Source organism: Helobdella robusta (genome assembly GCF_000326865.2).
Source record: "Helobdella robusta unplaced genomic scaffold HELROscaffold_46, whole genome shotgun sequence".
NCBI lineage: Eukaryota > Metazoa > Annelida > Clitellata > Rhynchobdellida > Glossiphoniidae > Helobdella > Helobdella robusta.
Window position 1 is genome coordinate 890,822 of NW_008705138.1, and position 72,089 is coordinate 962,910.

The following is a 72,089-nucleotide window of genomic DNA, read 5'->3' on the forward strand; positions in this document are numbered from 1 at the left end:
AAATATTGATGCCATTGATTGGACTACAAACGATGACATCTGGAGAGTTCCAATTGATGAGTGGGATACAAATTTTGCCAAAGGCATGCGTCATGCCTCATTTGGTGGCAGATAAATCTGAGGTTTTTTTGGTTGAATTGCGAGAAAGTGACTTTGTCCCCAAGTTCAGCAACATGTGAAAGAGCTTTTTCAGCTGGTGGACAGTTTGTCAATGTTAAAAGGAAAAAAATAAAGCCAGATGTTTTTGACAATCTCTTATTTATAAAGATTAACCGTGATAAAATGGCAACAAAAAATGGGTTCTTTCGAAAAATAAAAGTGAAGTTGATGATGAATCTGATGAAGATAATACAAGTAGTACAAGAATAAATTAAAATGTCGAGCCTAGGCTGATACATCAAAAATGACATAATTTTTTAAATTTTTTGTTCAAGCATTTAATTTATTGTCTATTTTTTTACTTTTTGTCAGTAAAACTTGTGTTTCATTGTCAGTTAAACGGTGCTTGTTAAACAGGTTTTGATTTTAGAAAACTTTTCAATCTCTTTTGTTCTTTTAAATATTCATAATTTTTTTCTGAAAGTTGAAACGTGATCTCGTTATTGTATTATTATCGTTATTTTTTGTGGCGTCTCGTTTCATTTTATTTACAAAACAAAGATGCTTACAGTGTACCATAATTCCTTTATTAAACGCGTGCTGTTCTGGTTAAACAGCTTTATGAGCCTTGGAACATTTTTTTAAGTATTTGTCTTTGGGAAAATCATGTTTGGAATGTTAATAAATACATTTAAAACTCGATCTTATCTATAACATAACATCTCTTAGCGGCGGTGCTTTGTCTTCTTTTAAATTTTTAAATTAAGCAGTGCTTTCGAAATCTTTTAAAATGCCGAATGATAAACACTTTATACACTGCTGTAGCCTTGGGGCAGGGTTTAAAATACTGTAAGAAATACTAATACATTTTAAGATTTTCATTTACATCTTAAATAATGGAAATAGTTAATCAAGCATTTAACAAAAATTGAAAACTGATTGAACAAAAAAATAATAAGAAAACGTAAGAAGTCTAAATTTTAAAAAACTAAATCGGTATATGAACGTTTTCTCTTTAATGTTTTTCCAATTGATTTCAACCATGCCTGTCGATTTTGCCTGTAAACATCAACTTGACACTTGTTGAAGATAAAAACTCCATATCTGTTTTCACTGTATCAAATAAAACGCAATAGAGGAATTTTCCTTTAAATTTTTAAAACTTTTAAATTGTCCAAATTTTTTAAACTAAGTTCATCAGTCCACGACAATTCATGGCCACCTGTTGCATAAAAATGACGCGGAAATATCGACTAAAAAGAATGAGGAGTTTGAATGAGTACTAAGAAAAATAAAGACGAAAAATTTAAAGGTTGTAGTAGAAATGTTGAAAGTAGCGGGTATTTGGAATACAAATAAACTGACAAACCAAACTTATTCAACAAAGTAGATAGTTATGAAAAAGCAAACAAAGTGGAAACAAGTTTGATACAGGAAACAAGGAGAATGGAAAGCCAATAGAGCAATCAAATTGTTAAAAAGACCAGCAACTGCTTAAAAGATTGAAGATAGGATAAAAGCGACATGGAATACATTTAGAAAAATTACTTCTGTATTTACACTATAGATTTCCGGAAGTATTCCACCATTTTTAAAACAAAAAATATACAAAGTTTGCTTGAAGATGTTGCTAGCTAAACAAGTTATCAAGCATGAACGATGTCAGTATAAGACCTAATAAAAATAGAATATAATTATTGAAAAGAAGAAAAAAAAATGAAAACCTAAGAAGTGTAAGAGAGATAAATGAATAGGTGTGAATTGCTTTAGTCACGTAAAAAAAATGAAAATGATTGAGTAAAAAAACGTAGAACATTTAAAATAACTTTTAAAAAGTGATAGCTCACCTGGACAAAGTATTGTCAAACAGCATAAAAACAATGGTAAATGGTCATTATAATACGCAATGAAGTGTGTAATATTGCGAAAAAGCCAATATGTCAACAACAAATTTCTATAACATTATCAGTTAAATTTCTGTAACATTATCAGTTTCTAACCGCAGTTTGTTAGAATTTTGTGAAAGTTCAGATACAATATATTCTTTTGCTTCCATGTTTACGCTTTTCCATATAGCGTCAAATGTTCTGCTCCCCCATTTACTGCAGGAGAGAGGCAAGTACAATTTCTGCAATTTTAAATATAAAATAAAAGTGAATGTGTTTAATATTTGAGTATATGTTTATGAAAGAGGTTTCCTTTTATGTATATATCATTAAAAATAGTTGCCCATTTTGCTTTTTTTTAAATTAAAACTTCAGCACGGCTGACAGCGGTGAATATGAGTATATAAATAAATTTGAGTTCAGTCAAATTAGATGTGTCGAAGCTTTAATTAAAAAATAATTAACAACAACAAAAAGAAGCTCTTCCTATCTTCACAAATAAACCAAGGATCAACACAGTCCGACAACTTTGCTCACGTCCAGCAATTTTTCACTCAATACCGAGACGCCGTACTATCCCATTCGCCTAACGTCATCTCATCAACAGTAAACAAACTTCTGTCAAACAAAAATACGAATACAGTAAACTCACAACGGAACCGCTGTTTATCACTCATTCGTATCATCACGCCATCGATCTCATTGAATATACAATCGACATCATATGTAGCCACGTATACATACAAACACCCCACGATCCCAAAACACAATATCCCTCCTAGTTTACTTTCGAGCTTTTAAAGTCATGCTCGGTGGAAAGCGCTTTTACCGATTTATATCAGTAACTTTTTATTTAACTATTTCAATATTAAATTAATTCAAAATTGAATAATTCTAGGATCCGAAGATGGCATAAGCCGAAACGGCCGTCAGCCAAATTACAAATTTGAATAAAATTGAAATTTTGTTTAACAAAGTTATTACAATAAAATTACCATGTATATATATATATATATATATATATATATATATATATATATATATATAAATATATATATTATTATTAAGAGAAAACTTAATATAGCGTTTATTATAGCAGTTTTCACAAACGCTATCAAATTATAACTAATATCATATTAATAACAAAATAGCAAGAATGAAAAGAAATGAACTATAATAAAAAAAAAGGTATGTCTTTAATTGTCTTTTAAATTCAGCAATGTTCATTCCAGGCCGTTCCATACGACGGGGCCCTGACACAGCAAAATCACGCGATCCAATCTTTAGCTGTCTATGAGGAACCACAAGAATGTTCGAATCGTCAGACCTCAGAGGCACACCAGATGCGATCGACGTTTTTAACTTCAGTTTATCTGATAAATATTTTGGAGCCAGACCATTTAGTAATTTAAAAACTGTGACAGAGATTTTAAAAACAATTCTTTTATTTATGAGCAACCAATGCAAATCATCAGGATCGGTGTGGATGATCGTACCAATCGACATTCAGCCACAATCCAGGCAGTACGGTTTTGTATCGATTGCAGAATTTTGATGGATCTAGCCGGGAGTCCATAAAATAAACTATTGCAACAATCGATACGTGAGTGCACCAACGCATGCGCCAGAGTCTGCATTGCGTCTTTATCAAGTGATTCTCGAATTTGTTTCATTCTTCTAATCTGTGCGTGCCAAGCATGAAATAGAGATCCTTTTAAAATGAGATTTTATTGTTAGGTTTGAATCAATTATAAAACCTAGGTTCGACACTGCTTTACAGAAATCTATTTTTTTATCATTCATAACAACTGAATTTATATCCAAGTCTGCCAACTGCTGCCAGGTACCAATAGGAAAAAATTTTGTTTTACCCTGGTTAAGCTTCAATTCATTCCTCGACATCCACAGATTAACCTCCGACATACATTCAATGAATCTCGTAATCTCGTCTTGAAATAACTTCGGTTTACCTGATAACATAATTTGAATGTCGTCTGCATATGTATGGCTTTTAAAATCATAGAAATCAATTATCTTCAACACATCAGATGTATAAAGCAGAAACAATAGAGGACCCAAAACAGATCCCTGCGGCTCACCAAAGCGAACCACACTGACGTAGGACAAATTCCCGTTGAACGAAACCTGCTGTGTTTGGCCAATCAAGTAGCTTCTGAGCCAAATTATTATTTCCCCAGATATTCCAAAACTTTGATGCAGCCTGAGCAGAAACATTTCATGATTGACACAGTCGAAAGCCGAGCTTCATGTCAAAAAATGTCAACAAGGAAATATTTCGAGCATCCATCTCAGCATAAACCCCTGAGAGAACATGTAGCAGGGCAGTTTCAGCGGAGTGAAGTTGTCTGAAACCGGATTGATGTGCAGGCATGAGATTATTATCATTCAAATGAGCAAGTAATTATCTTGACACCATTCTTTCAATGAGTTTTGATATAAATGACAGATTACTGACTGGTCGATAATTATTGACGTCACCTGGATCTGCATCACTTTTTTTCAACAGTGGCACAACAATTGTATGTTTACAAGGTGTGGGGAAGCAACCTATATTCATGCACAGATTTATCAAACTGGTTATAAATGGACAGAACAATTCAAAATGTTTTTTAAAGAAACGCGTTGGTAAAATATCTAGTTGACAGGACTTTGTAGGTGAATGAAGCACTTCTTTCCAGACATCAGCCTCAGACACCGCCCGAAAAGCCGAAAACAACTGCTGACATCCATGATCATCACTATTTAGACAAGACTGATTCCCAGTGTCAATCCCCTGTTTTATCACTTTAATTTTTTCATTAAAGAAAGTCATGAACTTGCCAGCATTGAGATCAATGAATTAGCGTTTAGTGCCTTCACAGTGACTGTTTAGAAAAATTTTATTAACCACCCTCCACAAGCTTTTTGGAGTTTTACTGTTTTCATTGACAACTTTCTTCCAATATACTTTACGTTTGAGTAAATTTCAGTTTTTTCTTTAAGGGACAATATCCATTCATTTTTATCAGACAATTTACGACTCTTTCTAAAAATTCTTTCTTTTTTTCTAGATTTCCGTTTTGAAGCCTTGCAATCATCATCAAACCACGGTGCAACATGATGGCGCCCAGGCAGCACCAGTACAAGAGGAACAACCCTATCAACAATTCTCTTTACCTCGTCTCTGAATAAACCAAGTTATGCATTTATATCATCAGTTTTACACGGTCTGGGCACTGGAGACTCAAGTACCTGCTCAGCGAAAGCTTTCTCATCCAAACAATTTCAGAGTCGGATCAATCTTTTTGCTTTCAGAGACTTTGTCAATTTTATTGATAAACTAACTTGTACCAAACTATGATCAGAATAGATTCCCCTAGGATAAACCTTTGCTTCACTGACCGCTATATTGTGTGACGTCACAATCAGATTGAGCGTTCCTCCTAGAATATGCGTTGGTTCATCTATGTGGTTGATCAACTGAAACATTTCAAATATTTCACGTAAATTAACAACGTTTGGATTGTTCGACCTCTACTTGTGAATGTTGAAATCTCCCGCTAACAAAATACGGGAACTAATTCATTCAAAGACCGAAATCAGTTCATCTAAAAATGATGCCGTTAATTGTTCAGATCCAGGTCTGTAAATTGCTAGTAGGATATAATCTAATTCATTAATTTTAAGTTTCACCCCCAGAACCTCAAAAGCAGTAACCAGCGGCAGAGTCATCATCAGTGCTTTTTGCTGTTTATATAGGAAAATGTTGAAGAATATGATGCTATCGATGAAGAAAAGGAGACCAAAGAAGATGACCAGCCAATAAAGAAACCTGACACCTAATTTCCCTCTAAATTCACTTTGACAAAGTCAATCTCCATCTAAATTCATTTTGACAAAGTCAATATTTCCCTATATAAACAGCAGAAAGCACTGATGATGATTCTTTCGGAATCGAAATATGGCCTTATTTGCAGCATGAATTCGGAAAATAAGTTTGTTTTGAATTTTAATAAACTAAACGTTCACCAAAAAACTTTAGTGAGAAAAATTGAAAAAACGAACTACAAACATATTAACGCCAAACATTCGGTAGAATTTATAGAATATTGTAAAAATATATATATATATTTCAAAAATTCAACACTACTTTCAACATTGTTTAACTTTTTTATATTTAACTTTTTTATATTTCTTTTTTTCTTTTTTTTCTTGTTTTCATTTTCTACTATAATGAACGTATCATCAACATATCTGAAATTAGACATTTTATTGTTTTTTAAAAAATTTTTATTAAATAAATTTGCAAATAGCTATTTCGAAGAAACTGTTTTCCAAAAGAAACCACATCTCAAACCCGAAATGTATGTAAGATATGTTGATGATACGTTCATTATAGTAGAAAATGAAAACAACTTGATGGACCTAATTGATGAATTTAAATCCAACTCAGTTCTTTCCTTTACCCATGAAATTGAAAATAAGAAACAGCTACCATTTTTGGATGTCCTGATAACCAGAAATGACATTGGTTTTCAAACGCAAGTTTATGTAAAAGACACCAATTTGGGATTTTGTCTTAATGGTATAAAAATAAAATAGTAAAAATAGTGTTATATTTTCTTTAGTTAACAGCGTTTCAACATTGCTCTGATTATACACTCATCAACTCAGAATTATTAAGAATAAAAAAACTTCTCGTAAACAATAATTACTCTTTGAAACAAATTGATCAAGTCATAAATAGATTAACCAAAAAATATCATGAAAATGCACAAAATATACATCAAAATAATGCAATTACCAACAACGTTCCAAACAACAATGAACAGGAAGATAATGGCAACCCCTCCACCACGTCTAATAACTTTGATAATAACAGCATCACAAGCCTCATTACAAACAGTAATAACAATAGCAACAACAATAACAACAACAGCAACAACAACAGCCGTATCATTAGAAACCAAATCAACAACAAAATGAATTTTTGAAATGTTGCGTTAACAACAGTCTGTTACCAAAAATATATATATATATATATATATATATATATATACGTATTTGCATAAACACATATAACTAAATAAATATAATTTGTAATGTAAAAATATTTATATAAATCATCAACGACAATAGGCGGTGCACTGGACATATGGCCCAATTATTCGTTGAATTTTACTAATGTTCCCATAGAATATACATCCCACGCTCCCACATCACGATATCCCCTCTAAGTTACTTACCGAGCTTTTAAAGCCCTTTTGTTGTTACAGACGGCTCTTTGTACCTACAGATCGACGGCGTTGCTATGGGCTATCATATTCTAGGTCCCCCTTTCGCAGAGTTTCATATGTCTGACTTCCAAGCCAAGATATTCAGCGATCCGACAAATAAACCATCAATATACGCAATAAACGACATCTTCATCATCTGTCCATCCAGCCATTACTGATATACACAACTTACAAAATATTTTCCAAATTAATTCTTAATTAAAATTCACAATAGAATTTAGCACCAAAAAAGATTCGCGTTCATTGACCGTCTGTAGAACAGAAAGAAGAGCAGTTAACCACCAAAGTTGATAAATTCCAACTCGTCAATACGTAATTTGTGACCACTCGTTAAAAATCATCTGTCCATCCAGCCATTACTGATATACACAACTTACAAAACATTTTCCAAATTAATTCTTAATTAAAATTCACAATAGAATTTAGCACCAAAAAAGACTCGCGTTCATTGACCGTCTGTAGAACAGAAAGAAGAGCAGTTAACCACCAAAGTTGATAAATTCCAACTCGTCAATACGTAATTTGTGACCACTCGTTAAAAATCCTACGTCGTTACGTCACTCGATACATTTATTTTGCTCTCATTTCATCCATATTTTATTTTCATATTTTAATTAACAACGTACATTCATTACTGCTACATATTATCATAATATATACATTCATTTAAACTAGTTAACACTACATCACTACAAACATGTTTTGTCTTTATATCCAATCTGTAATATCGATATCCACGCTTACTAATTTTAATTCAATATTTTATTTCATTTAAATATTTAATTCATCATAATGTATTCGTTCTATTTTATTCATTTTTACATATTTTGAAATTTACGTTTAATTGGATTTAAAGGTTATCACTCTTATTCTAAATTTGTATTACTATACGTATTTTAATCCAACCTCGTTTAATTATTTTACTTTGATATTTTCTTGATTTTCCTGATTTTAAATATTTCTTTAAATTCATATTTCATATTTTGTAATTTCAAATTGTAGGCTCTGACGATGACAATACAAGTCGAAACAACGTTGTCAAACGCACTATGACAGCAAATCTCAATAAATACGAATTACTTTTTAAGTTGATAAATAAATACCAAATGGGCAAAAACATTTAACTTAATTTGTCTTAACGAAAACCTCGTTCCAAAATATAAATCTTATATTTATGTGTATAAACAAAAATAAATATAAAATGTAAATGAACCTTTAGCTTTAAAGCGTAAGCATTTTTCAGTTTATCAGAAACGGAGGTACTTTCTAGAAAAGCTTCAATGACTCTAGTACCACGTGCATCCTCGCATAACAATTTTAGCTCCTCGAAACTTAATTCGAATAAGCCTTGAACAACTAAAGCAACATTTTTAAACATTAACAAATTCTGCATGATGTGGGATCCATATATGTTAACAAATTGCAGCTTGGGCAATAAAGATGACATCTCGTCATCACCGGTTTTAATTTCATCGTCAGTTTCCTGGCATTGCATAACTCCTTTTTTGCTATAATCATTTTTAGAAGTTCCTGGACTTTTACAAACTTTATTCTGAAAGTTGGAAAATTTAATGGTAATAAAAAAATTTTAGTGGAATTTGAAAACAACTTTGTTAAAAAGCACAAAAATACTGAAGTTGAAAAGATTTCTTCTTGCACGAGACAATTTTGAGCAATTAAAAGATTCAATTCATTCACGGTCAGGAAAAATTAACTCATATTGTTATGAATACCTCACATTAAACGAAGGCATTTCAAAAAAAACTATAACAGTTTTGTGAGTACTATAACTGGAAAGAATCAACAAAGTTTGCACTTGAAGCAGTTGTGTTGATCTATCGGAAATCTTGAACGATAACTTGACGATCTTGGAAGCTACAACACATGTGTTGGAAATATAGAGATCCTTAAAGTTATAACACTGGTGTTTGTATTAACGAGCGCAAGTGTACAACAATATTCTTGTGTCATTACTTTTCTGTCTCTATGGACTGGGTGACCCTACAAGTGCAGGCTTCGGGTCTTCTAGTGAATAGCATTTGATGCTTTGCTGTTGATTTGCAAAATAAATTGTTTTGAGAAAAGTTTAAAGGGTATAAGAAAGCCATGGCGTGATACGCGATCCCATGTTCGAAACTTATCATTGTATAGCGTGAGATCTTGACAGCTTCAGTCAAACCGTAAAGAAACTTTCCCCCACAATAGATAAACACCTTCATAAAGCGTCAAATTGTAAAAGTTCTATTTAGCAATAGATCACGAAACATGAAATATTTGAGCGCACCATCTTATAATCAAAACTTAGCAAAAAACAATTTCAAAAATTTGGACAACAGAGGAATGGGTTGAAACAAAATCTTTAAAATTTAGCTTTATATTAAGGTGATCAAGAGTCGTGCCAAATTTAGATATAAAAACACCTGAAAAAATTAACAAGCCTATTCAAAATGAACTAGAAATTTTGAAGAAGTTTGCGTCAGACCAAGAGCATTAAAGATAAATGCTGATAAAACCGAAATAAAGGACAGCGTGCATCATCAACACATCATCATCATCATGAACAGTCCTCCAAGTCCACAAAATTTATATTTCGAATATGTGGAAAAAACTGCATGTGAATGTAGAAAATGAATTACATCATTGTCTTCAAAGATGCAAGGATGCTACGATGATTCTCTGTCGACTAATGCTTTAACAAATGTCTCCGTCCATTGATTCTTTAACCGTCAATTTGAACTAGCTACAATTAACACTTCCATCTTACCATTTTAACATCGATGCAAATATCCTGGCTTGATTGTAAGCAGCAATGTCATAATGTTTTGTGAGAATATATGTAAGGAATCTGTTTTAATGATTCCGTTAACTTTCTACTGGTTGCTTGGAATGCTCAAATCAGATTATAAAGCTTTTAAATAAATTATAAAAAATTTTTCAAATTTTTTCCTTTTAATTTTAAACACTTTCGTTTTAAATAGTTAGCGGATGATAATTGAAAAAGTTTATAAACACATTAAAAAATAACTAAATTACTTACTTTATCATCGTCATAACTAAAAAAAACTTCATAAGTTGACAGCGATAAAAGAAGTTGTACAAATTTGCATCTTCTGGCCTCTGGTTCATAACAATGAAATGCTTTGCATAAATGCTAAAAAAATGTTTTAAACTTCGTTAATAACTAAAATTCAAATCTAATTTTCAAGTTTTTGCAATATATTAGTCTCTTTTTATGAATTATAAATAATCAACACATAAAATACATTGTATACGCGTGACTAAAATGGTTTTGCTTAGAGATAGATTGCTGAAGAGAGTGCTTGCAACGTGTTACCAATCCAATACACATTTTTACCAATTTTAATCTAACACTGTCCAACAACTTTCATTTCAAGTGATTTCTGTCGCGCCTTGCTTTACATAAAAGAGATGTTTTTTATCTAATCTTCTAAAAACCAACCCATAAAATGTAAAAGACTGGTATGCCAAAAACGGTTTTTCAAGATGATGAACCCATGTTGACCATTTCAACAACTTGTATTTTACTATATCGATTCATAAATGATTATGCACAGGGCTGGTAATGGGGATGAACTTTTTTAAAATATTTTTGCAAAACACAACCTTAAACCATCAAATCTAGCTACTTCACGCTACGTTCATCGTTTTTATCTAGCAAAACCCGTTTTTCAAAAAATGCAAAGGCAAACCACTGACATCTTAACTAGTTGCTTCGGCAAATGGAGCTCGAAAGACAGTAATTTATCCAAGAAAAAATACTGACTCTAAATCTTCGTTTCCTAACTATGAAAAAACTGATACCACAGAAAAAACTCTTATACCACAAAAATCCAAAAGTAATCCGATGGCAAACTCTATTATTTCTATGGAGTCTCCTTCAGTCGATGTGATTGCCGGTCATGAACATTATTTTGTACAACTGACACCTACCCTTCTAGCCAAGAAAATGGAATAATCTCCCTGCGACGGTTTTTCATTTTCATTTTTTCATGGGTCCGTGTGCCTGATCTTTTGCAAATTCATCAAAGTTGATTGAATGATTACTTCAGGAAAACATCACTATTTGATGGGTTGACAAACACGGAACGTATAAACAAAAAGTGTCAGTTTTTGGAATGTTTTGCAACTTGTGTAATGTTTAGCATAATTATCAAGATGACCAAAAAAATAAAAGTATTCAAGACTACCTCTACATGGATACTCAGACGCTCAGGTGGCCGAAACAGTTTAAACGACAGAGCAAGCCTAAAAAGTATTGAGGTTTTTATCACAAAAGCCCAAAAAAGCGATTGGAGGGTAACATAATTTATATGCAAAATTGTTGTATTTCCCACGTTTTCTCTGGGTCATAAAAGAAGGTTACAAGGGCTGCATTAAGGATAATTTGGAGATTCGAACAGATAACATAGTTGGATGGCAATAAAAAAAATAAATTATCAGCGCCAGGAATCTTCGTAGGGCTGAATCATCAAATATATGTTGGTACATCATTTTAATGTTACATTTGTTTACAAGTTTATGCATTTCGTTTTAATCTTCGTAACTGTAGACAAAAAGTACTAAGTTTCACTGCCTTTTGTTATCATAGTACATGCATTCTTGAACATCACTCTTAGATTTTTTACCTGATCAGGTAGATATACTCGAATTATAATCATAACCTCATAATATAATTATTTCTTCTTTTTATATATATTTATGAAATTTATGCCATCCAGTTAGATCTGTTATCTGTTCTAATCTCCAAACATCTACAGAAGCCAATATTAACTTGTACAAATCTATCAACCGAGGTGAATCTATTTTTACCAAATATCAAATATTGAAAACTAAGTGAATTAATAAACATATGAATGATAATATTATCAGCAAAGTTGTTTTAATGAATGAACCAACTATAGAGCAAACTAAGTAAAATAATAAACCTATGAATCATCAAATATTTACAGCAAAGTTGTTTTAGTGTTTGAGCCATTTTTTCGCGATAATTAGCTTCTATATAAATGCTTTAATTAATCTAGGAGAAATTTTTTTGTTATGGCAGTCATCATAACACTTTCTGAATGAGAATTGCATATTTTATACATCAACATCAATTTATGAACAGATAAGTGAAAAAACAAATGTCAGAACCAGCGCTCAAAAATCATTGCGAAGATTGCAAACTATTCTATAGTTTTCTATTTTGTATTATATATGCCATTCTTATTCAGAGATTGTTATGATGACTGTCTTTAGTTCCAGAAAAATTTCTCCTAGATTAATTAAAGCATTTATATAGAAGCTAATTACGGCGAAAAAAATCCAAAAACATCATCAAAAATTTCGAGAAATTCTGATTTAAGCTAAACCCTATTAGACATCAATTATATGATGAATTATAAAAATTAGAATAAAATAGTGGATTTAGTGGTTTTAGGTTGATGTTCGTGATCTTCGACAGAAAGCTTTTTTTAATAGTTGACAACAACAACAACACACGTTTATACGACATTTTTCCCGAGATCGGGGGTTGATGTTTGGCTACCTATGATGAAATCGAAATACCTCTCGACGCAAATTCACATCTGTCACTCGCCTCAGTATCACGCAACCCCGCTTTCACTCTGTCCTTCTCCACCTGCTCTCTCCATCCCAATCGCGGACGACCCCTTCCTATCACTCCTTCAACCTCGAACTCCAACGCTCGCCTAATCCCGACCCTTTCATCCCTTCTCAACACATGTCCATACCACCGCAATCTCGATCTCCTTATCAATGTCACAATGTCCTCATTCAGTCCCATCATCGACATCATCTCTGTACTCCTACTCCTATCCTTCACTTTAACCCCACACATCATCCTCACCATAGCTCTTTCAGCTCTCTGCAGTACACTTTCCTCCTCTCTCCTCAACACCTTCCCTTTTTTTAATAGTTGAACAAGTAAGATATTAATATATTGATGAGTATATTATATATCTTTACGATAAACTTCCAACAGTTTTTACATACGCCATGTACTAAAAATCGAGTTATGTACACTTTGGGAAAGTGTAATTTGTCTTTTATCTACCTTCCACTACCTTTCAACATTTTTGCAACAAATCTAGATATATTTTTTGAAAATTTAATAAACCTTCTCCATATTTTAAGATCATAAAATATAAATGTTAAACCTATTTAAAAATTTAATAAACCTTCTCCATATTTTAAGATCATAAAATATAAATGTTAAACAGAATTTAAATATTTTAACAAAACACATATAAAGTAAAATAGATAATTAAGTTCGTAATAATATATGAAATGGTTTCATTAGAAGATAGGTAGAAGATAGAATGTTTAATAGCCGATTTTAACTGGGTGAATTTTCGTTAGTTAGGCAAAAATGACGAAGCATTTTTTTAATTTACTAGAAGCAATTTTTTCATTGGTAATAATTTCTGCAATTTTTTCATTGGTAATAATTATTAGTAATTTTTACCTATTATAATTTATAAATTTATATATCAAATTTAGTTGATCCTTTTTCATGTCTCTGAAAGACGACCTTTTTGAAAACTTTAAAATCAATATTCTCGTAACTGTAATTGTAATAATTGTGATAATCGTAATAAAATTGTCAGCAAAATTTTACTTTAGATTTGTGTCTAGTCTTAAAACATTTAAACGCTGCTAAATCTTTTATGTACGATTATTGCTCTGATGAAGCTTTATCAGCAATGATTAAGGAAGCGAAAATTTTTGCAATTGAACTTGAAATTTGTGAAGAATCGAATGACAAGAAATTTACACGCGTGCGCAAAAAACCCGACAATTTTCATATGAAGACAATAGTATCACCTGAACAAAAATTTAGAGTATTATTTTACAACGAGATATTATGAACAAATCAATTCAAGCAGTAAATGATAGATTTGCTCAATTATTAAAACATAATGCGTTATTTGGGTTTTTGAACAATATTGTTACAGACGTGAAATCGAGATAAAAATTAATAGTAAGAAATTGTTATGCATAAACCGAAAAATGAACCGCTTGTAAATAAATTAGAAGGTGTAAGTAATTAAAATGATTGTAAATTCATTTATGGGTGTGACACGGCATGTGACACATTTACAAGCAGATCGGTAGCTATATAAGCAACACCGAAAGCAAGATTCGAGACACACAAGAGAGAGGAGAACAGGTAAGAGGACGGAGGACAGCTGAGGTAGAAGTCGTAAATGTGATTTGCGTAGTCATTTGGATTAATTTATTGTTTCTATTACTGCTGGTATTAAATGAACGTTCCGCCTAGTTTCATCTATCGGAAATCTTGAACCTACGGATAAACGAACTTTCGACTATTGTTGGAAACTACAACACAGTGTTGGAGATATAGCGAGTATTAAAGCTATAATATCGGTGTTACGAGGTCGAGGAGGTTACAACACTGGTGTAGAAGTGGGATCTTCGAGAAATTACACACTGGTGACATAAGTAAAATTTTGATAGCTGGAAACTTACTGCAATAAAGAACGCTAGGAGAACTCAATATAATTAGTCTAATGAGAGAAGCTTAATTATTGACGATTGGTTGTATTCCGTGATTTAGCTGTCAATTAGTTATTGTGCTGTATTCTAACGATTTTAACGATTGAATAAACGAGTGATTGATCACAGAATATTATGTGACCACATCTTTACAGTTATTTATCATTATATTATTCTGTTCAGATCCATCTTAGATTCCTTTCAGCATAAATAAAATGTTATTCAATTGATGCATGTTTTCATCAATTAGTTGAAACAAATGTGGTTTGTTTATCATACCACGAGCTAAACATTACTCCTTTTGTTTTAAAACGTTCATAATTCATTTTTATTAAATTGTTGTCACTAGGCTTTAAGCCTAAAAAAAAGATCATTTTCTTTTTTGCATTCGCTTTATAGGTATCAACGATAAACACAAATGAGACGTAGTTTCTTGTCCAGTCTAGCCACGCTATAATTTGGATATCTTATTGTCGTTTTTGTATAACGTGGCTTTCTATAAAAGTCTAACAAAAAGTCTAACATTTCTTCTTTATATAGTTTCTGATCACATTTATAAAAATTATACTCGTTCATTTTAAAAATTTAAAAGTTTTAAAAATAGAAAAAATTTCAATATTGAAAAAATACAAATAAATTAAAATATTGAAATTATCAATAAACGTGAAAACAATGGAATATAGTAAAATTCTATCAAACTGGTTTTTTAAAAAATTCCTATTTTAAATAAAAAAAAGTTTTTAAAAACTTTTTAAATTTTTAAAACTTTACAAGAAAATACTAAAAGATACTAATAAATATTGAAAACATTAAATAATATTAAATGAAGTATTAAAATAAAACAAAATTTTAAAAAATAGAACCGATCCAAAAAAAATTTTAAAGTAAAAAATGTATGAAAATCGCATAGTCTCCTTTTCGCGGAGAAACTTTAAATATGCGATTTTCACTTTCGCAGACTAGAATTGACTTATAAAAATATTTTGAGACAAATCGAGTCACGTCTCAGAAACCAGAAATGGGCAACACGTGTGTACTAGGCTTTTCTTTTTTTAAAAACATATGCTTTTATCATGGAAAACGTTAAAAGTAAAAAAGTTTAGTTGTGTTCAAGTCATGTCATGAAAAAATTCTTAAAGCTTTCACAAAATGGTTCGGTAATGCGGGGAATGCAAACTGCGAATAACAACAGTTCTCGTGACAAATTAAAAAAATTTACTTATATAAAGTAACGTAGAGGTAACGTGTAACGTTTGCAGCAGTGGTTTTACCAACTTTCGAAAAGTGACTAAAACCTTTTACTTTAGTTATCTGCAACTCAAAATAAAACTCAGAAAAAAGGGAAATAAAATTCCAATTATTTAAATTCAGTGTTAACGTTTATCAGAAAAACAGACAAATGGATGACATTAAACAAAAGTAATTTTTATTCAATTATCAAACAAAATTATTAAAACAAAACCAAATTCTAAATATGGAATTGAAATATTAACTAACCTTAACGAATTTTGTTTGCTTTGTTGAATGTAGTTGGCAAGTTCTGCTTATTTCAACTATTACTCCTAAGTGGTTTAATGCAAAAATCGATTCAAAATGTGGAAGCAGTTCTTCATAAATCTGTTTAAACTTTAAACAAAAATTTATTTTCAAGATGTTTAACTGTTTTTTTTTTCAACCGTCAAGATACAGAAATTTTTAATGATTCCTTTAATCTTGTTTGGCAGATCATCTTTTACAATTCATAAATTGTTTCACGTTAATTAATCTAATTTCTTACCGTCTCTCTCTCTCTCTCTCTCTCTCTCTCTCTCTCTCTCTCTCTCTCTCTCTCTATATATATATATATATATATATATATATATATATATATATATATATATATATATATATATATATATATATATGGTACCTCATGCTGAGGTGCACTGGCTATAAGGCGCGTCCCCAGGTGGGGAAAGTCTTGAGCAGGGAGACCTTCTGGGATTGCATCGAATAATATGGAATAAGATGCCGCGAACCAACTGTACCAGAAGAAAGAAGACAATGGTGAAAGAGGCGGAGGATCCTAGGACAACGGCTCCAATAGCGGATGACCTTTTAAATCCACTGCCTTGTGGAACACGGACCTTTGACCCAAAGGCTAGGTGCACTGTTTACAACAGCGCTCTCTTGAACACGAGATAAAAAACTGCAACTGCGCTGCCTTGTGTGCTTCCAGCAAAAAGGGTTGGCCCACTACTTATAAGTGGTTGTTGTCGTTAGGAATTGGGCGATTCCAGATATAAAATTTTTTTGACCCAAACATCTTCTATGTCATCATAAAAAAGGAAAGATTCCCAAGAAGACCTTAAATGGTCAACGGGTGACAATATCCAGGAAGCACGCAACAGTGGAGGGATGTTGCGGAAAATCTGGCGTACCCTCCTGAAATATCAGACTTGGCACTTTAAATACTGGATCGCTCCATGGAAATCGTCGACCTGCTGGAAAGGCGAAGGGTTGACATCTGTTTTCTGCAGGAAACAAGATGGAAATCAAATGGTGTCTCTCTCATTGGGAGTTACATGTTGTTCTGTAGTGGCCAAAAGACAAACCAAAATGGAGTGGGAATCTTTATACGGGAACCACTGGCACAAAATTTACTGGAGGTGACTCGAATCAGCTCACGCCTAATGCTGATTTTCAGTTAATTCAAGCTTTGAGTTCATTGACATAATAAATGGTAATAAACAGTGTGATGGACACGTGGCCTCTCTTGATGTTGAGAGCTTATTCACAAATGTTCCAATTGAACATACCATTGACATCATATGTTCACAAGTTTACAATCACCCAACACTACCACAGCTAAATATACAACCAGATTTACTGAAAGATATTTTGAGATTGTGCACAGTTCAGAGTCCGTTCACTGCTCCTGACGGTTCACTTTTTCTACAGGTCGACGGTGTGGCCATGGGATCTCCTCTCGGCCCACTCTTTGCCGAGTTTTACATGTCCGATTTAGAAACTCGCATATTTAGGACCTAGAGAACAAACCGTTGATATACGCACACTATGTCGACGATATATTCATCATTTGCAGGACTGTTTCTGATATGTATTGTCTGCGGAATATTTTCTAGAATAATTCCCATTTAAAATTCACCATCGAATTCAGCAAAGAAAATGAACTTGCATTTTTGGACTGTCTTATTATGCATTACGAGAAACAATTAACCTCAAAAGTCTGTTAAACCAACCAACTCAGGTCAAGTACTTAATTACAACTTAGATTGCCCTGACAAATATAAATTCAATGTTGTTTATAACTTTGTTTACAGAGCGTATAAAACTTCATCCACTATTTTTCATAGTGAATTAGTGAGAATCAAACAATTTTAAATTAACAATAACTACCCTAACAAGATTATTGACAACATTATTCGCAAGTACTTGAATAAAATCAATAACTCAACACCTACAGCGTTACTACCATTAACTACAACAAAAACAACAACACCAATCTTCTAACTTAACCAAATGCATGATAACTACAAAATAGACGAATTTCAACTCAAAAATATCATAAAATCTAATATTTCTATGTGTAACGATGAACATCAACTCAAACTCATTATATATTAAAAAACAAGCCGGACATCCAACTTAATAATAAAAAATAGTAACAGACATTCCACAAGTATTTTGGAACAGAGTAGCGTGGTGTACAGCCTCAATTGTCCTATGCCACACAGTGTTGTGGAAAATTATGTTGGGCATACGCGTACTACTCTGGCCAGAAGATTCACCATGCATGTAAAGAATGGCGCCATTAAAGATCATATGTTTAAGACTCACGGTTTGCTGCTAACCAGAGCGATATTAGACGCCAACACAAAAATACTTAAACACGAATCGCATCTTGTTCGTCTTAAATTAAAGAGGCTTTACACATTTACAACAACAAACCTTCTATAAATAAACAATTGGAACACATTCGTCCATACCCTCCATCTTTATCCACAATACAGACAGAACAGTCCACAATGTGCCATTCATATCAACAACCGTGAACCACCACCACAATGTCGCTACGAGTATGAGTCGGCTCCTAAAGATGAGATACCTGTGAACGGTGACCATGTGACCATTCGTCATAAGACTAATGTCACGGTGTAGCTGACTTCATTATTTGATAGTGCATAGTCAATATTTCCGTGATTTTAAAATTATCTATATATATCTTAACATATTTAATAAATAAATTTTTAGCATTTTTCCACAAGCTTTCCATTCTTGTCCACTTTTAACAATAATTGTTTACATTCGACTAAATTTATGTTTTATTTCTATCTCTCCGTTTTTTAATTTTATACTAATTAAATTGCAATATTAATTTATTTAACTTTTCATTATTTTAATAATGGTTCGCTTTAATTGCATTCAAAGTTTTACAATATAAATTTATTTCTACAATCTTTAAAAATATAAAATTACCCTAGCAAAGGTTAACAACCTGTCATTTCTTTAAAATTCCATTATATTTTACATACATTTAATATTTAGTTTAATTTCATATTTTGCATATTTCATATTTATTTATTTTAATTTCATATTTTGCAATATTCACTTTCACATAAGCTCTGATAATGAATTATTCAAAACAGCACTGTTAGCCTCAACATGTCGTTCATTTTAAAATAAATATCAATTTGAAAAGTTTAGAAGTGTTGAGTTGTTACTAAAGAAAGTTATTAACGCAAAATGGGCTTCTATTTTCAACGATGTTTGCATATATATATATATATATATATATATATATATATATATATATATATATATATATATATTAACGCTATCTATACAATTACGAGCTATGTAAGCTATTTAAAATGTTGCGTGCAATTTTTGAACAAAATAAACAATTGCATTTGGTTTCATTATAACTATTTTTGGGGTTCTCATTTTGTCATTAATAAAAATTAAAAACTAATCATTAGACGTCAAAGAATCATTTCATTCAATTTGCTTTTAATACATTCTAAGTTTGTAATTACACCATTTGGTTTGTTTTTAAAATTACCAGCTTTTATTGAACTATTGTGATAATTTATAAACATAATAAAAATGTTAAATAGCAACCTGTTTTTTATTTCTGGAGCTTTTGATAAGTCTTTGAAGTACAAAATTACCTATTGGAGAGGTTGCCATGTGTAACAACTTACCTAACAAAAAATTATAGAAGCATTATTTAAAAAAAAATAATTTAGAGAGATAGAAAAAATAAAAACAAAGTGATTTTTTTTCTTGAATCTTTCTAAAACCTTTATTTCCAAATAAAATCAACATAAACTGGGAGAATTGTATTTAAAAAAATAAAACAATAAAACCTAAAATAAAAAATATCATATATTTTAGAAACATAAATTAGGTTAGCTTTTATTTAAAATAAAAATAAAATTTAAATGACAGTTTATACCTTTAAAATGTAAGCTAAAAATTTCTTCAAATCTATCGTCTGAAAGTGTGATGAGGACTTGTTCTAATAAATATGAGCCGATTTCTTTTTCACTAACGACTAACAATCTTTGCAAATTATTTAAATTATGTTACAAATATTTATAAAAATTAGTAGTAATACAAACTTTTTGTCAACGTGCTCAGTAAAAAGTTCAGAATTTTCTATAAAATTGCTGAGCAATTCGCTGCTAACATTAACTGGCAATGATTTCAGAGAAAGAACCATAGACTGAAGAACAGGATTTGATAATGTGTTACAAACATGATCTACGTTTAAAAAAATTATTGAAAACTGTTTTAATATCAAAAATTTCACCAAAAAATCACAACAAACGATATTAAACCATAAAAAACTCCGTGCTAGCAAAAGCTAGCAAAAAGGTAAACAGTTAATTTTTAAACAGTAAACAGTTAACCAGTTAATTTTTTTTATTATTTTTACAACGGAAGTTGAAAACAGCAATAGAGTAGCTTAATTTAATGCAAAGCACACTCTCATTTACCTCAACCAGAGGTACGTTACCCTGAACACCTAACCTATTCTAAGCGGCCTAACACTTTTATTCAGAGGACTGTGCCAAGATCTTTCCATTTCACTATGATGTTCCAATTTTAACGGGATAAAGCGCAAGGAAAGTTCTTTTAAGGTAACTGATCTCTAGACAATCTTTATGGTAGCTTGAAAAAAATAAATCTATCAGTTAAATTTGATGCCTGATTCCATCCTTGTTATGAGGCGGGTGAAAAATATCCAACTTTGGCCCTTCGAAAAATCCACTTCCCGACTCCGACTTCTCAAAAAAATCCGACTCCGGATAAAAATTTCCGATTCTCGATTTTGGGTTCCGAATTACAAAAAAAATTTTCATTTTTTGTATTATAATTTCACCTTATTATCGATACTAAATAAAAAATACTTTAAAAACACTTAAAATAAGCATATTTCGAATATTTTCATTCAGCACACAATTATATAAATATCAATTGACAACGCAAATAATTTTTCGTAATCAAACCTTGCAATTTAGATAAACTGACAAGCTTGTTATCTAAATTTAAGAGCTGTTCTTGAAAAAACCTTTTGATTTTTGACGGATAGGTAATATCTGAAATTGAAGAAATTTTTCTGCTAAAATTAAAGTGTAGGTCAATGAAAACCATCAACTCTTATCTTATCTCTTATCCATCGCTTTTTCGTTTTAGTCTCTTTCACTAATTTAAAAAAACTAAGTTACGAAACGTAAATTTTGAAAAGAAAACAAAGTCTATTCAAAAAAGGAAGTTTTACTAAATCTAACGACCTCGCTTGTGTTCTACTCAATACTCAGTTCTTTATTATCTCAACGGAGCGAAAACCAAAACGGCTTAACACGTGACAGATTTACTATTGATAAATTTCTTACACTGTCGCTCTTCCTGCAGACTAGAAATAAGTTTAGTCAACCACTTTGGATTGGGTTCACCTTTTGACTCCTGTCAATAGAGTCGCTATGTAGCGTTGTTCTGTATCCTGAGTTTCATCAGCTGGGAAATTGTTTAAATTCCTTTACTCGGACATCCGAGCTGTGTGAAGTTGCGAAAATAATGTTCTTGGTGGTTTAGGAGTGGCGTCAGATTTTTGCACCGAATAAATTTAAGACCCCAAAGAATACTCGGCACCTTAATTGACACAAGTTGAACTATGCAGAAGATAATGATTTGCTGGCAGAGGCGTGGATCAGATGAAACTTTAAATCAGACTGTCAAGATTTTATTGTATCAGTAGGTAGCTTAGCTGCATTTCCAACACAGCCAGACTTGTCAAGGCTGTCGATGCTTTTAGCTAACCAAACGTGCACTCGGAATAAGCAAGTAATGCTTAGTTAAGCCACTAAAATTTCAAGAGATAAAACAGTAGCATTGGTTTTTTTTATTGTGTGGTTGTGAAATGTAGCCAATATACCATCGACACGTCCGTAGGTTTGATCCACGAAAATTATCTTCAAAAAAAGTTCGGATCCAATAAAAAACAAATTTCCAAATACTGCTGTTTTAGAAATGTGTGGACAATGAGGCTCACGTAATGCAAGCATATATAAATATCCGACACCAACTCCAGTCTCTCAAAAAATTCCGACTCCGGGTAAAAACTTTTTACTCTGGATACGACTCCCAGAATATTTTTCAACTTTTGCATCATAATTTTACTCTAATATCACTACCAAATGAAAAATATAAAAGAACACTTAAAATCAGTCAATGTAATTTGTTTCAAAACATACTGAAACAAAATAGTCATTTTATTCACATTATTAGCATTTTCAGTATTAACAGATAGAAAATAAACTGTTATTTTATTCACATTATTAGCATTCTTAGTATTAACAGATGACTGTATATGCTACATATATTTATCTTCTTAAAAACACGATCCTAAAAAATTTTTCATAATAAAAATTAAAAAATTTCAAATCCAAATTTCAAATACAAAAATTTCGACTCCGACAAAAATCTCCAACTTTTTGGATGTAAGCTCAGTTTCGATGAATTGAGCATGTCAAGAGCATACCAGTCTAACGCTATTTTAGAACACCGAAAACATTGTTCCTGCGACTTCACACAGCTCAGAGTGTCCGTGTAAAGAATTTTTAAAAAATTTTTAACTGATAAAATGCATTTAGGCTACGGAACAACGACAGCATAGCCTCTCTGTTGACAGGAGTCAAAAGCTGCCCTTAGGTCAACGAACTCCTAAGTGGTCGATTAAATTTACGTCTAGCTTGCAGCGAGAGCGACAACGTAAAAATCTTATGAAAGCAAATCTTAGCCAAGTTTTCTTTGAATAATTAAATTTACGAAAGGATGTCAAAAGAAAACTGAAAAAACGCAGAACGGAAATGCATCAGGAAGACAGATTTTTAGAAATATTCACGTCAATATTCACAAAGAATACGTTCACATGGAAGCGCAGACGCAGTCCATCGTCCAGCCATTCTCCAGGTTCTCGGTTATTTTTCGGTTTGCTATACTTTTGTTATTACCTTGTATAACCACAGAACCACAGCTAATCTAATGACTTGCAGTAGTTTTGCACTAATGCCAAATACTCCTGATGCGTGACTTAGTTCATATGCATAATCTTTTTCTTCTTGTGTGTGAATTCTCTTGGGTGTCGGAGTCGGATGAAAATTTATCGGACTCCGACCTCTTGATTTAAAAATTTCCGGCTCCGGGCTCCGAATTTTAGAAAAAATTTTCATTCACATAATTATTTTTTTTAGCAAAATTATTCTACATTTATGTTTTAAAATACACTGAAAATAAGTAATATAAAGTTATTATTTGTGAGTGAACAAAACCAGTGTTCATATGCTGCCTTGCAAGTTTTCAAATTTCATAGTTAACAAATTGTATAGCAGCACTAAAGTGAAAAACATTTCAACATTTTCTGTAACAGTGACAGCGAATGAATTAAATATTTTTTATAATTTAATCGAGACTATTGTAATTATAATAATTAAGAAAAAAAAGAACAAACAGATATTCATACAACACAGTATAATGTGAAAAAATAAAATTAAATCAAACCATTTTAAAGACAATTTCCTTGAGTAAAAGCTTGAATGACCTTATATTTGTTATATTCACTTCATCTAAAGGCAGCTCATTCATTAATTTTATACCACAGACTGCCCAATGCCTGTCATTAGTTACTGTCCTACTTTTCAATAATTTAAACTTGCCATTATATCGACTATTAGTTGTAGTTAATTCAAATGTATTGAAATGTTGGTAGTTTTCCATATATAAAACTTTGTAGAAAAATATTAGTGTTTGATATTTAGTTGCTTTATATTAAAAATTGTGTACAAGGTATATATTGGCTTGGTGTGGTCTAGTTTAGATAGTGAAAAACATGTACGTAAGAACTTTTTTGGAGCAACAAATAGTTTGTTAATTAAATATTTGGCCGTGCTCCCCCAAAAAATATTCCCATAGGTTAGATATGGAAAAAAGAGGATATAGTACAACGTTATTATAACTGATAACGTTAGTTTATTGCGTGCTCTATATATTATTTCATTAACTCTATATAATTTTGCTAGGATCATTTCAATATGTTTCGACCATTTCAAATCACTCTGTAACATGATACCCAAGAATTTTATTGAATGAATATGTGGTAGGATTTATTTTAGATAGGTTATTGAACATGGCATTGTTGGTTTTTATTTTAGGGCCAAACAAAATGTAACAAGATTTTTTCAGATTTAAAGGTAATTTATTATTTCTAAAAAAATCATATTACTCCATATAGGTTCAGACCTATCAAGTTTTTAATCATTTCATACCTTCCTAATTATTACCCAAATTTGTCAAAATTCATTACATTGGATTTTTCACATATGATAGGTGTGTCAATGTTTAATGTATCTATTCAACATATTGATTTTAACAAGGACTGCAGTTTTTTCCATTCTCCATGATCGCAATGAGCCATTGCGGTTTTGTCTAAATAATATAGAAATAAGAAAAAACACGGCCATAGGTGATTTCTATTTGTGAAACAACATAATTTTTCTCGTCTTTTAATATAAAAATTAAACGCATTGCTCAATTGCGAAAAATAATACAATGATTACTTTCAGCTTCTAAATCTATAGAAACCGTTCCTATGCTACCTTCAATAAAATACGTATTAAATGAAATAGCTAATTATCAACTAATATTATCAACAGGTCAACGAGTTAGCTCAGTCGGTAGAAGTGCCATGTTTCGCGCTGCTATTACGCGATAGCATGGTTCGAATGCTGTCTGTCCAAAACACAAAAATCTGACCCTAACCCGTAGTGATGCGGTGCTTGCGCTTGCATACATAATGTGTATGTGTATCCTATGGCACTGAGCTTTAAATGGTTTTTGTGGCACTGAGGTTTAAATATAAGATATAAGTAAAGAATTACTTATATGTTATACAGACAGAGCTGCATTATAAAAAAATAAAAAAGATTAATAAAAAATTAACATAAAACAATATTAGCCAACCGCTTTTCGGACAGATTTTGTTGGAAATATTTTGTTTTTTATATATGATCTGATCATCAAATCTTCTACATGATAATAACTCAATGATTGCACGAATGATGTGGCTTGCACTGCTATGTTGCATAAAAAAAGCTAGCTGTGAGTTAACATAACAAACAAGATCAGAGGCAAGAATGAGTTTTAACTCATCTTGTAATTTTTCAAATTCGAATTCGCTTTTCTGCATGTTACTATGGACAGCTGAAAATAAACAATGTAATAACTTTGCAGATATTTACCATAAAATTTTGCGATAAAAATATAACATACCAGAAAAAAAATTGGAAGAATTTCTAATAATGCACTGAAGAGTAAAACTCGCAAATCTGTTAGTAACACAAACTTCCCAGTTGTTGGACATGCATCGAGCAATTCCAACAAATTGATCTATATTTGCATGTGTGAGCAATTTTTCAATTAGCTTGCTACCAATATTGTTTTGGGACACAAGAAGTGCATTTTCTTTCAACTGGTCCAGTGCATTACTTATCAAAGTATCTTTAAATTTATTCAAATAAGCAAATATATTGGTAAATTTTCATTACATTGCAGGAAAAACAATATTGGATAAATCAAAGAACTGAAAAATGAAAATAGCACTTACTTTTTTCTTCATTATTGTCACATACTTCATCTAACGTTTGAAATACTCTGCAGTAGTAAACTAATGATGAATCATCAAGTACGCTTTTAGCTAGCTGATTTTTTAGTTTTTTTTTCCTGGACTGATTCATTTTTAAGGCTGAAACAAAATAATGTATATGTAAATTGTTTATAATATGTGATGATTATATTATGGATGTGATAGACAGGAATCCCTTTTTTGTATTCAAACCCGGTCACAGACCACCAGGCCATCACGTAAAGTTTTTAAAAACTAAATATTCAACCCAGCTAAATATTATGGGCTGTTAAGTTAAGTTCAAGACGATATTTTCCCTTGCCTGGTATCTTAAAACATGATCCCTTGGTCATAAATATAAATCTAAGTAATGCTTCATCCCAGATCCTTCAACTCTAGTGCAGTATAAAGCCCATAAAACCTTCTTTTCATATACTTGTCTTTCTGTCATATTGTAGCTGTTGTTGAAAAGGTGTTGGGTAGTGTGGTGAGGTGAAAGACAGAGGTTGCATTGGTCGGGAATGGCATAATTATATAGAACTAAGGTAACTGTTGAGGTAGGTAGAGTACCACAGCAGAGCTGTGACAGGATGGTTCTTGTTTTGCTGGGTAGCGATGCTTCAATTTTGCTGACTGGAGGTGGATGACCATTCAGTATTGGGTTTGATTTCAAAGAGTTGATAGTATTGAGGACTGTTGAAGTGAGGATACGAAGGAGTAAAAGTTTGTTCGTGTGATTGTGAGGAAATGATGAAATGGTGTTAAGTCAGGTTGAACTGAAGTGAAGGTGTTGAGTGTTTGTTAAATGTTGCAGAGCACTGGTGAGGCATTGACTAGATGATGACACAGGTGATCATTATTGAGGCACTGGAAGAGCCATTGGTTTGTGAGTAGGGCGGTAGGCAGGTAGGACGCTAGTTTTTTGGTGTAGGTGGTCTATGGGTTAGGTTAGCTGTTGTTTGTGCAAATTGAAAGTGAACGAAATTTCAAAATTTGTGCCAATGTACAACGCTATAGCTCTTGAACTAGCAAATGTATCTTGATGAAATTATGTGTGCATATCAATAATGAAACAAATAAAAATTATTGTCTCGAATCAACAAACATTTTTTAAAAATATCTTGAAAAATTTGTATCTAAGTGTGAAGTGAATTGATGGGTGCATTGTTGAGTGAATGGATGAATTGACAGATAGATGAGTAAATGAATGAACCAATGATCGAATGTATTAATGAACAATAAAAATGAATAAAAATCAAGGTTTTAATTTTTTGAACTTAAAACAAAAATTTGAGATTATATCTGCATCAAAGCAGTACATTTAGAATAGCATTGTAATGTGATGTGTTGTAAGATAACGTATTAACATAATAGAGAAAATTTTAATGAGCGCAGGTGTACAACCCATAAGCCCAAATTCCCAAAAATTAGTTAATTAAAAGAAAGAATAAATTGTTCAAGTGATAATAAAAGTAATACACTCACATGTCTCAAGCATATCCACAATCAAACTCACATGCCAACCGAAATATCAATCAAACTGGATAATTTGCATGCCATTCGTACTTCATCTCAAACTCATTAGTAAATAGTCAAACGGATCTTTAAATTGATTTACGGATTTTGCACCCACAATTTCCTGTTGTAAAGAATTCCACATGGGTATAGCTATAGCTCTGTTAACAAATGCCTATTTACTCATGTTTGTTCTAATCTTATTTCCTTCAAACTTTTTATGGTGTCCTCTAGTTATCGAATCTGTACATAATTTTAGATCTGGATATAAATTACTATTTAAGTTATCATTTAAAATATTATACAAAGTAACTAATTTTTTAACCCTGGAAACGATTTTTTTAAAGATTGAGTATCCGGTAGCCTTGATTTTCCGGATTTTTTGTTTAGAAATACATAGCTATCTTTATTTTATATTAACTGTAGAAAGGAAAAAAGTGATCAATTTAACGGAAGTATTTTTAAATTGATTTATAATTAATTTGTTAATCCCGGAAACTGTTTTTTGAAGATTGAGTATTTGGTAGCCCAAATTCTCTGGATTTCTTTTTTGAAATAAATAGGTATTTATATTCTACGTCCTACCTAGGGAAACTGGGTCTCTGAACACTAGACGAAGATTGATTGATAGGTATTCATATTCTATGTTAACTGTAAAAAGGAAAGAGTGATAGAATTAAAAGAGAAGTATTTTAAAATTTAAATTAATTATTTTTTTCCAGTTATTATTTTACATAGACGTTATAAATAAAAATATAATTATATATATTTATATTCATAAATATTTATATGTACTAACATGTCTATAAAATAAAATAAAGTCCATTATAAACATTTTAAATATATGTCTATGTGAAAATATACTTTACGTGTATGCATTGTGTACATCATTTCATCATTTTCCATATTGTCTGTGCAAAAATATACTTAACGCTCTCTCTTTTTCAGCCATGTTTTACTGCGCATATACTTACTGTGGCTTGTGGCAATCTTCAATACCGTCAATAAGAACAGTAGTTAAAAAAATTTGCTCATTTTGGGAGTTTGGCGATACGAAAATTCTACTATAAATTTATCATTTAAATAAACAAAATACTCACCTCACTAATCACTAACTGACGTTGATCCGAACAGCCACAAAAGACTGAATAAATCCGCAGGAAATACGAAGGTAATGTTTGCGACGGTTTTAACACAGCGACGATTAACATTAAGCATATGTAAAAGGCGGATTATGAAAAAACCGATTAAATAATAAATATGAAAATGAAAAAATATTCATTATTGTTCCTTATTTGTTATTTATAACATTTTAACTTTATTCAGATTAAAAATTGTATAAAACAATAAAAAAAAACTTCATAAAATCGCAATATATTAATATACCAACGATAAGCAGAAAGTTAAAAAATCGCCAAAAATCCATTTGTGTGTGCATCTCAAAAAAACTTGCATCTTCTAATAGACAATTTTATCCTTTAAAATATCATAACAAAACTTTTTCCCGTTTTGTGCACATTCTCAAAAATTCGATTGAACGCATTATCCATACATTTCCAAATTTGCGACATCGGTAACGAGAAAGTTAAAAAATCGCTAAAAATCCATTTATGTGTGCATCCCAAAAATACTTGCATTTTTCAATAAACAATTTTATCCCCTAAAATACCATATATAACAAAACGTTCTCCCCTTTTGTTTACACCTTAAAATATTGGGTTGAACGCGTCATCCATACATTTCTACATTTGCTCCATCTGTAACGGTAAAGTTAAAAAATCGCCAAAAAATCCATTTATGTATGCATCTCAAAAATATTGTATATTTTAATAGAAAATTTTATCCCCTAAAATATCGTATAAAAGAAAACGTTTTCCCGTTTTGTGCACATTCCCCAATATTAGATTGAACGCGTCACCCATACATTTCTAAATTTGCGGTCTCGGTAACGAAAAAGTTAAAAAATCGCCAAAAATCCATTTATGTGTGCATCTCAAAAATATTTAAATATTCTAATAGACATTTTCCTTTTATAAAATATCATATAAAACAAAACTTTCTCCCGTTTTGTGCACATCCCCAAATATTGGTTTAAACGCGTCATCCATACATTTCTAAATTTGCTTCATCGGTAACCTTGGTACACCTCTTCTTCAACTGTACTACTTAAAAGATGCATGGTGCAGTTGGTTTACATTATTCAACTAACCTCTTTTCTTTCTTCGTTCAGTTCTAGTACCCTTTGGGAATTAGAAAAAGATGACGAAAAATTACCATCATGCAAAAAGGGAATATTAGATTTGAGGCAATGTTTATTACAAATAAATTGATGTAGCACATGCAAATTATAATACATTATAAATGAGATAATAATACCTCCTGCCGGCGAATTATTTTTAACAATTGCAACATTTTCATCATGTGATGTCTGAGTGGCTTGCCGTTGTGCTTCATTGATGACATCAGTGTTATCTACTTGCTGCAACAAACATTGTTTGTCAGTTATATTATTTTGCAGTATCTTAAGGATACGATTGTTTTGTTATCAACCAACCACTTGGCTAAGGCATTGTTGTTGCATGTTTTTATGCTCTGTAGGTTTTGTAAAGATTCAACGTTGCTTTTGGGACCATTTTCAGTAAACACTAAAAAGCATTTATTCCTCCGCAATAAGTCATGCAATCTGTGAATTTCTATTTTTTAATGTTATCATTGGTTTTTTACATTTTCGACAGTGCATTTACCGCTTTCGATTGGTGAAGTTATTTCTCTGCTTTAGGCTCCTGCAAGCGTGGCCAAACCAACCATGTTCATCTAAACTAGACTGTAATTTAATAAAAATGTTGATCCGTTTAATGAATAATATGCATTGCACAATAATTGAACTATAGTTCTTTAACGCGTGAACATTTCGATTTACAAAAAAAAACAAAATATGTTTTTATTTTAGCTCAAAATTAACAAATACTAATGCAATTGCAGCAAAAAGTGATATTTAAATATTTTAAATTGAAATAAAGTTTGTGATGACTATAATTGTGAATAGTACAGATTGACAAGCGTATAAATTTTAACTATATATACGTGGTAAAATATAATAAACTATAGTGTTTTTGCGACAAATTAATACAGCATATTTATAAAATATAAGTTTTATCTTTAATTGAAATGTATGAAAACACGCAAAAAAATATAATAATATGTTATAATAATAAAAGAAAAACTTATAGCACCAAAAAAGTCCAAACCCTAGCGATTGAATAAATATATATATATGTACCAAGTATTACTAGCCCACGGATTATGATAGCTATGTATATGTGTGTGTGGTGTGTGCTGAAAATCAAAATGTTATGTGAATGAATTGGTAATTGCACGCTACAGGTATCAATATCGCTAACAGATATAGTTATCGTAACATTTATTTTTGCGGCTTCGTACAATTTTTAGTTATAAAAAACCTTTAGTAACTTTTTTCTGCCTATACCTTTCGCTATTTCTTTTTTCAAATTAACAGTAAAAATTTGTCGATTACGTTGAGCTGTTAACAATAGACTAATGCCTCCCTTCGACTAATTCTGATGTGACGCAGCATCATAAAACTAAAACTATTGACGAGCAACGTCCTGTTTCACTGACGGTATTTACTACCGAAACATAAACATCTGGATGTACGCGAATCCGGTCCGTTTTGTGATGTAATTTTTATGTCACCTTGGGCCAAAAAACAATGAATGAAGTTGAGTCATCAACTACCACTATGTGTGAAATTAAAACAATTAAAATAAAAAACAATTATATTAGTATAAATGTAATTCTTTTCAGAGAAGCCAACAAAAAAAACTAGGATCTGGTACACACAAATTTGTAGCAAATAACTCGTTTAAAAAAAGTAAAAATGCCGCGAATTAAAACATGAAAATTAAAACTTTAACATTTCTTTAGAAAATTCTATTAGAATTTAAACATGCAGCATAATTTTAGAAGTTTTTTTTAATTTTATTCCATTTCAAAGCATAATCTGAAAAAACATCTGAAATTTTAAAAAATCCAACAAGTACACGGTATTCAATTTTGGTATTGCCATTTTGTGTTAATCAATTATAAACTATACTACAAGCAAGAACAGAAATGACGTTGTAACACATCAGATGCAGGAAACTTCAAAACTGTGATGCACTTAGGTTGTTTGCGGGTAATAACAAGGACCAAAAACTTCCATAATTAAGTCCAACACTTCTTTGAGTCCCTGTTTAATTCACCGAGTTCATTAAAATTAGTTTATAAATTAAAGTAAGTATAACACAATTTTAAAATATTCGGTAATATACTTTAAAATTTTTAAATTGTATTATAATGTCAACAAAATAATATATAGAATCTAATATTGATACTATGCACCTGCATCTCGAACCGTTAATTTCGTTATCAATCGAGATTTAATAATAATAACGATAAAAGAAATCTCGTATCGTTATAAAACGATACGAAAAATCTCGTATCCTTTAATAACAATACCAGAAATATATCGTTATTTAAACAAGGCATGTATAATGAATAAAAAATACAAGATACAATTTTTGTTTCGTACGATTATTTCAATGTGTGGAAAACCAAAACAACCAAAAATAAAAATACAACAAAAAATGACAACCTCACTTCCAATCCGGCACTTAACCAACAACGAAAACAAAGAAGTAATAAAAGCTAGCATTGTAAATAGTGACAAAAAAGAATATGATGCTATCGATGAAGAAAAGGAGACCAAAGAAGATGACCAGCCAGTAAAGGAACCTGACACCTAATTTCCATCTAAGTTCATTTTGACAAAGTCAATCTCCATCTGAGTTCATTTTGACAGTCAATATTTCTCTATATAAACAGCAGAAAGCACTGATGAAAGCACAGAAAGCACTCATTCGGAATCGAAATTATTTGCAGCATGAATTCGGAAAATAAGTTTATTTTGAATTTTAATAAACTAAACGTTCACCAAAAAATTTTAGTGAGAAAAATTGAAAAAACGAACTACAAACATATTAACGCCAAACATTTGGTAGAATTTATAGAATATAGCATTCTTTCGCAAAATTGTTCTTGATTCACCAATGAAGACTTATTTGCTTGACTGTCTACCAACAAAACTGTTTCAAAAGTACGTTGATCTGTTTCTTCCGTTTCTGACATTTTTCATCAACTCATGTGGTTATTTTCCGAGGTCGTTAAAATTTGCAATTGTCAGTCCGTTATTGAAGAAACAGAAATACAAAAATATATTAGCTAATTATAGACTGGTATCAAGTTTGTCATTTTTATCAAAAGTTATTGAACGAATCGTTCAAAAACAGCTTCTGCATTATTTCAATCAACTCAACTTTCTGTCAAAATATCAATCGGATTTCCAAAGACTTCACTCAACTGAGTCTGCGTTGATTGATGTTGCATCAGAGTTGTTTGCAACTATGGATGGTCAAAATATCTCAGTTCTTGCTCTACTCGACATGACCGCAGCCTTTGATTACGTTAATCATGCGATTTTACTAAAGAAACTTGAAAATTCTTTTGGAGTCTCAGGAGTTGCACTGAAATGGTTAGAATCATATTTTTTAGGGCATATTCATTTAAAAATAAAGCATCAAATATCTATGAACTCAACTATGGTGTACCTCAGGTTTCAATTTTGGGACCATTTCTGTTTCTACTATACATGAATGAATGTCACAATCAGTTTCGAATGGTGAGAAATATAAGACGTTCATTAAACGAAACAACTTTAAAAAGTCTAGCTCATGCATTCATTCATTCATGACTAGGCTATTGCAATAGTCTTTTTTATGGTGTATCAAAATAAATAATTTCTAAATTGCAGTCAATCCAGAACAGGACTGCTAAGCTTATTGTTGGAGGCTTAAAATTCGAACATATTACGCCAATACTACGTGAGCTTCATTGACTTCTAATAGATAAAAGAATAACTTATAAATTGGATGTAATGATTTTCAAAATTGTTGACGGAGTGGCACCTACATATCTAGTTGAAAGATTGTCTGTTAAAGCACCACATTTGGGACGTTTGCGATTGAGATCCGACTGCACGCATCTACTGAATGTACCTCGAACCCAGTTAGTGACTGGTGGAAGAAATTTTGCAGTGACCCAAGGTCTGAAACAGTCTGCCTCCTAGTTTTCGTCTACCTGGACCTCGCTTTCTGATTTCTGCAAACAATTGAAAGCACACTTGTTTAAACAACATTGGCACGAATATATATATATATATATATATTATGGGTTTTGCTTATGCAGATGATGTTCAGATAATTGCAAGTGCGGCGACTAGGGAGTTTGATTTTCTGATTGAAAGAATGTTGAATTGTTTGGGTGCACTGGATGGGTGGATGGGTTTGAATGGTATAAAATTGAATCGGGAAAAAACTCAGCTGGTACCAGTTGGAACTTGGCAGCAAACCTCTAGGATTAACGTTGATTTTGTGAAAATAAGTGACATGATTATTGATTTTGGAAAAATGGCTACAGTTATGGGTTTTAAAATAGATAAAAATCTATGCAAGGTTTTGGTGAAATCTTGTTCATTTCAATTGCGACAATTGTATCGAATTAAAAAGAGTTTGAACAGATCAACCATGGTTACTCTGATTCATTCGTTCATACATTCAAGATTGGACTATTGTAATAGTTTGTTTTATGGTGTTTCGAAACATGAGATTGCTAAGTTGCAGATGGTTCAGAATAGAGCTGCAAGAATTGTTGTTGGTGCTAGTCGTGTTGAACATATTAGCCCACTTTTGTCGGAATTGCATTGGTTGCCGGTCAGCAAAAGAATTGTTTTTAAAGTCTGTTTTTTGGTTTATAGATGCTTAAACGGATTGGCTCCGCAATATCTGTCCGAAATGTTGATTGACAGATCATCGATTTCTTTAAAAACTGGCCTACGATCAGATCGGGGAAATTTGTTAGTGGTCCCGGTTACTAAATTAAAGATTGCATCACGTAGTTTTGCAGTTTATAGACCAAGGCATTGGAATGAACTTCCATATTTTTTGCGCCGGTCTGGTCTGACACTTCCCCAGTTCAAAAGTCAATTGAAGACATATCTTTTTTCTTTGTAGAAAATTGCCATAGTTGTAAAGCGCCTATGAGAATGTTTTTAATAGGCGCTATATAAATGATCATATAATAATAATAATCAAATCAAATATTTTATTTATATAGCGCCAATTGTAATTGCTTCTCATCAGCGCTCTCCTCGTATGAAGCATGTTGAAAGCGAAGCCATCATCGGTTGAGATCACTAGGAGTTACCAAATAGGTATGTTTTTAGACGTTTTATAAACTCAGCTAATGATAACCCGGATATACGTAGTTCGATAAGTAGGATGTTCCAAAAAATAGGCCCAGCAACTGCAAAATCTCTATCTGCTGTTTTCAGATTCCGATCTCTAACATACAGCGTGTTTGAATCAGCAGACCTTAGACGCCCATGTGATGACATAGATGAAACTCGAATACACTTATCTTCTAAATATTTCGGAGCCAGACCATTTAAACTTTTAAATACCATTACACCCAACTTGAGCATGATTCTTTGTTTAACACGCAGCCAATGCAACTCCTTTAGAATTGGTGATGCATGATCAAATTTTAATTTGCGATATATCATTCTAGCAGCCTGATTCTGAACCATCTGAAGTTTAGACAACAATTTATCAGCTATGCCATATAAAAGATTGTTAAAATAATCCAATCTAGAGTTGACGAAAGCATGTACTAATAGAGTCATTGTATCTCTATCTACCGATTTTGTGACTTGACGTAGTTGGAACATACATTTTTTAACCAATACACTGACTTTTGGACCCATTGTCATACGGGAGTCCATCACAATTCTCAAATTGGTAACCGTTTTACTGAAACTTATATCAGTCATGCTGATGTTAATCGATGAAGGTTCAACCGCTGACGTTTGTTGCCATGTACCAGCCAACATGAACTGAGTCTTAGTCTGATTCAACTTTAGCCTACTTGACCCAGCCACGAGCCGACATCAGATATAGTTTTTGTCAGTTTCTCTAATACAGTAGGCATCTCATCTGGGAAACATGAAACGCAAATCTGCATGTCATCTGCGTAACCATGGCAATAATAACCATCTTTATTCAGTAAATCCAATATCTCTGCAACGTACAAATTAAAAAGAATCGGTCCAAGAACAGATCCTTTAGGCACCCTTGACGTAAGTTTCATTGGTTCCGAGAGACCACCTGAGTAAGAAATCTGCTGAGTCCGACCAGTAAGAAAGGATTCGAACCACGCAAACGCAATCTTATTTAAACCATAACAATATTTTAGTCTGTCTAGCAGAATTTTATGATTCACAGTATCGAACGCCGAACTCATGTCCAGGAATGTCAACAAAGTTACTTTTTGTACATTAACTGCTGAATAAACATGAGAGAATATATCCGATAGAGCTGTTTCGGTCGAATGAAACCTTCTGTATCCAGATTGATGCGAAGGCCAAATACCATTTTTATTTATATGATTATTTAAAACTAACTCAACGGAACGTTCAATAATTTTAGGGACGAAAGACAAATTTGACACCAGCCTATAGTTTATCAGATCTGATTTATCTAGTCCTGTCTTCTTTAGAATTGGTGTGACAATTGCATGCTTGCAAACCTGTGGCATTACACCCTTTGTTAAGCACATGTTGATTAAGTCCGTTAAGTAAACAATAAAACAGTCAGCATATTATTTGAATACATGCGTCGGTATTGGGTCGAGTGAGCATGACTTCGTAGGTGACGAATTAACACCTTTAGATATCTGTTCTTCAGTCAGCACTGGAAACGATTCGAGTGGAAACATAATATTAGTATTAGTAGAAATAACTGGAAAATTAAAACATTCAGTTGACTTTTCGGTCACTTTCAACTTGTCAGCAAAAAATTTTTAAAAATCATCAGTGCTATGCATTGAACCAACTTTATTTTCAACACTTGTCTCTTTTCCTAATAATTTATTAATCGTTTGCCATAAGTATTTGGAATTATTTTTAAATTGACATGTTTTCGCGAACCAAAAACTCCTTCGTTTCACTGAGTAACAAACATTCTTTTGTTTCATTGCCAGTACCCAATCAACTTTATCATTATAACAACCAGTAGTTCTGAACCTTCTTTCTTTTTTCGACACATTTGCTTAGCCTTCTTGCAGTCACTGTCAAACCATGGGGCAGTCGGGACATGTTTCCATCGAACTTCATGAAGTGGAGCAACATCGTCAGCAATTTTTAAAAGCTCTTCATTGAATATTTTAAAATCCAATTCGACATCATCATCCTGACCATAATGTTTCGAGATAGGTGAGCACCTCAAAAGCTCAGTCAGACGTTTTTTATCCACTCGTTTCCAGGATCTGATCCACGATTTCTTGAAAATGACTGGAGTCGGATTGATTAAAAATTGACCAGTTACTAAACCATGATCTGAATAGATACCAGATACAGAATAGATACCATCTTCTAACAAAAAACCATCCGATGTAACAATCAAATCCAGGGTACCACCAAGCACATGGGTAGACTGATTAATTCTATTGACAAGATCAAAACTAGAGAAAATATCAGCAAGGGCTGTTGCATATATATCTGACGAAGTTTCTACGTGTATGTTGAAGTCACCTGCAACTACAATACTGCAACATAAAAGTGTGATTTGTTCTAAAACTAAAATTAATTCTTCAAAAAACAATTTAGCAGGAGGAGCAGAACCTGGCCTATAAATCACCAAAAAAATTACTGAAGTTTTCCGTAACGTCAATTTAAAACATATCGCTTCAAATGTAATTATCACTGGCAATGGAATTTTTACACATTTAAAGTGGTTTCTGAAATACGTTACCAAACCACCATGCTCAGGATCATTTAGCCTAACTTGTTCCGAAAAACTAAAATCACGTGGTTTTGCCAAACTAAGACAAATATTATCAGATGATTTATGCCAAGTTTCTGTAAGCATCAAAACATCAAAGTCATCATTCAGCAGCCCATGAACATCATCAACATTTAGACCCAAATATCTAATGTTTAACAGACCCATCTTAATTTTATTGACATTACCAGAAGAGTTGAAAACCATGGACGCACAATCAAAGCTAGTATGCTTTAGTTTTTTATTGAATATTTTTGTATTTTTATTATTCTCAAATTTGACCCTCACCCTGTACAAAAATTCCCCCTGTTTCTGTTTATCTTTTGTTTTTTACAAAAGTAACCAGTTTTTTACATTTCTCACGCTGTTCTTTAGTGAAGTCATGGCTTATGCTGACATTTTTTAATTCATCACTCAATTGTTTCATCCTCACACGATTTTCCATTGTCATGTTTTTCATAGACTTTTCTTTAAACTCAATCATTATCGGACGTGGGTTGTCTCCTTTTTTGCCAATTCTGTACATTTTCTTAATATCACTTTCCTTGATTTCATCATTTGTAATGACTGAAAGCAAATTCGTAACAATTTTTTTATCATCATTGTGAGCATCAGCAGAGTTAGTTTCAGCTTCACTGAGCCTAAATAACACAACATTGCACTCACGGTTTATTGTTTCGACGTTGTTTTTAATTGATTTGACGACATTGTTCAGAGCCACCGTAGTCGATTTAACTTCTTTGATGGTTCCCTTTACAACTTCAGTCCAATTCTTTTTCAAACCCCCTTCAACATCTTTAATCTGCGTGTTTACATTTGTTACCGACTTATCAAATTCATCAATTTTGTTGGCCATTTCGCTTAACTTTGCGTCAATTGAAGCCAACTCACGACGAAAAGAACTTTGTCATCAGTAAGCTTATCTTGGTTACATTTTGGGATTTTTGCAGATCACAAATCTTTTTAAAACCTTCTTTAATGTCTTTAACGCAGCTATTGCTGAGCCAAAATAAATTTGGATCGGATACTACTGCTGTCAAGACTTGAGCATCGGTCGGAATACATCTGATGTAGTAGCCGTCACAACATATGCCACAACAAATTAACTCTTTGTTACTTTCTTTGATATTAACTTTGCATTTGTGGCATTTATCTTTCGACATATTCAACAGTAAAATATGTCACTATATCTGATAGTCTGATAAAACAATACAGGTTATCCTATAACGTTAACAAAATTAAATTCCTTCTCTTGTCGATTAAACAAGAACTTACAATTAAATCAACTTAACTTAAATCAATTGAGAAAAAATTAACTTCAAACAATTAACGCAAACAATTTATATCATTAAATTCGTCAAAATTTTCTCTATCAAATGAAATTAAATTTAAACAAAATACTCGATTTTAAACTATGAAATTAAGAAAAAATACGGAGCAAATCAAAATGCGGCCAGCACGTGCTACCGACGAGCGATATGAATGATAATATATATATATATATATCCAAACTATATATATATATATATATATATAATTTGGTATGAGGTTCTCAGATAAACATGTTCGGTTGAAGATTACACCCCATTTTGCAGTTAGAAGTTTTTTAAATAAAATTTCAACAACACGAAGCTGTTTTGTTTCAACTTTATTAAACTGTGAAGTTTGGCTGACGGCCGTTTCGGCTAATGCTATCGTCGGAGCCTAGATTGTAAAACCAAATGAGGAGTTAATAATATAAATTATAAGAAATAGAAAATAGAATATTAGATATTAAAATGAATAAATAAATGAATAACCTATATTTTAAAAATTAACTCATTATATTGTTGAAAATAAACGAATAAATTTAAAAGAAAAATTATGAATAAAATTGTTAGTGTATAGTTGAAAAGTTTTTTAAAATATTTTGAATTTTAATAAACTAAACTAAACTAATTTTAAATAAACTTTAGCGAGAAAAATCGAAAAAACGAACTACAAACATGTTAACGCCAAACATTCGGTATAATTTATGGAATATTGTAAAAATTATTGTCTATTACCAACATATATATATACATATATATATATATATATATATATATATATATATATATAGTATGGTATGGTATGGAGAATTTATATAGCGCCCCTCTATGTAAAACTCAGAGGCGCTGTTCGAGAAGCTGCCGGTCAAAAAAGTGATGTTTAAGTCGTTTTCGGAACATGTCTCTTTCATCCATACTATCAACGACATCATCGGGCAGTTTATTCCAAACCTTCGTTGCAGCCACGGAGAAACGACGCCGTCCATAATTTTCTGTCCTGAACCTAGGAACAACGAGTTTCTTTTTGGCAGAGGATCTGAGTTTTCGCCCCCCGGCAGCCGTAGGGACAGGCACGATCAGCTGTTGAAGGTATCGAGGACCAAGCCCCATCAAACAGTCTCTTGTAAACATTGCTATTCTGAATTCGATTCTATAACAAACTGGCAACCAGTGAAGCTCATTTCGCATATATGATGAAACAGATTTATATTTTGTTACACCAGCAATTATTCTTGCTGCAGTGTTCAGAATAGACTGTATGCAGTTTTGAAATTAAGGCTTGTACCATAGAGGATTGAACTGCAGTAATCTATTCTTCCACAAATGAAACTGTGCATCAATGAAATTAAGCAATCATTTGTCAGGTAATTTTTATACGTCTGATTTGGCGCAATTGGGTTTGGCGCGCTTGTTGTGTGGAGTGGTCTAGTATGCATGCCGGTAAAACGTTGTATGTACTGGTTTTGTATGCATGCTAGTGGAAGGAATGTTATGTGAATGGGTTTTATGCAAATAGTATGGCGAGAGTATAGAGAGTATATTTGAGAGTGTATGAGTGCTCATGTGAATGATTATATAAGTATTTTGGGTCAATCGTTTTAGTTAGTTTTTCAGAGGTTTTCGAACTTAGTTTTTGAGTTAGTTGTTGGTACATGTTATGAGTTTTTGATGTAGTTTTTGAAGATAGTTCGGTTCCTAGCGTATTAGGTTTTGGTCATTTTGGTAATTGGTGATATTGTTCTGCGGGTTTGTGTTTCTGTATTTAGTTACTGTGTTCTATTGCTGTTTTAATTTAGTTCATTATTTAGTTTGAAACATTTGAAAAACCTTTATTTTGCAGAGTAAGTTTATTTTCGTTTTTGTTTATAATAAATTTATTTCAGTTAGTTTCTGTTTGTCTTGTACAACATATAAAACATGTATGAAAAACACTTGTCAGCGGTTAGAAAGGCCGGGTTGACCGACTTAAAAGCAGGGCGCGAAAGCACTTCCGCCCGGCCCGTTTTAACCTACCCGGAGATAAACGTTTGTGAGGAGGCGAGTCTCGGCCAAAAGCGAGACTGCCTAGGCTGGCGGCGGCGATGGTTGGTATTCGAACAGAGTAAAAATTCCGCGGGGCGTTGGTATTCCGCATACAAAAATTCACACACACACACACACACATAAATATATATATATATATATATATATATATATATATATGTATATATATATATGTGGTATACACACACACATATATATATATATATATATACATATATATATATATATGTGGTAATTTATGAAATCCTCTAATAATTTATGAAAAATTTATGGATCACTGACTGGCCGCAGCATGGAAATCGCAGAAATGCTGGATTGTAGAAGGATTGACATCTGCTGCCTTCAGGAGACTCGATGGAAATCGAATGGTATCTGTCATATCAATTCAGACAAAGAAAAATATAAACTAATCTGGAATGGTCAAAAGACGGCCAAAAATGGTGTTGGAATTTTTGTCAAAGAACCGCAAGCCCAAGAAGTACTGGATATTAAAAAAATTAACTCACGTCTCATGTGAATCAAGATTCGCCTAGAAAAGCAAACAATGACTATTTTTTCCGCATACGCACCACAGACAGGCGAATCAGAAAAGATGATAAATGACTTCTGGGCTGCGTTCTCTGACAGCATCGCAACAATACCAAAATCTGATACAATCCTGATTGGAGGCGATCTCAATGGCCACGTTGGAGAGAAAACAAATAGTTTTGACAACCTACATGGCGGTTTTGGCTATGGAGAACAAAATGAAGATTTTGTTTACTGAACACATATTTTAAAAAGAGGTTGAAACAACTCATAACATACGAAAGTGGACTATCAGCTACGTAAATTGATTTCTTCGCTGTCAAGCAACAACACCAAAGACTATTCAAAAATGTCAAAGTTATACCTGGCGCCAACATAGGACTCCTTGTGGCAGACCTGGTTGTCAAACTGTCAAAACATAAGTCTAAACAAATGCCTCGGAAGATCAAAACGTGGAAGCTGAAAAGCAATATTCATCGAGAAAAATTTCAACAGATTGTCGCCACACAGTTAAACCACCAATCGCAACCCAGTACAGAGTGGAGTACAAACAAAACCGTTTTGATAAACGGTACAAAACTGGTACAAAACGCCAGCACGAACGGGACACGTGGTGGTGGAATGACAGTGTACAAAATGCAATGGCTGAAAAGAAAGCTGCATACAAGCAATGGCAAAATCAAAGTCTGTTGATGGCCACAAAATTTTCCGTGAGAAGACGTCAAGTCGCACTGGATCGGACAGATCAGTGCAGAGAGTGGCTCACTAAAAGCAAAGGTGAACAAATCTCTGTATCGTATAGCAAAACAAGCAAAGCGTACGAAAAAAGACATGGTTGGTGCCTCATGTATCAAAAACGACAAAAATGAGATGATTCTTGAACAAGATGAGATCAAACTACAGTAGAAAGAATATTTCAACCATCTCATCAATGTCGACTTTGACGCTCCACCCATCGAAGGTCCGATTCCAGACATCACTGTAGAGAAGCTTACAGGAGCTCTGAAAGCTACGAAGGATGGAAAGGCAGTAGGGCCCTCTAGACTTACAAATGGCATTATCAAAGCATCTGGTACTGCAGGTATCCAAATGTTACTACAACTTTGCCGTGAAATCTGGAGAAATTGCTCAATGCCGACTGAATGGAACTATAGCATGACAGTCCCACTATACAAAGGCAAAGGTGATCCATTGTACTGTTCATCATATTGGGTTATACGTCTGTTAGAACACTTCTTGAAAATTGTCGAGAAAATCATTGAGAGAAGATTAACCTAGTGCATCACAATCGGAAATTATCAATTTGGTGTTTTTGCAGGGAAATCAACAATTGATGCAATTCAAATCCTTCAGCAACTGCAAGAGAAGTACCTCGCAAACCGTTAACAACTATCACACATTTTTGTAGACCTTGAAAAAGCATTTGATCGAGTTCCCCGTGAAGCAATCAGGTGGAGTTGGAGTCTACGTCGACCACTCATTCCAGAATATCTTGTTCGACTTGTGATGGAAATGTGTACGAATACTAAGACTCTCGTCAGCACAATAGTTGAAAACACAGATGCATTTGACATTGGCGTTGGAGTTCACCAAGGCTCGATTCTCAATCCACTGTTATTTATAACTGTGATGGAAGAAATCACAAAACCGATACGCACTGGTGACATTTGGAATCTAATATATGCTGATGATATCGTTTTAACAGCCACGTCTGTGATACGTCCGGTGTTGTTATATGGTGCAGAAACATGACCAATGACAACCAAACTGGAACAACAGCTTCACCGGTGAGAGATGGCGTACTTTACGTACTCGTACTGGCCGACCGGAAATTCTTACTTTTTATAAACTTACGTACTTGTAGATTCAAATCGACAAAGCATATATATATATATATATTGTTACTGGTAATATATGTATGGTAACAAATTTATATCTTCATTTTATATAATCTTCATTTATACAAATTTTATTAATGCAATTGAAATATTATTATTAATGTTCTTACTTATCATTTTAATTAAACATTAAAGTACCAAGATTTTTTTTAAAAATCTTTAATAAATAAAAAAAACTAAAAATAATAACGCAACCTTTCAAAACATCGAAATATAAATTTCATCGTCAGGCAGTTAGAAATTCTAACTTTAATAAAATAAATAACGACTACATGACTTTATATATTTGTTATATATATATATATATATGAACATACATACAGATATATATATATATACCTACACTTACATATATATATATCTATTATATATATATTATATATACATATACCAACCATACATACTAACACACACATTAATAAAATGAAAGAAAATAATGAGAAATAAGACTAAATGATCTGAGGAATTTTGAAACAAATAAAAACAACTATGTAAGTATCAAATTAGAAAATGGGCAAAAGGAAAAAGAATGCAGTCAACTTAATAAATATACATTGCCGGATTAAGACCTTTTTGGGCCCCGGCCGAAATGCTTTTGGCTGCCCACTAAACTGACTTATCGATTCAATGACTTACATTTTTGGCAAACCAAACTCCATTTTTGGCAAACACAGCATTTTTATCTTATATTTGAGGTGTTTTTTTTCAAATGATTATATGCTATTTTTTGCCATTATAACGGTTTGCCATGTTTACTTGGCCAGCGCTTTTTCAAGTTAATAAAGTGGTGCTATATGAATTCAATAAGTATATTTTACAAGAAATATTTTTAGATGTAACACCTTAAATTAAGGACTTACGACGCTCGCGTTCGGTCGGTGTTTTAAACTTGAGTTCATAAATCATTACAAAACTCGGGTTCATGGCTTTAAAAAACTGAAATTTAAACTTTGATGTCACAATCTATCTGTTCTGTGATAAAACAGTGCAAAAAACAAAAAAGAATAAAACAGAACAGTGATAAAACGTCTTTTTCGTTTACCAATACAAATAAATAAATTTAAGTGGCGAAGAATAAATGTTTTATCCTTGTTCTATTTTATTTCTGTTTTGTTACAAAATTATCCATATCAGTTATCTACGTTTTAGAATAATCTGTCGTTAGTCGTGTCATTCCTGTAACCGGTGAATCTTCCAGGCCATGACTATTTGCATGTATTTTATTCAAAAACATTTAAAATAACTTCATCACTGAGCCAAAGCAATATCTACATTTTACTGAAAATAGTCAGAGTTTAAAAGACTAGTTGATTAGGAATTCGAGATATGATGCGGAATGCAAAATATGCCGACAAACGTTTATAGGCATAGATCAATATTAGCTCATGTAGCATCCGAAAAAAGTAAAAAAATTTAAGCAAAACAAGAAAAAATCCGATAATGACAGGTTTTTTTTTTTCGAAAATTAAATATAAGAGATGATGATCTCGTTACGTGTAAAACACCATCACAACATCATCACAGATCGTGTAAAACATCATCACAGTTAAGATCATCACAGATAGCCAAGATTGCGGGAACAAGATGTTTGCAACTTTTTTTTACAGAATGCATTATCGCAAAAAAGATTGCTTGTGGAAGAACAAAAGTTGAAAATGTCATTGCTCCTTTTCCGCATAAACAACTGTTGTCACTCCCGAATCGTTATACTTCTCTATAGCATTATTCGTTTAGCAAATGAAATATTAAACTGTATCCGGTAAAAGTTTAATATTTTCAAAAGTTGAAGGCATTAAGCATAGTTTGTTAGAAAGCGGTGAAGCGATAACGAGTAATTTGGTTTAATTATTGGAAAGAAATGGACTAGACGTGAGTCATGTGTTTGAATTTTCTGGCGAAAATGCAGCAGGGAATTTTAATAAAAATTAAAGAAAAAAATTTTAAACTTATTTGTTATTGCAGCAAAATGCAAATGCCACATCCTTCACAATATTAAACACCAACTGCCTCATTACAATAATCATTAAAATTATTATTTTATTTATTTTTTACCCTAATTTATCTTATTAACACGCACACAATATTTTATTATTAATTTACCAACGTTAGTCGCAATATTATATAATTTATATTTACAAATCTTCTACCTCATTGCATTAGTCATTTTTTGCATTAAAATAATACTCTTTTTTCCATTCAACTGCACAAAACTTTTTACAAGGCACCAGTGCTGGATTAATGCAAGGGCCTTTTTTCAAAAAGGGGGCCTTTTCTTATGGACATTTAGACTTTTCAGGATCTGTACGAATGTATTGTAATCAACAGTATTGTTCCAAGGAAATACACAGAAATACAGCGGTACAAAATTAAACAAATGAGTAAATAAATAAATAAAAAACAGTGAAAAAAATGCTTTAATATGAAAAATGAAACAGAATAAAATAAATAATAAATGATAATAATAAAATAAAAAGAATAAAATAAAAAAATTGACAATAAAACGAAGTAATGGCATGAAAAAAACGCAAATTAATAGATTGATGACTTAGTGATCGATAAATAAAAAAAAAACTAGTTGTGTTGATGATTAAGTTCAATCAATCTATCAATTAGCTTGTAAAGCGCTATTTCTGCGATGTTCAACAGCGCTCCTCAATGAATTTTGAAAACAGATGGGTCTTGAGATCCGCTCTGAACTTCGTAAGTGATGGAGATATAGTCAGAGAAGTAGGTAGAGAGTTCCAGAAAAAAGGGTCATAAAAAGCAAAAGCAGATTTGGCAAAGGAGTGTTTAACACGTGTTAAGAAAAGGGAGAACAAGAAGACGATCGTTTAGGTTCAATTAATATATCTGATAAGTACTTAGGAAATAATTTAGTTTGAAACTTATACATAAACGTGCAAATTTTAAAAATTATTCTATATTTTATAGGTAGCCAGTGCAAGAGAACAAGATATGGAGATATATGAGAAAAGAAAGGGGCATGAGCAACAAAACGAGCAGCAGAGTTAAAAGCTTTACTTAAAGGATAGAGTATAGAATCAGGAAGACCATAATAGAGCGAGTTACAATAATCAATCCTAGATAAGACTAACGAAGTAACAAGAAAAGGCAAAAGTTTTTTTATTCTACGTAGATGAAAATTAGAGCTAGCTTTCTGAGAAGAAAGAGACATACTAGAATCAAAGATAAAGCCTAGACTACGAAACTTGTGAGAGACATCAAGATGATGTGTTGAAACGTGTGACCTATAAGTGTGAGTGGTGTCCAGGTTTACATTAATCCCATATATTCTGTCAAGGTTGTGACCTTGGTGGGTGGGACCCCAAAATATAGGATGCAGACCTGTTTGTAGGATGGAATGATGGTCGAGTTAATTGAAGCCACTCCCAATGATGAGTTTTGTGTCGCTCCACAACGCAGTGTTAGAGAGTTCATCGATGTAACCAATCTAGGTGGAGACCTCGTACGATGGATGGTTTGGTGGATGATAAATGGCACAGATGAATTATGGTTCAGTGTCAATAATGCACTTGAGACAAAGGGTTTCCAGTGCATAATTGACATCAAGAGGCGAATTTGAGATGGATGACTTCAAATAGATAACAACGCGACCTGCCAGGGCGGTCTTTTTTGAAGGGTGTGTAGCCATCTATTGCGATCAAACCAACAGGGTGATCTGGCCTAAGCCATGACTCGGTGATGATGATGTCATGGTGATGATGACCACGACTCGGTGATGATGTCATAGTGTAGATGATACACATCACATCTCAAATGCTCTCAAAAAATTCAAAATGTAGATGGTGGGTGGATTTTGGCTGGGTTGTAAGTCGGGGTGAATTTGATGTTGATAAGATTTGTGATGATTAGGTGAGAAGCGTCGACTGGTGTGGATGCTTCTGACGATGAATTAGTGCTAGGTAGATGGGCTGGGGGTGTTGATGTTGAAGTTGTTGTAAAGTGCTGTTGCCATTGAAGAAGATGAGAGGTGTTGATGTTGGTGTTGATGTTGAAGTTGTTGTAAAGTGCTGTTGCCATTGAAGAAGATGAGAGGTGTTGATGTTGGTGATGATTTGTGTTCCAAATTTTGTTGAGGAAGAGTTTTTTTTAGCAATCTTTTGATGGCGAATTTGTCCGGTAGCAAAATCAAGCAGTTGTTGGCGTGTGTATTGGATCATTCGATTGAGGATTTGAGCAATAACTAGTAACGAGTGGATAAAAAAACCAGAAAACTGGAAACTTAATTGAAAAAATTGAAATTAGCTACAAATAAAGTAAAATTTAAATTAAAATTTGAAATTAAAATCGGTTACTATGACGACGATGACGAAAATTTGTTGAATTCATTATAAATTATAAAACGAACTGTAATAAAGCAACGAAAACTTTTGCAAATTTTTAAAACGTTGTCAGAAAAAATTAATTATTGTTTTATTGAAGGAAAATGAGCAAAAACTTCAGTTCATAACGGAAAATTTAGAGATTGAAAACGATGTCGAGTAAACCATAGACATCGCAAACGTAGGATCTGGTAATGTTGATATTCAATCAACTTGTGAATATCACCACATTTCAACTACTACAAAGAGTTAAAGATCGGGTTTCTGTGGAGGTCGATGGTCGCCAATGTCCTAAAAAGATAAGGCACAAAAAAAAAGAAGAATTGCAAAAGTATGAAACCGAGCGTCGATATTGGAGAGATGTGGCTGCAGTGCTTCTTGGCAGAATGGGATTTGCCTTTCAGACGTGAAAATGAAATTATTGGGTAAACTTCAAATGGCGTTAAGTTTTCAGGCAAAATTCAATCTATTTTGAAGAAGCATGCTGGAAATAAAGGACGAGGTCAAGTAGATTAAACAATTTGCGAAAAAATTTATAACTTTAACAAAAAGATGTTTTCTGCCAGCAAAATCCAGCCCACTAAAAATTTCTCGATTTGTGTCAACTTACTCTCATCACATATCGATGTGTCTCTAAAAGACCATCTTCCTGTCGAGAACTTCCTCGCGTTTTTTTCCTTGAATATTTGGCCAACACAGTTCTGTCTAAGAGAGAAGAGAGTCCTTTTGAAAACACAAAATTGTCTTTCTACTATGATGCCAGCCAAACTACACAAAGATTCTGGATTACAAATTCATTTGATGTCTAAATTGCGTTAACATGACACGAAGTCGAATTGTTCTACAAAAATGCAAAAACTGAAAAACACCATTATGTTCTTAGCTTGGAAGGACATCACTCCCCAATTTCACAAGCAAAACACTTCAGATTCCTGAAATATCACGAGATTGCTCCGACACGCAAATCAAACGTTCACCTTTAACGACAACACTAAAACACCTGCAGTATTTTTTACAGGCAGTCGTAAATTTGATATCATCACCGATACAAACATTTTGAATTAACAAATCGAGCAACACATCTGGATTAACAACAGCTAAACTGTCAGTGTTGTAATAAGTTTTAAGTTAGTGTTTACCGCTGTATATCAGTCATTATATTTTTTACAATCGTCAGATTCGATCGAGCATTTGAAACATCTGTTTTTGCAAATGTTTTCAAGCAAATGCAACGGGTGTTGTAATAAATGATATATTAATATTAAAACTTTAAAACGTTTCAACATTCTTTGCCAACGCAACCGCCTTTATTTGTTTAACAATTGCCGAAATTCAATTCACTCTGGCAGAATGCCATGAAATTGTCCTGAACCAATAATAATTAATAATAATAATAATTTGGGAATAAAACATATTTGACAAAATCTAATCAATTTAACAAATCAAGTAAAAGTTAAACACACAAAAGTCAAAACCCAATAAAAATTAGTAAATTTAAGAAATTTTATATTTTTGTCTATTGTCTATGAACACTAATATTATTAAAGATAATAATAATACATTATTTATTTATCAGTTGCTGGAGATAATTGTCATATTCTTCTTCTGCATATGCATCCATCTGAGGTTCATTTTCACTCACGAATAATTCATAATCTTCAAATATTTCAGGCTCTGCGTCTTCATTAGCTACAACATATTGCTGGGAATCTTGGCTAAAAGATAAATCATAAATTTTGAACAAATATAAAAAAGCCTAAAAATTTACCCAAAGACAGTGACATCATGACAAATATCATAAGAAAAGTATCCTCGAGTAGCGTCATTATTTTCCAAATCTAAAACATCATTCTGAAAATTGAATAACAAAATATAATCATAATTTTACACATTTAACAAAATGGATAATAAAAAAATTATAAACACTACAAATAGAAAATTATGATATTGCAGAGAAAACATCTTTTTTTATTAATTTTCTCATTTTCACGATCAACGTGGAATAAAATACATCATTGATCATGAAGAGATGCACGGAGAGATGAGTAGAGATGAGATGTTTACAAACCAAAAAAGTAAAATTGTTGTCAAAAGCGCAAACGAAACTTAAACCCAATAGCTGTAAATTTAATTTGTTAAGAATTAGTGTAAAAAGTTATTGATTTTTGTACAACAAAGTTTTGAAAATAAACATCGTGTAATTTAATCAAAAGATGTTAAGCTGTGCTTTAAACTGAAAAATTTTGATTAATTTCGTTACGTTTATTACGTTTCGTTAAATTCGTATGTCTGTCATATATGCAACTGTAGAAATTGAATAAAAAATTTTATAGCTAACAATGGTATCAAAAGTTGAATTTATGAATTCTATAAATTGAGCTTTGGAAGAGGAACAACCATACGGAAGCCCTTACGAATAAAAGATAAAAATGCCGAGGAATTTAATTTTGATGCAAAAAATGACTAAGACAACGAGCGAGTGAACGCTGAAGGATTAGAGCCGCAAAAAGGTAAAATAAAAAAAATATGTTCTGGCATTAACAACCCAGATGAGAAACAGGCCAAATGTTGGTAAACATTTTCAAGTCCATCAGACTTGTACCACGTCGTCGTCCCCTAGTCGAAGTAATACGATAGGGGGTGTAACATTGGTGTCAGAAGTGGAAAATAGGTGACCATCGTTGTTGAAAATTTCAATTTTTTTTTCGTCGGCAAGTTATTTTGTAGAAACAACCTGACAAACATAAACTGTTGCGCTAGAGGGCTAGTGTCGCTACGAACGCATACAGTTCGAGAAGGAACAAGAACTAATCGACGGCGAGATATCTAGGAGGCTCGAGAAGCGTTGGTAAAACGGGTATATAAAGGCATAGAAGATATTGAATGGGTTGTTGAATGTTTGATATTGGAAAGCGATTGTTAGTGTAGAAAGCGATATCTGATATTTGACTCTGCGTTAGGCAAAAAATGGAACATATAAGTTGCTAACTATGCTAGGAAGTATTTTTGTAAAATTTGAGCCATATATTTTATATTCTAGGGATCCCACACTATGTTAACATTTTTATACAATTTTATTCATTTTACGCTTGGTATTAGTTATGACTTTCTGAAAAGAATTTTACAAGCTTAGATGTTGAATGGATGACATATTTCTAAATTTAGTACCGTAGTTTAACCTTTTCTTCACTATTTGTAAAACTGCTATGTTTTAGGGTATAATAATACCATTTAGGGTTTAGGGTTGTGAGAACTTATAAAGAGGATCATTATGTTTTAATTGGCTACCCCGGTCAAAATTATGTAGATCATGTGGCACCGCAAACAGGCAAAGCACCTATTACGACATGATCGACTGGAGTACGACTAGTTACTTCACCTCCTGTAATTCGGTTCATGACGTCAGAAGAACTATTACAGAAAATTGAAGATGGTTCAATATCTCCTCTCCCAATGTTTCCTTGTCACAGTCAAGGAATCGAAAGTGGCTAGAGCTTCGTCTTTAGTTTATGGCCATGCAGCACGCCGTAGAATGATAGCGTCTACGGCATCAGCAACAAAAAAAATTAGAACTGATAAAAGATTTTGATTTTATTTGAGTAACAATATGTTGTTTTTGCTAAAATGTGAGAAATAACTGTTTGAACTTTATTTAAAGTATGACTTTAATTACATTTGTGAAATAAAAAGTTTTGTATACATTGCATAACATATGCGCTTTTTATTAAGTAATATTCACGAACAATGTGGGACCATTAAATATTGTTCCAAATGACTAAAAATTTAACTGTTTGCTATACTCATATGATAGCAACTACCTACAACAAACAAACAAGAATAAAACAGATAAGAGAACAAATTGATGCCAAAATTGAACATCAGTCGGCAACGATTGATGCAAAAATTGAGCAAAATCAGCAGAAATAAAACAAAAGAGAGACGAAAATGATGCAAAAAAAAATAAAGAAACAGACAATAGAAATAAAACAAACAAGAGATCAAACTGATTCCAAAATTGAACAGTTGAAAGAATGCAAAGATATCAAAACTGAACAACAATCGGCCGAAATAGAAAACCAGATGATAAGAATGGATAACATCACGTCAAAATTGAACAGAAATCTGATCAAAAGATGGACTAAACTGGAAGAAACTAAGAAAATAAACTCCACACTTATAAGCCACATGACCTCGAAGACAATGCGAGCGCCATTAGAACATTTATAAAACAGGTTATTGAGCAGTTGACTCTGCTGTCATACCTCAAGTAAGACCTACAACACAAAGAAGAAACTGCCCTGGAAACGTTTGCAAAGGCTGTCCGAGATTCAGTCTTCTTAAATTCGAATCAGTAAAGCAAGCACCAAATTCGTGAAAAATGTTTATGTCAAAGGATAGTTCTAAAACAGAAGGGTCAGGATTATAGTGTGCCAAAATGCTGGAATTGTGGAAAAAGAGGACATTTACGACGAGACTGTAAACGACGCCCTAGAAACAACTACTGTCGTCATTGTACAGCAACAGGGAACAAACGATTAGAGGGTGACCCGGCGTCACAACCAACTGCCGCAACAAGAAGGCGGAAAATTATTTGAAAACCAAATTTGCGGGGCAGAAGTTGGCTGGTAGAATTGACGCCCCAGTACCCTAATTAAGGTTTCTAGACTGCTGCATCGAAATTAATACGAACTTTGGTTAGACGGCAAAGTTGATTCACAAGAATGTTCGATTACAATCGACACCGGAGCAACGAGGTCAATTTTAAGATCCAATCTGTTGCCCAATCTAAAATAATAGTCAATAAAAATATTCTTGGATATTCTTGTCTATCAGGTGACAGGGAGATCATTCAAAAGCCAAAAATTTGATAGCGGATTTTGCAGATGTATTTTTAACTGGAGACGATAATCAAGAAAAAACGGGCCTTTTTACCCATACTTAGGACACGAAGCTAATCAGACATGTACCACGCAGTTTTCCAATAGCAAAACAAGAAAGGGTAAACGAGATGCTGAACCAAAGTGTCATCGAACCGTCAACTAGTCCTTTGACCTCGCCAGTTGTCCTAGTAATGAAAAAAAAGATGGCAGCACCCGCTTTTGTGTTAACTACAAAAGCTTAATGAAATGACAAAAAAAGATAGTTATCCACTACCGAGAATAGATGACATCATAGACACGCTGTCCGGTTCACACTGGTTCTTCACGCTAGACTTGCGGATATTGGCAAGTTGACCGTGAATAAATAGCATTTTCAATCAGATCAGGCTTGTGGCAATTCGCTGTAATGCAGTTTGGACTGTGCAATGCTCCAGCTATGTTTGAACGACTAACGGAATGCGTAACGTAATAACGAGGCTTCACATGGAAAACATGTCTTGTCTACTTAGACGATATAATTGTTTTAGGAAAGTCGTTCAACCAACATGTCGAGAATTGTGGTAACTAAGAATAAAATCGCAGAAATTTTTAAAGAATTCATCAGGACTCATCAGGAGGACATCTTAGAGTAAATAAGACGCTTGACAGATTTTACTAGGTTAACGCTCAAGATGATGTGGAAAGTTGGTATCGAAAAAGTAGTACGTGCGCAGCAGTGAAAGGTCCCAAAAGGAGGTTACAAAAAAAAATGCAAATTTATAATGTCGGTAAGCCTTTCGAAAGAATTGCTATCGACATTGCCAGACTGTCCTGAATCATATGATGAAAACCGTTACATTCTGGTTGGAGCGAGCAGATGGCCGGAAGTGTATCCAATCCAAATCAGGAGGCTTGTACCGTCGCTGAAGAGATTGTAATGGACTGGATCGGTCGATATGGTGTTCCCATGGAGCTGCATTCAGATAAAAGTCGAAACTTCGAGTCACAACTGTTTGATGAGCTGTCAATTACTACAATAACAACTCCTCTCCACCCTCAGTCAGATGGGATGGTGGAACGTTTCAACCAAGCACTAATTGAACACTAATTCGTCAACTACCTTGGCCATTTTTGGCCAAAATAGTTGACGAAGACCAAAAAGACTGGGATCGACAAATACTACTGTTCCTCATGACATATCGAAGTGCTCTCCACACAACTACTGGAGACTTCCTCAAAGATCCTTTTTGGAAGTTTAATAAGATATGGCGTACCCTCTGAGGCCCCACAATCAATAACAGATTATGTGGACATGGACAATCTCCGTTAGTGGTTAAACAGCATCCACCAATACTCGCGCCTGAAATTGAAAAAGAATAGTGAAACAACCTAGACCCAATACGATCAAAATGGAAACACCGCTGGATTTTTAACGCCATCGATATGGTATGGCTGTATAACACTCATCGGAAAAAAAAATAGTCTCCAAAGTTTCAGAGATTGGGAAGATCATAACCCGATTGAACGACGTTGTCTACCGAATTCAAAAACATTGGAAGCCGCGAGCGAGAATGAGGATTGTTCATTTGGACAGACTGGCTCCATTCTATGCGGACGTTGCAACGACCTTTGTCGGGACGAGCAAAACTGAAAGAAGGGACAATGTTATAACCATCACAAATATATTAGCAAGAGTGATAATGTCGCTAAGAACACATACAGTTTGAAGAGGAACTAAAATCTTCCGGTAGCGAGATATTTAGGACGTTGGTAAAATAGGTATATACAAAATAATATTAGATTCATATGTAATATGAATTTTTTTTAATGAATATAAAAATTATAATTTTGTTTGACAATTATTATGTAGACATTAGGGTAGGTCTCAGAAAAAAAATGACTGTGAATAGTGATAAAAAAATGCTATGGCATGGATCCAGTATGATTTTTTTTCAAAATCAAGACTCATCTTCCTTTGCCCCCAGATGAAGCAGGATTGGCATTTTAGCTTACATTGTGCTTTTTATTCAATGTACATAATTAGTAGAACAATTAATTTCAACTTAAAGTTATAATTAATGATTACAGTAATGATTATTTTTATTATTAGTCATTGTTAGGAATTATAAAAATACTGCGAATTACTACGACGCTTCTTATTTTAGGGATTAAAATAAAGAAAATTAATTTATGTCAACGACATAAATTTTCTCGTTCACGGCAATATTAATTTTTTAATTCGTTCGAAATAATAAACATAGTTATCGAGATTCTCTAATAATTAATAATAAATTTGGAAATAGTTATAAACAACTGCAATTACTAAAATTATGAATAACTGGGCTTCAATTTCTGGTGGCTGTGAAGCATGTTCAAATTGGTTGATGCGCTTGCTCATAAAATGAAATAGAACGGTTTTTTTTAAATAAATTTACGTGATTGATTTAAAACGTGTTAAAAGAAATTTAAAAACAAAGAGTTCTGGCTTTAATAATTGTAATTATAAATAATTGTTTTACATAATACTGTTATTGGTTTATCATTTTGTTCTTAATTTCAGGTTACTACCACTGCAATTAGTATTTACAAGAGAAAAAATGTTATTACTGTTAATATTAATATATAATAATTGCATTTCAGTTATGCCGGTGGTTACTCGAGCAAAAGTTACTTATCCAGCTTATGGTATTGAATGCCAGTTAACTTCCCGTTAACTGCCAACTATTCAGGAAGTAATACAACATTACGCTTTTATTCACACAAAACATCCTAAAATTGAGAAATCAAGCGACAGACATAGTTTGTGAAGTTGCTGACAATGTAAATAATGTATGGATAAAAGCAAGCATTCCAACAGTTAAAATACAAAGAGTGAAGCAAAAAATAGAATCTCTTCACCAAAATTTAAGAAGTCTGTTGAAAAAGAAAGGTGAGACAAAAGATGCAGGTATATTGCATTTCAGTTATGTCGGTGGTTACTCAAGCAAAAGGTTGAGCAGGAAGGTCTGAGTATATTTGACATAGCAGCATGTCATTGTATTGATTTTAACAATTGCAACTGTCCAAAAAAGTCAAAAATTCCAGGTCTTGAAAGAGAATTCCGGTCTGATCAAAAAAATGAAAGAAAAATGTTTATTGGTTCTTTTGATGAAACAGTTTCTAACAAGTTATCTATAAAATATTTGAATTTGAAAAACGGCAGAATAATTTGCCGACATTTCTACAAGATATCACAAATATGGATGTTAGCAAAAATTAGCAGTATTTTCAACCTAGTTAAAACAATAGAAATTTAAAAAGTATCAGAAGAACTAACTAAAAAAGAACCCGGTCCTTTAATCTATTCGCGTTGGCTTACAGCAGCAAAAAAAATTCCTCGTTTGTATGTTTCAACCGCGTCACCTTCTAAAGAACTCACATTGCTTAGTTTATGCTCCACTATAGTTTTTTTTTTATGAAAAAACAGCCTCAGCGTTATATGGGTAGTATGCTCCTGTGGCGCTTGATTCAATTTTTGCGTTTCTTTTTAAAAATGAACTCCAGATAATAAATGAATGTATTCAAAGAAATCCTTTTTTCGGTCACCAAGAAAATATTCTAACAGCAATGCTGCTGGATGACAGAGAAAAGATAAGAGAACTTGCAGCCAAAATTTGTTGTTATTTCTATTCTATGCCAATTGTTTAAAACCAAGATTAACCTTTTATTTTTTTTTGCAAAAAAATAATTTGGAAACGATTTAACAAAATAAACAAAATGTTAATCTTGATTTTAATATTAATCAAACAATTGGCATTAAACAGAAATACTATTATATACTATATGAGCTTATTTTAATGGCAAATTTAAGTCATTTTTCTAAGTTAAACAAAATTTTTTTTAATTTTATTCCAAACGTATATATGCTAGAGCAACTTTTTATTCCTATCTTAGTCAATAGTTTAAAAAAAGTTTTGGAACGACTTACCCTAATAGACATGTTTAAATAAACATTCGTATTTTTGGGTTAATAACATGCTTGTGTAATAGCGTACGGAACGCTTTAATACAGCACGAATAGCTTATACTTTCCGCTAGAGGTGTCGGATAGGCCAACCTCTGTCTTGACATGAATAATACGGAACCATTTCTACAATATTTGCTTTACGGTAACATTGACAACAGTGCTTTTCCATCTTAATATTAAATACCTATACCTATTTAAAGCTAGTTTATACCTATTTAAAGCATCTGTTGCTTTAGCATTTTACTGTATAAACTGTTGCGCATACGTTGGTACCTGAAATTCTAACTTTTATTAATATGTGTAAATACAAAAAAAAAATATATCTAAAATTGACTGCAATAATATGATTAGATCAAAATAGAAAAACAGTAAAAGTCAAATATAAATAAACAAAATTAACTAGTTCATCAGAACTCAACCCATCAATTTTTTTTCTTGAAATAATTCCCATCAAAATGTCTTTATGTTTTCTGTAAAAGAAAAGAAAAATGTAAAACTCCGTACATTTAAAATAAAAAAAAGTTTACTGATTCAATTTTCCAGATTCAATATAATGCTTAACTTTTAGCATAAATTTACTGTAAAGTTCTGGTTCTTCATCTTGCAAAGTGAAACCAGTCATCTGAAATTAAAAATAAAGGTTAATATTTTACTAACAAGTAAATAATGAAGCTTAGCAGACTTTTATAACTTGCTGTAAACATTTAAAAGTATCATCACTAATCAATTCTAACAATGTTTCTAACAAATCAATTGTTGCTTTGATTAGGATTTGATAGTGTTTTCCATCCGGCATCTGGAAGCAAATGTTTTACAACAAATAACAAAAAATCATTTTAAAAATATGCTTGAAATCTTACCTTTAAAAACATTGTTAATTCAGCTATAAAAAGTGTGAAATTTGTTCGAAATGGTTTAGTACAACTAGCGTTAACGTATTCTTTAAACATCATGTTACACCTTCGTAAAAAAAAGTTCTAATTTTTTGTTTGGGTTACTTTTTTAAATAAAAATAAAACACTTACTTATTTAAAAATATTGTATGAAAGGTCTTCTCTAAATTGGATTTAATCACCGTATTACATAAATAAACGGAACACTGAGACCCCAAATATTGAAAATTATCGATTTGGATGCACTAAAGCAAATAATTTAAAATTTATTACTATTCAAAAATCAATAAATCAATCAATTGGTCGGTCGATCGATCGAACGATTTTTGCAATTTTGCAAGTTGTACATGACATAGAGTTAATAATTTCTAGAAGATTTAAAGGAGTAAATACAGAAAAAAGATTCAGTAGTAGTAAGTTTAAGTAAATTTTGAGGAGAAAAATTAGAATTAGATGTTCTTAAAAAATTAATTTTTTTTTACGAAAAAGTCATGAAACTTCTTATGAAGAAGTTTAGATTAAACATACCACTTATTTTTAGATGTTGAAGCAGATATTAAAGAATTTCTTAAAAAAGTAGAGTGCCTGGAGAATATCATATATTAATAATCAAATAATTCAGATTAATAGATAGAATAAAGAGAATTAGATAGGTTTAACCAATAGGCTTTCTCCAGTCTTCTAACACTTTTCTTAGCATAGTTTAACCAAGGAGCCTTACGAGAAGATTTAAAAGAAATAATGTTATCAAGAATTTAAGTAATAAAGATATTGTTATAACCGAACTTGTAGGGTATGGTTATTTCCCTTTACGTGGATTCTTGATTCCTAAAAAGACTTATTTTAGATGACTTTATTAGAAAAAAAACAGAGCTGGCAATTGCCTCGTTCGTTCAATCGTTAAAATCGTTAGAATACAACACAATAACTAATCAACAGATAAATCATAGGATAAAACTAATCGTCAATAATTAAGCTCTTCTCGTCAGATGTTTCTTGACCATAAGTCCTAAGTTTCCACTTTTTGGAAGATTATCGTAATTCACTCGTAGAATTTTTCGTGACAAACTTTTCCTTGGGCGTTATCGCTAATTTTTTTGCAGTGCAAACACAAAATATCTCTGCGATAATAGGACTTCTTCTGACTTCTTCGTAATTCTCGTCGTTCCTTGTTATTTCGTGCACTTCTCTCTCTATTCTCTCTCCGTGTTCTTGTTCGAGTCTCGACTTATATAGTGGGTGATGCCGCGTCACGTGACTTCCAACCGTTCACGCCTTTTTGCTAATAAGCGCTTCACATGACTTTTACAACCGTTTTCATTGGCTCCGCCTTTTAATTAAATTATCAAGCGCTTCATTTTAATTTATAATTACTAATTTTTATCTCGCCTTCACGTCTGTAACAATATTTTAATATAGAAAAAAATCATCAACATCAGAAAATAAGGAATTGTTACCAGAAGTATAAGTAGTAAAAGAACAATATTGAGTTAAGTTAAAAGAAACAAAATTCATTAAATCAACGAGTATAAAAACAAGATAAATTATTGAAGAGTAAGTTGATGTCGCCAGAGATATCGAAAGGAATAGAAAAAAGTAGAGATTCAGCAAGCGAGTAAAAAAGGAGGACGATATAAAAAAGATAGAGAAGAAGACTTAAAAGATACAAGAAATTCAAAAAAAGAAAAATTATAGGAAGTTCTAAGAAGCAATAAATTTTTACTCATAAATTTATATTTTAATAATACATTAAATTGGAAAATTTCACGTTAAAAACAAGATTTTTAAATGTAATATTTATGCTACGGCGCGACGGTGAAGTGCATGACCGGATTTTATTGCAAAGTGATCCTCGCCTATCAGTGTGATGCGTTGTTTTATATTTGCATACATTGTGATTGTTGTTGATGTTTCTGAAAAATATGGGGAAAAATATAATATTAATAATTTTATTTAATATTTATATGATTTTTAAGTTCTAAAATCTAATAATGTCAATTATGTTCCATCTTGAATAATTTCTAAAAAGAAATTGAACGTTTAATTGCGATTTGTAAGGATATAAATTATTTTTTTTAGTTGTTTAGTCGCATCAAAAGTAAAAACTGAAAAAAAACAATATTTGCATGTTTTTCTAAGCAATAATTTCAGGAATTAAGATTTTCTTTTTCACAGTTTATATAACGGAAAGAAAATTTTTTGCTATCAAATATTTGATTGAAATTTGTTTTTTCAAACTGAATTTCAGCTTAAAAGCTTGATTCTACTCAAAATTTAGCGTGTGACCATAATAAAAAAAAATCAATTTATGAGTAAAAAAAATTCTAACCTTTTTAATTAACGTATCAATTAAAATTTCTAAAGTGACACTATCATCTAAGTAAATCATAAATTGAGCCAGCAAATCAGTTAAAACGCAATTCAGCTCTTCTGGATCAGTATGTAGATAATCTAAGGTTTGTGAGAGGTATAAACAGGCATCTTCTGCAATGTACTGTTTGATATAAAAAAAAGTAAAACTAGAAGTAGTTGATGAAAGGAAAATAATAAAAATAAAAAGGAGATTAATACAATAATATTTTTTTATTTGCATATTAATTACCCGGTCACTCCACGCACTGCGAAACAGCAGCAGGCGACCTTAACCGCAACCCAAAAAAAAACATTGTGGAAGGTTTATGTTAAACATCAGAATTCTGGTCAGGCTAAACAATTTTTCTGACTGCCCAGAACGCTATAAAAATGACGTTTTACCGAGCCCTCAAAATTTCCCCAGAGCTAACTATATTTCGTACTGAATTAATTCCAATAAAACAATTTTAATCAATAATTACTCCAATAAATTCCAACTCCTTCTAAAACAATGATATATCTATATTATCTTAATCGGATACATATATATATAAGGTCGATGAATCGCAAATTAACTGCATCATCAAATCAAATAATTCAAACCACAACAAAAACAATCGACTAAAATCTTCAATCTAATGTAACACCAACCGAACATCTTGTCTCGTCAAAAAGTACAACCACACTCTGTCTAGTCAAATAAATTAGGGAAAACGAACCTCGTATACCGTTTTTTTTGTCCTATGCCACACTGCGATGTAAACATTTATACCAGTCATACAAGAACTACACTCTCAAGACGACTCACTTTACATCATATCATATCAAAGATCGTATGAAGCAAGTACATTATCAGCCTCTTACTGGAACTCGATCCGATTTTCGATTTTGAACCTAATTGTCTCAAAATTAAAGAAGCCCTTCATTTCAACAAACATAAACCTTTGCTCAATATACAATTTAATAGCTTTGACCACATCTTACAATTATTTTAACAATATCGCGACGTGACACCGATGTCCTTGGATTAGGTAAACCTATAACGAAACATTTAATTTCGTTTGACAGTAAATTTATTTTAGCCATTTAAAACGCAGTGGTTATTACGACTGTCATCACGTCACTCGACACGTTGTTTAATTAATATTTAATTTTATACTATTACACATAGTATTATAATTCATCAATAGTTTAAAATTATATTTCTTTTCTATTATGCAAACACAATACACATTTCGCTTTTATGTACCGTTCCTAAGACAATACACACGTATTATAATGTTTTAAATATTGCATTGCTTTTTTGATTTTCGTTCATTTTAATTAATTTAAATTTCATTTTATTACCATTTGTCTATTTTATTTTAATTATTTTACAAAATCTTATACATTAAATTTAAACAGACCATTTAATTATTATGTATAAAAAAATGCACAATGTTTTAACTCTGGTAAATTATTGGTCCCAATATAGACGAAACGCATCTAGGTTACAACGAGTTAAGTGCAATAACGCATCTTCACTCATGGTAAATAAATTCAAAAATAGACCGGATTTTAAATTTGGGCCATATATATATATATATATATATATATATATATATATATATATTAAATATATTAAATATATTAAATATATTAAATATATTAAATATATTAAATATATTAAATATATATATTTGTGGGGCGAGAATTTCCAACTTGTCGGCCAGTATGAGTATATATAGTACACCATCTCTCACCACGACCAAAGGTCCGTTTCTGTGTACACCCAAATCGTTTTAGGCTAGACACTTTTCGTCCAAGTCGGAAATTCTCAACCTTTATAAACTAACGTACTTGTGGATTCAAGTTGACTCACAATATATATATATATATATGTATATAAAAGAAACGCATCTAGGTTAAAATAAATATATATATATATATATGAACACAGACAGACATATATAAACACAGATTAATACAAATTTAAAACGATTGTGTTTATGGAAAATTTTAATAAATTTAAAAATCGATTAACCTGCTTTGGTATAAATTCATTTGCAAGAGCAGACAATTTTGATCCTGTTACATTGCTACCTTTCAAAGTTTTCAATTTTATAAATATATATTGCAAATCTTTACTAATCAAGCTACCTGGTGAAGATTCCATGCTTCTTAAAATAAAACCTTTAACAAATAAATATTAATTAAATAAAAAAATATTAGGAAAAAAAAAAACTTTCCGCATGAAATAAAAAAATAAATTTTGTATATTCAACCAGATTTAACTTTAGCAAATTAGACCCAAACTTGTAAGACCGAAATTAAAAATAAACAAGACCGGAATCAAGACGAATTTGTACGTTTCTTTTATTGTTATTATTTTTATTTAAGCTTAACATAAAACTTAGTTAGGCTTATCTGTCAATAACATAATAAATGAAATTAATTACATTAACACAGTACTACTTAACTCTATATGCGCATTAAGCTTTCAAGTAAAATAAAAATTAAATTAAATACATCAACACAGATTAAATGAGTAAATAATATTAACAAGGAAAACTAATTCAAAAGGCCAGCATCGTCAACCGAATTCAATTTGCAATAAAAATGTGCTTCGGAGCATTTTTTGGAAGCGTTGCCTGCATTGGTTATAAATCACAGTTACAAATAATAACAACACAGGCAATCAAATTGTGTATTATTTATTTCAGCAAAGTTTGAAAAAACTTGAAACAAAAAATCTGGTATAAATACAAAATCCGGTCCAATTTTGGATTAAATTTAAAAAAATGACCAAACATCAAATTTCAGTACGGACTTAATTTAAACTTATATTGCTAAACTTTAATTTAAGTTTATTTTATCACTATTATCTAATGATAATAGTTGGTGTCCGACCAAAACTGGAATTTTTAGCCTAAACCGAACTTTCGGCCATGATCCGAATTTCGGCGGAAACAGAGATTTTTAAAAAATTTTAAAACATGTATCGTACACATATATGTAAGTGTATATTATTAATCACTGAACGATGGACGCATTGTATCATAAATTATTTTGTATAAAATCAGATTTGTATAAAAAATCATTTGAAACGTAAAAAAAAACGATTGTATCGCTGAACCATCTGACTAATGTTACTATGAAAGATGTTATGTTAATTACTTTTAAATTACCGTATATTAACATCAAATGCTATAATTGAGGAATTTTTCAAAATGTTTTAAAACGTAATCGCACATTTCATTTCATTTCAAAACCAATCATATTTTTATTATGTTCGTATGTTTTGATGTAATAACTAATTACTGGTTAATTATAACTGGTTAACCACCAGTTATAATGTTATAACTGGTGGTTGTCGTCAGGATGGGTGTCCGGATGTAAAAACTTTTCCCCAAATTATTCCTATGTCATCGCAAAGAAAAACAACGGCCCCTAGTTCCCAGCAGGCCTTAAGTGGTCAAGGGGTGCCAAAAATCCCTGGGAAGTATGCAATAGCGGAGGGATGTTGCAGAAAAATTTAGAATAGCCCCTCTATAATATTTAGACTTGGAACGCTCAATGTTGGATCACTGACTGGCCGCAGCATGGAAATCGCAGAAATGCTCGAGCGTAAAAGGATTGACATCTGCTGCCTTCAGGAGACCCGATGGAAATCGAATGGTGTTTGTCATGTCAACTCAGACAAAGAAAAATATAAACTATTCTGGAATGGTCAAAAGACGGCCGAAAATGGCAATGGAATTTATGTCAGAGAACCGCAAGCCCAAGAAGTACTAGATATTAAAATAATTAATTCACGTCTCATGTGGATCAAGCTTCGCCTAGAAAAGCAAACAATGATTATTTTTTCTGCATACGCACCACAGACAGGCGAATCAGAAGAGATGAAAAATGACTTATGGGCTGCGTTCTCTGACACCATCTCAACAATACCAAAATCTGAAACAATCCTGATTGGAGGCGATCTCAATGGCCAGATGGTTTTGACAACATGGCGGTTTTGGCAAAGGAGAACGGAATGTAGATGGCAACCGCATCGAGTTTGCTGAGTCACAGATTTTGTTTACGAACGCTTATTTTGGAAAGAGGTTGGAACATCTCACAAATTCGCTGGGGTTGTTTACATACGACAATCGTAGAGTTCGTATATCCGATAAGAATCAACTCGAACGATAAATTGTCCAATACGAATTTATAAAAGAAGCCGAACTATCAACTAATAATTACAAAATGAGTTATTTCATAATTGCACACTTGTAAACGAACGAGCTCAATTTATAAAAGACACGCATTTCAACTCGTACTTGCCACACTTCGTAACTTTCGGTAAACACACACTTCTTTGTTTCGTATGTCGTTCCCTATATACAGCTTTCTATTCCAATGCATAGACATTTTACAATACGGCGTACCATAGATAATTATTGTGATAATTATGTAGCGCTGTATTTAGAACAATACAAAAAAGGACCATCAGCAACGCAAATTGATTTATTCGCTGTCAAGCAACAACACCGAAGGCCATTCAAAAATGTCAAAGTTATACCTGGCGAATCATGTGTCGCCCAACATAGACTCCTTGTGGCAAACCTGGTTGTCGAACTGTCAAAACATAAGTCTAAAAAAATGCCTCGGAGTACCAAAACGTGGAAGCTGAAAAGATTGTCGCCACACAGTTAGACCATCAATCGCAAGCCAGTACAGATTGGAGTACATACAAAACCATTTTGATAAACGCTGCAACTACAATTTGTGAGAAAACAGGTACAAAACGTTAGCATGAACGGGACACTTGGTGGTGGAATGACAGTGTACAAAATGCAATAGCTGGAAAGAAAGCTGCATACAAGCAATGGCAAAAATCAAAATCTGTTGATGACCATAAAATTATCCGCGAGAAGAACAACTATGCAAGTCGCACTGGCTCGGACAGATCAGTGCAGAGAGTGGCTCACTAAAAGCAAAGGTGAACAAATGAAATCTCTGTATTGTATAGTACAACAAGCAAAGCGTACGAAAAAAGAAAGTGCCTCATGTATCAAAAACGACAAAAATGAGAAGGTTCTTGAACAAGATGAGATCAAGCTACAGTAGAGAGAATACTTCAACCATCTGTTAAACGAAACAAATCCCATCAATGTTAACTTTGACGCTCCACCCATCGAAGGTCCGATTCCAGACATCACTGTAGAGGAGCTTACAGAAGCTATGAAGGATGGACATTATCAAAGCATCTGGTACTGCAGGTATTCAAACGTTACTACAAATTTGCCGTGAAGTCTGGAGAAAATGCTCAATGCCGACTGAATGGAACTACAGCATGAGAAAATGCTCAATGCCGACTGAATGGAACTACAGCATGATATACAAAAACAAAGGTAAACCATTGAACTGTTCATCATATCGGGGTATACATCGGTTAGAACACTCCCTGAAAATTGTCGAGAAAATCATTGAGAGAAGATTAACGTCGTGCATCACAATCGGAAATTATCAATTTTGTTTTTTTGCAGGGAAATCAACAATTGATGCAATTCACATCCTTTGGCAACTGCAAGAGAAGTACCTCGCAAAGCATCAACATTTATCACACATTTTAGTAGACCTTGAAAAAGCATTTGATCGAGTTTTCCGTGAAGCAATCAGGTGGAGTCTACGTCGACAACTCATTCCAGAATATCTTGTTCGACTTGTGATGGAAATGTATACAAATACTAAGACTCTCGTCAGCCCAACGGTTGGAAACACAGATGCATTTGACATTGGCGGTTGGAGTTCACCAAGGCTCGATTCTCAGTCCACTGTTATTTATAACTGTGATGGAAGATATCACAAAACCGATACGCACTGGTGACATTTGGAATCTAATAAAATGATATCGTTTCAACAGCATCGTCCGAGCAGAATGCAGCAGAGATGTTTGAAGATTTGAATTGAAGAATAAATTGAATAAAAATAAATAAATCTTCGTGTCAATGTAGTGGAGTTGTGTCCGATATATTCTGAATTTCGGTGCCCGTCGACATTTAAAGGAATATATTGTTGTAATACTCGCTGTCGTAACCGGTTTACGATGCGACGGGTTCAAATCTTCGATTGAATAAAATACTCCAAACAGTTATTAAACTTTATTTACAGAAGAAATCAACTATTATTAGTTATTAAACTTTATTTAAAGAAGAAATCAACTAATCGTTTATTTCCAGTAAATTCGCACTAACGCAACAATTAACTTTTAAATCTATCAAAATCTATCGCAAACAAATCAAATATCGCTTTAAATAATTCACCGAATCGCTATTCACAAAATCACGAATTTCACTAATCACGAATATCACTAATCTTTTTGCGACGTGCGCTTATATACTCTTCGCAAGCGTCGTTTCTAGATTCTTCTAGATGGTCCGATTCTAGCATACTCCAGTCACTAGAACATTCTAGAATACGCTAGAATCTAGTGCGTTTGGTAGCACGGTTATAACATTACCCCCTTCTTAGTTCTGTTCGTCCCGAACAGCTTTCGTTCCGGTGTCCGCATGGTACGGAGCCAGTCTATCCAAATGAACGATCTTCATTCTTGCTCTCGGCTTCCGATATTCCTGAATACGGTAGACGACGTCATTCAAGCGGGTGATGACTTGATAAGGTCCTTCCCACCCTCGCTGAAGCTTTGGAGAACGTCCTTTCTTCCGCTGTGGGTTGTACAGCCAAACTAACTCGTCGACAGCAAAACCGCCACTGCTTCCTTTCAAGTCGTATCTGGTTTGGGCCGCCTCCGTGTTTTTCATAATTTTAAGGCGTACGTAACGGTGGATATGGTTTAATCGCTGTCGAAGATTATCCACGTATTCTGTTAATGGTTGGTGTGGTTCAGGTGGTACGCCATATTTCACATCAGCTGGAGTTCTTAAGGTAGTCCCAAACAGAACTCTTGAAGGCGTTTCTCCAGTAGTTGTGTGGATAGCACTCCGGTATGCCATAAGAAACAATGGTATATGACGATCCCAATTCCGTTGATTTTCGTCGACTACTTTAGCCAGATGTTCAATCAGGGTTTGGTTGAATCGTTCCACCATACCGTCAGACTGTGGGTGAAGAGGTGTCGTTCGAGTTTTGTTTATACCCAGCAGCTTGCACATTTCACCAAACAGTTGTGACTCAAAATTTCGACCTTGATCTGAGTGGAGTTCCAATGGGACACCATATCGACTAATCCAATTGAGTACAATTTCCTCAGCGACGGTACATGCTTCTTGGTTGGGTATTGGAAACACCTCAGGCCATTTGCTGAAATAGTCCGCTACAACCAGAATGTAACGGTTTCCATAATCTGATACCGGAAAGGGTCCAGCAATATCTATAGCAATCCGTTCAAAGGGGACACCAACATTGTAGATTTGCATTGCTCCTTTTAGCCTTCTTTTGGGTCCTTTGACTGAAGCGCATGTGTTACATTTTCGACACCTGCTCTCTACATCTTCTCTAACGTGAAGCCAGTAGAATCCTTCTCGTATTTTGTCAAGGGTCTTGTTCACTCCTAAATGTCCCCCAGAAGGGCCGCCATGCATTTCATCAAGGATTTCGGTCGTTCTACTTCTTGGTATTACAACTTGCATGCGGTGTTTTGATCCATCAGCTGATTCCCATTTTCGTTTCAGCAAATCCCCTTCCAAATACAAAGAGTCCCACTGAGCCCAATAACCCTTTGACACGGCACTATATTCTGAGATGCTTTGCCAGTCCGGTCGCTTGCCCTCCTTCTTCCATGTGATCAGATGTTGTAGGTCCTCATCCGCAAACTGGTCCTTATTTCAGTTGACATACTAAGCAGAAGTTCCATCATTTTAGCGGTTGTAAACGTACCTGTGCTAATTTCATTGTCTTCGTCAGCACCATCAAACTTGAATTCGTCTGGGTTCTTACCTTCGTCAATGAGAGCTTCTCTCAGACGTGCTACTAGAACTTTTTTGTTGCCACTTGCGACAAGGCTTCGTTTCTGTAGTTCTTCTCGTAGCTGTCAAAACCACACAGTTTTGACATCGTGTTCTTTTTCTATGAGTAGTAATTCGCTGGTCGAAGATCCCACTTCTGACATCAATGTTATAATACTCGCTGTCGTAACCGGTTTACGATGCGACGGGTTTAAATCTTCGATTGAATAAAATACTCCAAACAGTTATTAAACTTTATTTACAGAAGAAATCAACTATTATTAGTTATTAAACTTTATTTACAGAAGAAATCAACTAATCGTTTATTTCCAGTAAATTTGCACTAACGCAACAATTAACTTTTAAATCTTTCAAAATCTATCGCTATGACAACGTCAACAAACAAATCAAATATCGCTTTAAATAATTCACCGAATCGCTATTCACAAAATCACGAATTTCACTAATCACGAATATCACTAATCTTCTTGCGACGTGCGCTTATGTACTCTTCGCAAGCGTCGTTTCTAGATTCTTCTCGATGGTCCGATTCTAGCATACTCTAGAATGCTCCAGTCACTAGAACATTCTAGAATACGCTAGAATCTAGTGCGTTCGGTAGCACGGTTATAACAATATCATTATTAATTTTTGTTTGTTATTCTTATGAATATGAGAATATTTGTTTGTTATTCTTATGAATATGAGAAAAAGTTCTGTTGTTGGCTAAAAAATCTCTTTAATAGTTGTCTTTAATATCGATTGTTTTGACATTCTTCATAACCATGTTTTTTAATATTCATTCGTCCGTTTTATAGAATTGGACATGAAGTTTTTATAATATTGTTATAACCGCTGCAATTGTGGAAATACGCTATATTAATTATTGTTGCATCTTTGCTAATTGTCACCAATCGTAAACCATAGAATCTTTTCAAGCCAGATAATTATTAAAAAAATAAAGACAAAATCCAAATCGTTTCGCCTCATGCTCTCAATGATGCACGGGAAATACTTTCTCTCAATTGCATTATTGACAATGAACTTCTTTTGTGCCATCTATCATCCACCAAATCATTTATCATACCAAGTCTTCACCCTAATGGGTTACATGGATAAACTCTCTGACACTGCGTTGAGGAGCGACTCAAAACTCATCACTGGGAGTGACTTCAATCAACTCGACCATCATTCCACCCTACAAACAGGTCTACACCTTATATTCTGGGGTCCCACCCACCAAGGTCATAACCTGAACAGAATATATGGGATTAATGTAAACCTGGACATCACTCACACTTATAGAACACACGTTTCAACACATCATCTTGGAGTGGTTGCTGCTCCTTCCCCTCAACCAACTCAATATCGAGAAACAACACTACGAGAAAAGTCATCTCATTTCGCCGTCGTCATCCTTCATAGAGTAGTGCTTGCCTTCAACATCTCAACAACATCGACATCAATCAATCTTAGTTTAGCGTCCAGAGGTAAGACGTTTTCTTTGCCATCAATTTTTTGCGCCAAATTAGACGATCAATTGTATCCATTTCATATAAATTTAGAGCTTTCATGTCATTTAGAGCTTTGCGACCAGGACTAATTTGTTGAATCCATCGGAGCATTTTCATGTCGGTTCTTTGAAGTTGTTGTTCCAGTTTGGTTGTCATTCGCCATGTTTCTGCACCGGATGTATCACCGATTTATAAAGTTTTGATTGTAGTGGTAGTGGGATGTCACGCCGCATCAATATAGAGGTAAGGAGATGCCATCGTGCTGGTTTAGTTGTTCCAGTGCAATCCAGAACATCTCCTAGATATTGAAACGATTTTACTTTCGCTACCTTAATGACTTTAAAAAAATTGCTATTTTGAATTTGTTGTTGTGTATTGATGTAAGCAGGACAAACAAAATCGGACACTTTAAAAAAAGTACCAATTGTTTTTGAACAACGTCTGTGACACCACTGGTTACGGTGCTGACACTCGATTGAATTGTTACTTACACCAGCTTAACAAACTGAACAGGGCCATCGTCCAGTAGCTGTGGATTGGATGGGTTCAATTTAAACTTAGGCATTAATGCAGCATTAATGTAACAATGTGTAATACATTGACGCTTGTATTAAAAAATAATTTAATGAGTACTTATATCAATAACTAATGTAATAACCATATAGATAGATGAGATTATGGATAAGGTTTGTTTGCTACATTATACTCAAATATATATTTTGTTAATTATTTTATATAATTAAACATATCTTCACACACACAATAGTGTTCATAACCATACTGCTAACCTCAGCCATAAGCTAATGTTTATTTTTATTAACCATTAAATTAATATTTTTCATAATCAGGAAAGTGAAATTTATTGAACAATAATAATTATTAATAAAAATCAAGTTTGAGAGAGTAAAGTATGAAATTAAGACCTAATTTTTTTCAAAAAGTGTTATTAAAATTTGGAAATAAAATGAATAGTACACATAAATGATGAATATTTTTAATAGTTGAGTTATTCTTCTTATATGGTCCTCCAAGTTTAGAAGGCTAATAAAGCTAGAATAAATAAAAAATAAACAATAGGTAGGATCTTAATCTTGGATTTAGGATAGGAGTCATCAATAAATGATTTTATTTGAAATTTGATTTAAATTTCGGTTGGTTTGATTTTGATATTATAATTAATTATAAGTATATAATATTATTTATAGTTTTATTTTATATGATACTAATATAAAATAAATTATAAAATTATATGATGTTAATAACTAATATAAAATAAAATAAATTATTATTAAAAACTACTTATTCATATTGTAAGTAAAGTAATTTGTCACAATCAAAAACAATCACAAGCAAAACAATTTCAACAACATATATTTCAAATTTAAGTTTTAACAATTTTAAATTGTAATAATTTATTTATAATTATAATTAACTTAATTTAATTAAATATTAAATTATTTATAAAATTTTAATTTAATTTATTTAATAATCTGATTAAGAATAATATACTTATATACAAACCACAAAATTGATTGAGAATTTGTTTGATCAACTTGATTGACTTACTAAACTCTTTCAACTAAAATAACTATTTTAATATTAATAAAATAAAAAACAATTTCATCGACCGACTTCTGACGACACTCAAACAACTTGTTTGATCATTTGATCCAGCTGGTTTAAACCAATGTTACCAATAGCATTTTAAATGAAATGGCTGGATGGAAAACCAGTTTTTTTTAATTAAAATGGTTAAAATATTTCATGTTTCCATACAAATATTGAAAATCACAGCCGTGTTTTTCATGGTTTTATTTTTTGAAAATAGAGGAAAAATTTGTCAATATAAAACTGTCAAGTGATAAAGGGAGGCCTATTTACCAATATACAACACTTTCTTTTGGGTTGAGGCAGGAATATGCAAAAAACCTCAATTTTTTCAACTTTTAATTTTTTTTTGAAAATGTCGAATTTTATTTCATTAAATTTATACCCATGGATATAATTGATATAGCATAAAAATTAATTTATTACAAAAATTGTTTTTTGTTCTATGGATCAAGCATCGTCGTTGTCTTCTTCAGCGTGTATGATTAATCGTCTGATCTGAAATTGTCGCTTGCGAAGTTTTAGTCTCGTTTGCTTTTTTAAATTCGACTTCGTATTTTTGTAATAAATTAATTTTTATGCCATATCCATTATATCCATGGCCCAGATGCTCAAATATACAGTGTCTCTACTCTACTTTGTTGATTCCTTGTTTGTTCAAAATGAATACTAAACGCTCATTTAATTAGTTTTATTAAATTGAAGAATGTTTCGAATTTTGTTAAGATGACTTCCCATAACCTTCTGAAAACATATTAAAAGGTGAATGGTCATTGTGGGCACAAAAATGGAAAATGAGAATAAAAAATAGGCGAAGAACAGCTATTGAGGCATTGACAGAATGCTATTTCCAAATATTCAGGCACTGGTATCAATTATGGCAGTTCTAACAGTATGAACGTCAACAGTTAAAATAAGTTATTCAACACTGAAAAAAATTAAAAATTATTTGAGAAATAGCTCTAATGAAGAGCGACTCACTTCATTGGCACTACCATCTATTCATCGGGATATATCTATCCAAGTGGACAACGACATGATTTTGGACCATGTAAACCAAAAAGCACGTTGCTTAGATTTATATATTTATAAAAATTAATTAAATACAATTTACTTTTGTTTAAATAATTTTGTTGGGTTTTTTTATTTTGTAAATAAAAGCTGATTTGATTGGATTTGTTGTTTTTTCCTTGATTTTAATTATAAAAAAAAGTATTCCGACAGCCCCCCCCCCCGAAAAATAATCCTGGCTACGGTTTACATATATATTATCTATATATCTTCATAATGTCCTTCATATCTTCATCCATTGATTTGAAGCAACCATCTT

At 32.5% G+C, this 72,089-nt stretch overlaps 7 protein-coding genes across 7 annotated transcripts; 3 read left to right on the forward strand and 4 right to left on the reverse strand.

The window, feature by feature from the left end:
• Positions 1–8,197: 8,197 nt before the first annotated feature.
• On the reverse strand, positions 8,198–9,390 carry HELRODRAFT_178188 (hypothetical protein; the record flags this gene model as incomplete). Its single annotated transcript, XM_009026321.1, has 4 exons — positions 8,198–8,227; positions 8,496–8,834; positions 9,099–9,203; positions 9,283–9,390. The coding sequence occupies 4 exons, from the start codon at positions 9,388–9,390 to the stop codon at positions 8,198–8,200; spliced, it is 582 nt and encodes a 193-aa protein (XP_009024569.1).
• Positions 9,391–16,828: 7,438 nt separating this feature from the next.
• On the forward strand, positions 16,829–18,982 carry HELRODRAFT_178189 (hypothetical protein; the record flags this gene model as incomplete). The annotated part of the gene is made up of 3 exons (XM_009026322.1): positions 16,829–16,965; positions 17,149–17,469; positions 18,835–18,982. The coding sequence occupies 3 exons, from the start codon at positions 16,829–16,831 to the stop codon at positions 18,980–18,982; spliced, it is 606 nt and encodes a 201-aa protein (XP_009024570.1).
• Positions 18,983–19,933: 951 nt separating this feature from the next.
• On the reverse strand, positions 19,934–20,915 carry HELRODRAFT_178190 (hypothetical protein; the record flags this gene model as incomplete). The annotated part of the gene is made up of 4 exons (XM_009026323.1): positions 19,934–20,028; positions 20,283–20,389; positions 20,449–20,590; positions 20,861–20,915. 4 exons carry the CDS (start codon positions 20,913–20,915, stop codon positions 19,934–19,936), a joined length of 399 nt encoding a protein of 132 aa, XP_009024571.1.
• Positions 20,916–21,859: 944 nt separating this feature from the next.
• HELRODRAFT_178191 (hypothetical protein) lies at positions 21,860–29,703 on the reverse strand (the record flags this gene model as incomplete). Its single annotated transcript, XM_009026324.1, has 8 exons — positions 21,860–22,024; positions 23,344–23,536; positions 23,931–24,056; positions 25,142–25,230; positions 25,731–25,885; positions 25,992–26,085; positions 26,431–26,702; positions 29,661–29,703. 8 exons carry the CDS (start codon positions 29,701–29,703, stop codon positions 21,860–21,862), a joined length of 1,137 nt encoding a protein of 378 aa, XP_009024572.1.
• A 6,593-nt stretch (positions 29,704–36,296) lies between these two features.
• HELRODRAFT_178192 (hypothetical protein) lies at positions 36,297–38,333 on the reverse strand (the record flags this gene model as incomplete). The annotated part of the gene is made up of 3 exons (XM_009026325.1): positions 36,297–36,388; positions 36,892–37,708; positions 37,821–38,333. The coding sequence occupies 3 exons, from the start codon at positions 38,331–38,333 to the stop codon at positions 36,297–36,299; spliced, it is 1,422 nt and encodes a 473-aa protein (XP_009024573.1).
• Positions 38,334–46,620: 8,287 nt separating this feature from the next.
• On the forward strand, positions 46,621–48,009 carry HELRODRAFT_178194 (hypothetical protein; the record flags this gene model as incomplete). Its single annotated transcript, XM_009026326.1, has 2 exons — positions 46,621–46,808; positions 47,847–48,009. The coding sequence occupies 2 exons, from the start codon at positions 46,621–46,623 to the stop codon at positions 48,007–48,009; spliced, it is 351 nt and encodes a 116-aa protein (XP_009024574.1).
• Positions 48,010–63,290: 15,281 nt separating this feature from the next.
• Positions 63,291–63,755, forward strand: HELRODRAFT_85448 (hypothetical protein; the record flags this gene model as incomplete). The annotated part of the gene is made up of 1 exon (XM_009026206.1): positions 63,291–63,755. One exon carries the CDS (start codon positions 63,291–63,293, stop codon positions 63,753–63,755), a length of 465 nt encoding a protein of 154 aa, XP_009024454.1.
• Between the last annotated feature and the right edge of the window lie 8,334 nt (positions 63,756–72,089).